Genomic DNA, 72,089 nt, shown 5'->3' with positions numbered 1-72,089 from the left:
TACGTTATAACGTAATACCATTTAACGTAATACGTTATAACGTAATACCATTTAACGTAATACGTTATAACGTAATACCATATAACATAATACGTTATTGCGTTAGTCCATATGACGTTATACCATACAACGTAATACGTTATAACGTTATACCATATAAGGTAATACGTTATGACGCAATACCATATAACGTAATACGTTATAACGTTATACCACATAACGTAATACGTTATGTCCTAATACCATATAACGTAATACGTTATAGCGTTATACCAAATAACAGAATACGTTATGGCGATATACCATATAGCGTAATACGTTATGACGTAGCACAAAATACCGTAATACGTGATAACGTTATACCATATGACGTTATACCATACAACGTAATGCGTTATAACGTAATACAATATAACGGAATACGTTATAATGTTATACCATATAACGTAATACGTTATGACGTTATACCATATAACGTAATGCGTTATGACGTTATACCATATAACGCAATACGTTATAACGTTATACCATATAACGCAATATGTTATAACGTTATACCATATAACGTAATACGTTATAACGTTATACCATATACCGTAATACGTGATAACGTTATACCATATGACGTTATACCATACAACGTAATGCTTTATAACGTAATACCATATAACGTAATACGTTATAACGTTATACCATATAGCGTAATGCGTTATGGCGTTATACTATATAACGCAATACGTTAAAACGTTATACCACATAACGCAATACGTTATAACGTTATACCATATAACGTAATACGTTATAACGTTATACCATATACCGTAATACGTGATAACGTTATACCATATGACGTTATACCATACAACGTAATGCGTTATAACGTAATACCATATAACGTAATACGTTATAACGTTACACCATATAACGGAATACGTTGTAATGTTATACCATATAACGTAATACGTTATGACGTTATACCATATAACGTAATGCGTTATGACGTTATACCATATAACGTAATACGTTATGACGTTATACCATATAGCGTAATACGTTATGACGTTATACCATATAACGGAATACGTTATAATGTTATTCCATATAACGTAATACGTTATGACGTTATACCATATAACGGAATACGTTATAATGTTATTCCATATAACGTAATACGTTATGACGTTATACCATATAGCGTAATACGTTATGACGTTATACCATATAGCGTAATACGTTATGACGTTATACCATATAACGGAATACGTTATAATGTTATTCCATATAACGTAATACGTTATGACGTTATACCATATAACGTAATGCGATATGACGTTATACTATATAACGCAATACGTTAAAACGTTATACCATATAACGCAATAGGTTATAACGTTATACCATATAACGTAATACGTTATAACGTTATACCATATACCGTAATACGTGATAACGTTATACCATATGACGTTATACCATACAACGTAATGCGTTATAACGTAATACCATATAAGGTAATACGTTATAACGTTATACCATATAGCGTAATGCGTTATAACGTTGTACCATATAACGTAATACGTTATAACGTTATACCATATAACGTCATACGTTATAACGTTATTCCATATAACGTAATATGTTATAATGTTATACATATAACGTAATACGTTATGACGTTGTACCATATAGCGTAATACGTTGTGACGTTATGCCATATAGCGTAATACGTTATGACGTTATACCATATAACGCAATACGTTATAACGTTATACCATATAACGTAATACGTTATAACGTTATACCATATACCGTAATACGTGATAACGTTATACCATATGACGTTATACCATATGACGTTATACCATACAACGTAATGCGTTATAACGTAATACCATATAACGTAATACGTTATAACGTTATACCATATAGCGTAATGCGTTATAACGTTATACCATATAACGTAATACGTTATAACGTTATACCATATAACGTCATACGTTATAACGTTATTCCATATAACGTAATACGTTATAATGTTATACCATATAACGTAATACGTTATGACGTTATACCATATAACGTAGTACGTTATGACGTTATACCATATAACGTAATACGTTATGACGTTATACCATATAACGCAATACGTTATAACGTTATACCATATAACGTAATACGTTATAACGTTATACCATATACCGTAATACGTGATAACGTTATACCATATGACGTTATACCATATACCGTAATGCGTTATAACGTAATACCATATAACGTAATACGTTATAACGTTACACCATATAACGGAATACGTTATAACGTTATACCATATACCGTAATACGTGATAACGTTATATCATATGACGTTATACCATACAACGTAATGCGTTATAACGTAATACCATATAACGTAATACGTTATAACGTTACACCATATAACGGAATACGTTATAATGTTATACCATATAACGTAATACGTTATGACGTTATACCATATAACGTAATGCGTTATGACGTTATACCATATAACGCAATACGTTATAACGTTATACCATATAACGCAATACGTTATAACGTTATACCATGTAACGTAATACGTTATAACGTTATACCATATAGCGTAATGCGTTATGGCGTTATACTATATAACGCAATACGTTAAAACGTTATACCACATAACGCAATACGTTATATCGTTATACCATATAACGTAATACGTTATAACGTTATACCATATACCGTAATACGTGATAACGTTATACCATATGACGTTATACCATACAACGTAATGCGTTATAACGTAATACCATATAACGTAATACGTTATAACGTTACACCATATAACGGAATACGTTATAATGTTATACCATATAACGTAATACGTTATGACGTCATACCATATAACGTAATGCGTTATGACGTTATACCATATAACGCAATACGTTATAACGTTATACCATATAACTTAATACGTTATAACGTTATACCATATACCGTAATACGTGATAACGTTATACCATATGACGTTATACCATACAACGTAATGCGTTATAACGTAATACCATATAACGTAATACGTTATAACGTTACACCATATAACGGAATACGTTATAATGTTATACCATATAACGTAATACGTTATGACGTTATACCATATAACGTAATGCGTTATGACGTTATACCATATAACGCAATACGTTATAACGTTATACCATATAACGCAATACGTTATGACGTTATACCATATAACGTAATACGTTATAACGTTATACCATATAACGTCATACGTTATAACGTTATTCCATATAACGTAATACGTTATAATGTTATACCATATAACGTAATACGTTATGACGTTATACCATATAACGTAGTACGTTATGACGTTATACCATATAACGTAATACGTTATGACGTTATACCATATAACGCAATACGTTATAACGTTATACCATATAACGTAATACGTTATAACGTTATACCATCTACCGTAATACGTGATAACGTTATACCATATGACGTTATACCATACAACGTAACGCGTTATAACGTAATACCATATAACGTAATACGTTATAACGTTACACCATATAACGGAATACGTTATAATGTTATACCATATAACGTAATACGTTATGACGTTATACCATATAGCGTAATGCGTTATGACGTTATACCATATAACGTCATACGTTATAACGTTATTCCATATAACGTAATACGTTATAATGTTATAGCATATAACGTAATACGTTATGACGTTATACCATATAACGTAGTACGTTATGACGTTATACCATATAACGTAATACGTTATAACGTAATACCATTTAACGTAATACGTTATAACGTAATACCATTTAACGTAATACGTTATAACGTAATACCATATAACATAATACGTTATTGCGTTAGTCCATATGACGTTATACCATACAACGTAATACGTTATAACGTTATACCATATAAGGTAATACGTTATGACGCAATACCATATAACGTAATACGTTATAACGTTATACCACATAACGTAATACGTTATGACGTAGCACAAAATACCGTAATACGTGATAACGTTATACCATATGACGTTATACCATACAACGTAATGCGTTATAACGTAATACAATATAACGGAATACGTTATAATGTTATACCATATAACGTAATACGTTATGACGTTATACCATATAACGTAATGCGTTATGACGTTATACCATATAACGCAATACGTTATAACGTTATACCATATAACGCAATATGTTATAACGTTATACCATATAACGTAATACGTTATAACGTTATACCATATACCGTAATACGTGATAACGTTATACCATATGACGTTATACCATACAACGTAATGCGTTATAACGTAATACCATATAACGTAATACGTTATAACGTTACACCATATAACGGAATACGTTATAATGTTATACCATATAACGTAATACGTTATGACGTTATACCATATAACGTAATGCGTTATGACGTTATACCATATAACGCAATACGTTATAACGTTATACCATATAACGTAATACGTTATAACGTTATACCATATACCGTAATACGTGATAACGTTATACCATATGACGTTATACCATACAACGTAATGCGTTATAACGTAATACCATATAACGTAATACGTTATAACGTTACACCATATAACGGAATACGTTATAACGTTATACCATATAACGTAATACGATATAACGTTATACCATATAACGTAATACGTTGTAACGTTATACCATATACCGTAATACGTGATAACGTTATACCATATGACGTTATACCATACAACGTAATGCGTTATAACGTAATACCATATAACGTAATACGTTATAACGTTATACCATATAACGTAATACGTTATAACGTTATACCATATACCGTAATACGTGATAACGTTATACCATATGACGTTATACCATACAACGTAATGCGTTATAACGTAATACCATATAACGTAATACGTTATAACGTTATACAATATAGCGTAATGCGTTATAACGTTATAGCATATAACGTAATACGTTATAACGTTATACCATATAACGTCATACGTTATAACGTTATTCCATATAACGCAATACGTTATAACGTTATACCATATAACGCAATATGTTATAACGTTATACCATATAACGTAATACGTTATAACGTTATACCATATACCGTAATACGTGATAACGTTATACCATATGACGTTGTACCATACAACGTAATGCGTTATAACGTAATACCATATAACGTAGTACGTTATAACGTTATACCATATAGCGTAATGCGTTATGGCGTTATACTATATAACGCAATACGTTAAAACGTTATACCACATAACGCAATACGTTATAACGTTATACCATATAACCTAATACGTTATAACGTTATACCATATACCGTAATACGTGATAACGTTATACCATATGACGTTATACCATACAGCGTAATGCGTTATACGTTATACCATATAACGTAATACGTTATAACGTTACACCATATAACGGAATACGTTATAATGTTATACCATATAACGTAATACGTTATGACGTTATACCATATAACGTAATGCGTTATGACGTAATACCATATAACGCAATACGTTATAACGTTATACCACATAACGTAATACGTTATAACGTTATACCATATACCGTAATACGTGATAACGTTATACCATATGACGTTATACCATACAACGTAATGCGTTATAACGTAATACCATATAACGTAATACGTTATAACGTTACACCATATAACGGAATACGTTATAATGTTATACCATATAACGTAATACGTTATGACGTTATACCATATAACGTAATGCGTCGTGACGTTATACCATATAACGCAATACGTTATAACGTTATACCATATAACGCAATACGTTATAACGTTATACCATATAACGTAATACGTTATAACGTTATACCATATACCGTAATACGTGATAACGTTATACCATATGACGTTATACCATACAACGTAATGCGTTATAACGTAATACCATATAACGTAATACGTTATAACGTTATACCATATAACGTAATACGTTATAACGTTATACCATATACCGTAATACGTGATAACGTTATACCATATGACGTTATACCATACAACGTAATGCGTTATAACGTAATACCATATAACGTAATACGTTATAACGTTATACCATATAGCGTAATGCGTTATAACGTTATACCATATAACGTAATACGTTATAACGTTATACCATATAACGTCATACGTTATAACGTTATTCCATATAACGTAATACGTTATAATGTTATACCATATAACGTAATACGTTATGACGTTATACCATATAACGTAATACGTTATGACGTTATACCATATAAGGTAATACGTTATGACACAATACCATATAACGTAATACGTTATAACGTTATACCACATAACGTAATACGTTATGTCCTAATGCCATATAACGTAATACGTTATAGCGTTATACCATATAACAGAATACGTTATGGCGATATACCATATAGCGTAATACGTTATGACGTAGCACCAAATACCGTAATACGTGATAACGTTATACCATATGACGTTATACCATACAACGTAATGCGTTATAACGTAATACCATATAACGTAATACGTTATAACGTTATACCATATAGCGTAATGCGTTATGGCGTTATACTATATAACGCAATACGTTAAAACGTTATACCACATAACGCAATACGTTATAACGTTATACCATATAACGTAATACGTTATAACGTTATACCATATACCGTAATACGTGATAACGTTATACCATATGACGTTATACCATACAACGTAATGCGTTATAACGTAATACCATATAACGTAATACGTTATAACGTTACACCATATAACGGAATACGTTATAATGTTATACCATATAACGTAATACGTTATGACGTTATACCATATAACGTAATGCGTTATGACGTTATACCATATAACGCAATACGTTATAACGTTATACTCTATAACGTAATACGTTATAACGTTATACCATATACCGTAATACGTGATAACGTTATACCATATGACGTTATACCATACAACGTAATGCGTTATAACGTAATACCATATAACGTAATACGTTATAACGTTACACCATATAACGGAATACGTTATAATGTTATACCATATAACGTAATACGTTATAACGTTATACCATATAACGTCATACGTTATAACGTTATTCCATATAACGCAATACGTTATAACGTTATACCATATAACGCAATATGTTATAACGTTATACCATATAACGTAATACGTTATAACGTTATACCATATACCGTAATACGTGATAACGTTATACCATATGACGTTATACCATACAACGTAATGCGTTATAACGTAATACCATATAACGTAATACGTTATAACGTTATACCATATAGCGTAATGCGTTATGGCGTTATACTATATAACGCAATACGTTAAAACGTTATACCACATAACGCAATACGTTATAACGTTATACCATATAACCTAATACGTTATAACGTTATACCATATACCGTAATACGTGATAACGTTATACCATATGACGTTATACCATACAGCGTAATGCGTTATACGTTATACCATATAACGTAATACGTTATAACGTTACACCATATAACGGAATACGTTATAATGTTATACCATATAACGTAATACGTTATGACGTTATACCATATAACGTAATGCGTTATGACGTAATACCATATAACGCAATACGTTATAACGTTATACCACGTAACGTAATACGTTATAACGTTATACCATATACCGTAATACGTGATAACGTTATACCATATGACGTTATACCATACAACGTAATGCGTTATAACGTAATACCATATAACGTAATACGTTATAACGTTACACCATATAACGGAATACGTTATAATGTTATACCATATAACGTAATACGTTATGACGTTATACCATATAACGTAATGCGTCGTGACGTTATACCATATAACGCAATACGTTATAACGTTATACCATATAACGTAATACGTTATAACGTTATACCATATACCGTAATACGTGATAACGTTATACCATATGACGTTATACCATACAACGTAATGCGTTATAACGTAATACCATATAACGTAATACGTTATAACGTTATACCATATAACGTAATACGTTATAACGTTATACCATATACCGTAATACGTGATAACGTTATACCATATGACGTTATACCATACAACGTAATGCGTTATAACGTAATACCATATAACGTAATACGTTATAACGTTATACCATATAGCGTAATGCGTTATAACGTTATACCATATAACGTAATACGTTATAACGTTATACCATATAACGTCATACGTTATAATGTTATTCCATATAACGTAATACGTTATAATGTTATACCATATAACGTAATACGTTATGACGTTATACCATATAACGTAATACGTTATGACGTTATACCATATAAGGTAATACGTTATGACACAATACCATATAACGTAATACGTTATAACGTTATACCACATAACGTAATACGTTATGTCCTAATACCATATAACGTAATACGTTATAGCGTTATACCATATAACAGAATACGTTATGGCGATATACTATATAACGCAATACGTTAAAACGTTATACCACATAACGCAATACGTTATAACGTTATACCATATAACGTAATACGTTATAACGTTATACCATATACCGTAATACGTGATAACGTTATACCATATGACGTTATACCATACAACGTAATGCGTTATAACGTAATACCATATAACGTAATACGTTATAACGTTACACCATATAACGGAATACGTTATAATGTTATACCATATAACGTAATACGTTATGACGTTATACCATATAACGTAATGCGTTATGACGTTATACCATATAACGCAATACGTTATAACGTTATACTCTATAACGTAATACGTTATAACGTTATACCATATACCGTAATACGTGATAACGTTATACCATATGACGTTATACCATACAACGTAATGCGTTATAACGTAATACCATATAACGTAATACGTTATAACGTTATACCATATAGCGTAATGCGTTATGGCGTTATACTATATAACGCAATACGTTAAAACGTTATACCACATAACGCAATACGCTATAACGTTATACCATATAACGTAATACGTTGTAACGTTATACCATATACCGTAATACGTGATAACGTTATACCATATGACGTTATACCATACAACGTAATGCGTTATAACGTAATACCATATAACGTAATACGTTATAACGTTACACCATATAACGGAATACGTTATAATGTTATACCATATAACGTAATACGTTATGACGTTATACCATATAACGTAATGCGTTATGACGTTATACCATATAACGCAATACGTTATAACGTTATACCATATAACGTAATACGTTAAAACGTTATACCATACAACGTAGTGCGTTATAACGTAATACCATATAACGTAATACGTTATAACGTTATACCATATAGCGTAATGCGTTATGGCGTTATACTATATAACGCAATACGTTAAAACGTTATACCACATAACGCAATACGCTATAACGTTATACCATATAAACTAATACGTTATAACGTTATACCATATACCGTAATACGTGATAACGTTATACCATATGACGTTATACCATACAACGTAATGCGTTATAACGTAATACCATATAACGTAATACGTTATAACGTTACACCATATAACGGAATACGTTATAATGTTATACCATATAACGTAATACGTTATGACGTTATACCATATAACGTAATGCGTTATGACGTTATACCATATAACGCAATACGTTATAACGTTATACTCTATAACGTAATACGTTATAACGTTATACCATATACCGTAATACGTGATAACGTTATACCATATGACGTTATACCATACAACGTAATGCGTTATAACGTAATACCATATAACGTAATACGTTATAACGTTATACCATATAGCGTAATGCGTTATGGCGTTATACTATATAACGCAATACGTTAAAACGTTATACCACATAACGCAATACGCTATAACGTTATACCATATAACGTAATACGTTGTAACGTTATACCATATACCGTAATACGTGATAACGTTATACCATATGACGTTATACCATACAACGTAATGCGTTATAACGTAATACCATATAACGTAATACGTTATAACGTTACACCATATAACGGAATACGTTATAATGTTATACCATATAACGTAATACGTTATGACGTTATACCATATAACGTAATGCGTTATGACGTTATACCATATAACGCAATACGTTATAACGTTATACCATATAACGTAATACGTTAAAACGTTATACCATACAACGTAGTGCGTTATAACGTAATACCATATAACGTAATACGTTATAACGTTATACCATATAGCGTAATGCGTTATGGCGTTATACTATATAACGCAATACGTTAAAACGTTATACCACATAACGCAATACGCTATAACGTTATACCATATAAACTAATACGTTATAACGTTATACCATATACCGTAATACGTGATAACGTTATACCATATGACGTTATACCATACAACGTAATGCGTTATAACGTAATACCATATAACGTAATACGTTATAACGTTACACCATATAACGGAATACGTTATAATGTTATACCATATAACGTAATACGTTATGACGTTGTACCATATAACGTAATGCGTTATGACGTTATACCATATAACGCAATACGTTATAACGTTATACCATATAACGTAATACGTTATAACGTTATACCATACACCGTAATACGTGATAACGTTATACCATATGACGTTATACCATACAACGTAATGCGTTATAACGTAATACCATATAACGTAATACGTTATAACGTTACACCATATAACGGAATACGTTATAATGTTATACCATATAACGTAATACGTTATAATGTTATACCATATAACGTAATACGTTATGACGTTATACCATATAACGTAGTACGTTATGACGTTATACCATATAACGTAATACGTTATAACGTAATACCATTTAACGTAATACGTTATAACGTAATACCATTTAACGTAATACGTTATAACGTAATACCATATAACATAATACGTTATAGCGTTAGTCCATATGACGTTATACCATACAACGTAATACGTTATAACGTTATACCATATAAGGTAATACGTTATGACGCAATACCATATAACGTAATACGTTATAACGTTATACCACATAACGTAATACGTTATGTCCTAATACCATATAACGTAATACGTTATAGCGTTATACCATATAACAGAATACGTTATGGCGATATACCATATAGCGTAATACGTTATGACGTAGCACCAAATACCGTAATACGTGATAACGTTATACCATATGACGTTATACCATACAACGTAATGCGTTATAACGTAATACCATATAACGGAATACGATATAATGTTATACCATATAACGTAATACGTTATGACGTTATACCACATAACGTAATGCGTTATGACGTTATACCATATAACGCAATAAGTTATAACGTTATACCATATAACGCAATACGTTATAACGTTATACCATATAACGTAATACGTTGTGAGGTAATAACATATAACGTAATACGTTATGACGTTATACCATATAACGCAATACGTTATGACGTTATACCATATAACGCAATACGTTATAACGTTGTACCATATAGCGTAATACGTTATGACGTTATACAATATAGCGTAATACGTTATGACGTTATACCATATAACGTAGTACGTTATGACGTTATACCATATAACGTAATACGTTATAACGTTATGCCATATAACGTAATACGTTATAACGTTATACCATATTACGTTATACGTTATAACGTTATTCCATATAACGTAATACGTTATAACGTTGTACCATATAGCGTAATACGTTATGACGTTATACAATATAGCGTAATACGTTATGACGTTATACCATACAACGTAATGCGTTATAACGTAATACCATATAACGTAATACGTTATAACGTTACACCATATAACGGAATACGTTATAATGTTATACCATATAACGTAATACGTTATGACGTTATACCATATAACGTAATGCGTTATGACGTTATACCATATAACGCAATACGTTATAACGTTATACAATATAACGCAATACGTTATAACGTTATACCATATAACGTAATACGTTGTGAGGTAATAACATATAACGTAATACGTTATAACGTTATAGAACATAACGTAATACGTTATAACGTTATACCATATAGCGTAATACGTTATGACGTTATACCATATAGCGTAATACGTTATGACGTTATACCATATAACGTAATGCGTTATGACGTTATACCATATAACGCAATACGTTATAACGTTATACCATATAACGCAATACGTTATAACGTTATACCATATAACGTAATACGTTGTGAGGTAATAACATATAACGTAATACGTTATAACGTTATACCATATAACGTAATACGTGATAACGTTATACCATATGACGTTATACCATACAACGTAATACGTTATGACGTTATACCATATAACGTAATGCGTTATGACGTTATACCATATAACGCAATACGTTATAACGTTATACAATATAACGCAATACGTTATAACGTTATACCATATAACGTAATACGTTGTGAGGTAATAACATATAACGTAATACGTTATAACGTTATAGAACATAACGTAATACGTTATAACGTTATACCATATAACGTAATACGTTATGACGTTATACCATATAACGTAATGCGTTATGACGTTATACCATATAACGCAATACGTTATAACGTTATACCATATAACGCAATACGTTATAACGTTATACCATATAGCGTAATACGTTATGACGTTATACCATATAACGTAATGCGTTATGACGTTATACCATATAGCGTAATACGTTATGACGTTATACCATATAGCGTAATACGTTATGACGTTATACCATATAACGTAATGCGTTATGACGTTATACCATATAACGCAATACGTTATAACGTTATACCATATAACGCAATACGTTATAACGTTATACCATATAACGTAATACGTTGTGAGGTAATAACATATAACGTAATACGTTATGACGTTATACCATATAACGTAATACGTTATGACGTTATACCATATAACGCAATACGTTATAACGTTATACCATATAACGTAATACGTTATAACGTTATACCATATACCGTAATACGTGATAACGTTATACCATATGACGTTATACCATACAACGTAATGCGTTATAACGTAATACCATATAACGTAATACGTTATAACGTTACACCATATAACGGAATACGTTATAATGTTATACCATATAACGTAATACGTTATGACGTTATACCATATAACGTAATGCGTTATGACGTTATACCATATAACGCAATACGTTATAACGTTATACCATATAACGCAATACGTTATAACGTTATACCATATAACGTAATACGTTATAACGTTATACCATATACCGTAATACGTGATAACGTTATACCATATGACGTTATACCATACAACGTAATGCGTTATAACGTAATACCATATAACGTAATACGTTATAACGTTACACCATATAACGGAATACGTTATAATGTTATACCATATAACGTAATACGTTATGACGTTATACCATATAACGCAATACGTTATAACGTTATACCATATAACGTAATACGTTGTGAGGTAATAACATATAACGTAATACGTTATGACGTTATACCATATAACGTAATACGTTATGACGTTATACCATATAACGCAGTACGTTATAACGTTATACCATATAACGTAATACGTTATAACGTTATACCATATACCGTAATACGTGATAACGTTATACCATATGACGTTATACCATACAACGTAATGCGTTATAACGTAATACCATATAACGTAATACGTTATAACGTTACACCATATAACGGAATACGTTATAATGTTATACCATATAACGTAATACGTTATGACGTTATACCATATAACGTAATGCGTTATGACGTTATACCATATAACGCAATACGTTATAACGTTATACCATATAACGCAATACGTTATAACGTTATACCATATAACGTAATACGTTATAACGTTATACCATATACCGTAATACGTGATAACGTTGTACCATATAGCGTAATACGTTATGACGTTATACCATATAGCGTAATACGTTATGACGTTATACCATATAACGTAATACGTTATGACGTTATACCATATAACGTAATACGTTATAACGTTATGCCATATAACGTAATACGTTATATCGTTATACCATATTACGTAATACGTTATAATGTTATACCATATAACGTAATACGTTGTGAGGTAATAACATATAACGTAATACGTTATAACGTTATACCACATAACGTAATACGTTATAACGTTATACCATATAGCGTAATACGTTATGACGTTATACCATATTGCGTAATGCGTTATGACGTTATACCATATAACGTAATGCGTTATGACGTTCTACCATATAACGCAATACGTTATAACGTTATACCATATAACGCAATACGTTATAACGTTATACCATATAACGTAATACGTTGTGAGGTAATAACATATAACGTAATACGTTATGACGTTATACCATATAACGTAATACGTTATGACGTTATACCATATAACGCAATACGTTATAACGTTATACCATATAACGTTATACGTTATAACGTTATACCATATACCGTAATACGTGATAACGTTATACCATATGACGTTATACCATACAACGTAATGCGTTATAACGTAATACCATATAACGTAATACGTTATAACGTTACACCATATAACGGAATACGTTATAATGTTATACCATATAACGTAATACGTTATGACATTATACCATATAACGTAATGCGTTATGACGTTATACCATATAACGCAATACGTTATAACGTTATACCATATAACGCAATACGTTATAACGTTATACCATATAACGTAATACGTTGTGAGGTAATAACATATAACGTAATACGTTATAACGTTATACCACATAACGTAATACGTTATAACGTTATACCATATAGCGTAATACGTTATGACGTTATACCATATAACGTAATGCGTTATGACGTTATACCATATAACGCAATACGTCATAACGTTATACCATATAACGCAATACGTTATAATGTTATACCATATAACGTAATACGTTGTGATCTAATAACATATAACGTAATACGTTATGACGTTATACCATATAACGTAATACGTTATGACGTTATACCATATAACGCAATACGTTATAACGTTATACCATATAACGTAATACGTTATAACGTTATACCATATACCGTAATACGTGATAACGTTATACCATATGACGTTATACCATACAACGTAATGCGTTATAACGTAATACCATATAACGTAATACGTTATAACGTTACACCATATAACGGAATACGTTATAATGTTATACCATATAACGTAATACGTTATGACGTTATACCATATAACGTAATGCGTTATGACGTTATACCATATAACGCAATACGTTATAACGTTATACCATATAACGCAATACGTTATAACGTTATACCATATAACGTAATACGTTATAACGTTATACCATATACCGTAATACGCGATAACGTTATACCATATGACGTTATACCATACAACGTAATGCGCTATAACGTAATACCATATAACGTAATACGTGATAACGTTATACCATATGACGTTATACCATATAACGTAATGCGTTATAACGTAATACCATATAACGTAATACGTTATAACGTTACACCATATAACGGAATACGTTATAATGTTATACCATATAACGTAATACGTTATGACGTTATACCATATAACGTAATGCGTTATGACGTTATACCATATAACGTCATACGTTATAACGTTATTCCATATAACGTAATACGTTATAATGTTATACCATATAACGTAATACGTTATGACGTTATACCATATAACGTAGTACGTTATGACGTTATACCATATAACGTAATACGTTATAACGTAATACCATTTAACGTAATACGTTATAACGTAATACCATTTAACGTAATACGTTATAACGTAATACCATATAACATAATACGTTATAGCGTTAGTCCATATGACGTTATACCATACAACGTAATACGTTATAACGTTATACCATATAAGGTAATACGTTAAGACACAATACCATATAACGTAATACGTTATAACGTTATACCACATAACGTAATACGTTATGTCCTAATACCATATAACGTAATACGTTATAGCGTTATACCATATAACAGAATACGTTATGGCGATATACCATATAGCGTAATACGTTATGACGTAGCACCAAATACCGTAATACGTGATAACGTTATACCATATGACTTTATACCATACAACGTAATGCGTTATAACGTAATACCATATAACGGAATACGTTATAATGTTATACCATATAACGTAATACGTTATGACGTTATACCATATAACGTAATGCGTTATGACGTTATACCATAAAACGCAATACGTTATAACGTTATACCATATAACGCAATACGTTATAACGTTATACCATATAACGTAATACGTTATAACGTTATACCATATACCGTAATACGTGATAACGTTATACCATATGACGTTATACCATACAACGTAATGCGTTATAACGTAATACCATATAACGTAATACGTTATAACGTTATACCATTTAGCGTAATGCGTTATAACGTTATACCATATAACGCAATACGTTATAACGTTATACCATATAACGTCATACGTTATAACGTTATTCCATATAACGTAATACGTTATGACGTTATACCATATAACGTAATACGTTGTGAGGTAATAACATATAACGTAATACGTTATAACGTTATAGAACATAACGTAATACGTTATAACGTTATACCATATAGCGTAATACGTTATGACGTTATACCATATAGCGTAATACGTTATGACGTTATACCATATAACGTAATGCGTTATGACGTTATACCATATAACGCAATACGTTATAACGTTATACCATATAACGCAATACGTTATAACGTTATACCATATAACGTAATACGTTGTGAGGTAATAACATATAACGTAATACGTTATGACGTTATACCATATAAAGTAATACGTTATGACGTTATACCATATAACGCAATACGTTATAACGTTATACCATATAACGTAATACGTTATAACGTTATACCATATACCGTAATACGTGATAACGTTATACCACATGACATTATACCATACAACGTAATGCGTTATAACGTAATACCATATAACGTAATACGTTATAACGTTACACCATATAACGGAATACGTTATAATGTTATACCATATAACGTAATACGTTATGACGTTATACCATATAACGTAATGCGTTATGACGTTATACCATATAACGCAATACGTTATAACGTTATACCATATAACGCAATACGTTATAACGTTATACCATATAGCGTAATACGTTATGACGTTATACCATATAACGTAATGCGTTATGACGTTTTACCATATAGCGTAATACGTTATGACATTATACCATATAGCGTAATACTTTATGACGTTATACCATATAACGTAATGCGTTATGACGTTATACCATATAACGCAATACGTTATAACGTTATACCATATAACGCAATACGTTATAACGTTATACCATATAACGTAATACGTTGTGAGGTAATAACATATAACGTAATACGTTATGACGTTATACCATATAACGTAATACGTTATGACGTTATACCATATAACGCAATACGTTATAACGTTATACCATATAACGTAATACGTTATAACGTTATACCATATAACGTAATACGTGATAACCATACGTGATATACCATATGACGTTATACCATACAACGTAATGCGTTATAACGTAATACCATATAACGTAATACGTTATAACGTTACACCATATAACGGAATACGTTATAATGTTATACCATATAACGTAATACGTTATGACGTTATACCATATAACGTAATGCGTCGTGACGTTATACCATATAACGCAATACGTTATAACGTTATACCATATAACGCAATACGTTATAACGTTATACCATATAACGTAATACGTTATAACGTTATACCATATACCGTAATACGTGATAACGTTATACCATATGACGTTATGCCATACAACGTAATGCGTTATAACGTAATACCATATAACGTAATACGTTATAACGTTATACCATATAACGTAATACGTTATAACGTTATACCATATACCGTAATACGTGATAACGTTATACCATATGACGTTATACCATACAACGTAATGCGTTATAACGTAATACCATATAACGTAATACGTTATAACGTTATACCATATAGCGTAATGCGTTATAACGTTATACCATATAACGTAATACGTTATAACGTTATACCATATAACGTCATACGTTATAACGTTATTCCATATAACGTAATACGTTATAATGTTATACCATATAACGTAATACGTTATGACGTTATACCATATAACGTAATACGTTATGACGTTATACCATATAAGGTAATACGTTATGACACAATACCATATAACGTAATACGTTATATCGTTATACCACATAACGTAATACGTTATGTCCTAATACCATATAACGTAATACGTTATAGCGTTATACCATATAACAGAATACGTTATGGCGATATACCATATAGCGTAATACGTTATGACGTAGCACCAAATACCGTAATACGTGATAACGTTATACCATATGACGTTATACCATACAACGTAATGCGTTATAACGTAATACCATATAACGTAATACGTTATAACGTTATACCATATAGCGTAATGCGTTATGGCGTTATACTATATAACGCAATACGTTAAAACGTTATACCACATAACCCAATACGTTATAACGTTATACCATATAACGTAATACGTTATAACGTTATACCATATACCGTAATACGTGATAACGTTATACCATATGACGTTATACCATACAACGTAATGCGTTATAACGTAATACCATATAACGTAATACGTTATAACGTTACACCATATAACGGAATACGTTATAATGTTATACCATATAGCGTAATACGTTATGACGTTATACCATATAACGTAATGCGTTATGACGTTATACCATATAACGCAATACGTTATAACGTTATTCTCTATAACGTAATACGTTATAACGTTATACCATATACCGTAATACGTGATAACGTTATACCATATGACGTTATACCATACAACGTAATGCGTTATAACGTAATACCATATAACGTAATACGTTATAACGTTATACCATATAGCGTAATGCGTTATGGCGTTATACTATATAACGCAATACGTTAAAACGTTATACCACATAACGCAATACGCTATAACGTTATACCATATAACGTAATACGTTATAACGTTATACCATATACCGTAATACGTGATAACGTTATACCATATGACGTTATACCATACAACGTAATGCGTTATAACGTAATACCATATAACGTAATACGTTATAACGTTACACCATATAACGGAATACGTTATAATGTTATACCATATAACGTAATACGTTATGACGTTATACCATATAACGTAATGCGTTATGACGTTATACCATATAACGCAATACGTTATAACGTTATACCATATAACGTAATACGTTAAAACGTTATACCATACAACGTAATGCGTTATAACGTAATACCATATAACGTAATACGTTATAACGTTATACCATATAGCGTAATGCGTTATGGCGTTATACTATATAACGCAATACGTTAAAACGTTATACCACATAACGCAATACGCTATAACGTTATACCATATAACGTAATACGTTATAACGTTATACCATATACCGTAATACGTGATAACGTTATACCATATGACGTTATACCATACAACGTAATGCGTTATAACGTAATACCATATAACGTAATACGTTATAACGTTACACCATATAACGGAATACGTTATAATGTTATACCATATAACGTAATACGTTATGACGTTATACCATATAACGTAATGCGTTATGACGTTATACCATATAACGCAATACGTTATAACGTTATACCATATAACGTAATACGTTATAACGTTATACCATACACCGTAATACGTGATAACGTTATACCATATGACATTATACCATACAACGTAATGCGTTATAACGTAATACCATATAACGTAATACGTTATAACGTTACACCATATAACGGAATACGTTATAATGTTATACCATATAACGTAATACGTTATGTCGTTATACCATATAACGTAATGCGTTATGACGTTATACCATATAACGCAATACGTTAAAACGTTATACCACATAACGCAATACGCTATAACGTTATACCATATAACGTAATACGTTATAACGTTATACCATATACCGTAATACGTGATAACGTTATACCATATGACGTTATACCATACAACGTAATGCGTTATAACGTAATACCATATAACGTAATACGTTATAACGTTACACCATATAACGGAATACGTTATAATGTTATACCATATAACGTAATACGTTATGACGTTATACCATATAACGTAGTACGTTATGACGTTATACCATATAACGTAATACGTTATAACGTTATACCATATAACGTAATACGTTATAACGTTATACCATATACCGTAATACGTGATAACGTTATACCATATGACGTTATACCATACAACGTAATGCGTTATAACGTAATACCATATAACGTAATACGTTATAACGTTATACCATATAGCGTAATGCGTTATACGTTATACCATATAACGTCATACGTTATAACGTTATTCCATATAACGTAATACGTTATAATGTTATACCATATAACGTAATACGTTATGACGTTACACCATATAACGTAGTACGTTATGACGTTATACCATATAACGTAATACGTTATAACGTTATGCCATATAACGTAATACGTTATAACGTTATACCATATTACGTTATACGTTATAACGTTATTCCATATAACGTTATACCATACAACGTAAAACGTTATAACGTTATACCATATAAGGTAATACGTTATGACGCAATACCATATAACGTAATACGTTATAACGTTATACCACATAACGTAATACGTTATGTCCTAATACCATATAACGTAATACGTTATGTCCTAATACCATATAACGTAATACGTTATAGCGTTATACCATATAACAGAATACGTTATGGCGATATACCATATAGCGTAATACGTTATGACGTAGCACCAAATACCGTAATACGTGATAACGTTATACCATATGACGTTATACCATACAACGTAATGCGTTATAACGTAATACCATATAACGGAATACGATATAATGTTATACCATATAACGTAATACGTTATGACGTTATACCACATAACGTAATGCGTTATGACGTTATACCATATAACGCAATAAGTTATAACGTTATACCATATAACGCAATACGTTATAACGTTATACCATATAACGTAATACGTTATAACGTTATACCATATACCGTAATACGTGATAACGTTATACCATATGACGTTATACCATACAACGTAATGCGTTATAACGTAATACCATATAACGTAATACGTTATAACGTTACACCATATAACGGAATACGTTATGACGTTATACCATATAACGCAATACGTTATAACGTTATACCATATAACGCAATACGTTATAACGTTATACCATATAACGTAATACGTTATAACGTTATACCATATACCGTAATACGTGATAACGTTATACCATATGACGTTATACCATACAACGTAATGCGTTATAACGTAATACCATATAACGTAATACGTTATAACGTTATACCATATAGCGTAATGCGTTATACGTTATACCATATAACGTCATACGTTATAACGTTATTCCATATAACGTAATACGTTATAATGTTATACCATATAACGTAATACGTTATGACGTTACACCATATAACGTAGTACGTTATGACGTTATACCATATAACGTAATACGTTATAACGTTATGCCATATAACGTAATACGTTATAACGTTATACCATATTACGTTATACGTTATAACGTTATTCCATATAACGTAATACGTTATAACGTTGTACCATACAGCGTAATACGTTATGACGTTATACAATATAGCGTAATACGTTATGACGTTATACCATACAACGTAATACGTTATAACGTTATACCATATACCGTAATACGTGATAACGTTATATCATATGACGTTATACCATACAACGTAATGCGTTATAACGTAATACCATATAACGTAATACGTTATAACGTTACACCATATAACGGAATACGTTATAATGTTATACCATATAACGTAATACGTTATGACGTTATACCATATAACGTAATGCGTCGTGACGTTATACCATATAACGCAATACGTTATAACGTTATACCATATAACGCAATACGTTATAACGTTATACCATATAACGTAATACGTTATAACGTTATACCATATACCGTAATACGTGATAACGTTATACCATATGACGTTATGCCATACAACGTAATGCGTTATAACGTAATACCATATAACGTAATACGTTATAACGTTATACCATATAACGTAATACGTTATAACGTTATACCATATACCGTAATACGTGATAACGTTATACCATATGACGTTATACCATACAACGTAATGCGTTATAACGTAATACCATATAACGTAATACGTTATAACGTTATACCATATAGCGTAATGCGTTATAACGTTATACCATATAACGTAATACGTTATAACGTTATACCATATAACGTCATACGTTATAACGTTATTCCATATAACGTAATACGTTATAATGTTATACCATATAACGTAATACGTTATGACGTTATACCATATAACGTAATACGTTATGACGTTATACCATATAAGGTAATACGTTATGACACAATACCATATAACGTAATACGTTATAACGTTATACCACATAACGTAATACGTTATGTCCTAATACCATATATCGTAATACGTTATAGCGTTATACCATATAACAGAATACGTTATGGCGATATACCATATAGCGTAATACGTTATGACGTAGCACCAAATACCGTAATACGTGATAACGTTATACCATATGACGTTATACCATACAACGTAATGCGTTATAACGTAATACCATATAACGTAATACGTTATAACGTTATACCATATAGCGTAATGCGTTATGGCGTTATACTATATAACGCAATACGTTAAAACGTTATACCACATAACCCAATACGTTATAACGTTATACCATATAACGTAATACGTTATAACGTTATACCATATACCGTAATACGTGATAACGTTATACCATATGACGTTATACCATACAACGTAATGCGTTATAACGTAATACCATATAACGTAATACGTTATAACGTTACACCATATAACGGAATACGTTATAATGTTATACCATATAGCGTAATACGTTATGACGTTATACCATATAACGTAATGCGTTATGACGTTATACCATATAACGCAATACGTTATAACGTTATTCTCTATAACGTAATACGTTATAACGTTATACCATATACCGTAATACGTGATAACGTTATACCATATGACGTTATACCATACAACGTAATGCGTTATAACGTAATACCATATAACGTAATACGTTATAACGTTACACCATATAACGGAATACGTTATAATGTTATACCATATAACGTAATACGTTATGACGTTATACCATATAACGTAGTACGTTATGACGTTATACCATATAACGTAATACGTTATAACGTAATACCATTTAACGTAATACGTTATAACGTAATACCATTTAACGTAATACGTTATAACGTAATACCATATAACATAATACGTTATAGCGTTAGTCCATATGACGTTATACCATACAACGTAATACGTTATAACGTTATACCATATAAGGTAATACGTTATGACGCAATACCATATAACGTAATACGTTATAACGTTATACCACATAACGTAATACGTTATGTCCTAATACCATATAACGTAATACGTTATGTCCTAATACCATATAACGTAATACGTTATAGCGTTATACCATATAACAGAATACGTTATGGCGATATACCATATAGCGTAATACGTTATGACGTAGCACCAAATACCGTAATACGTGATAACGTTATACCATATGACGTTATACCATACAACGTAATGCGTTATAACGTAATACCATATAACGGAATACGATATAATGTTATACCATATAACGTAATACGTTATGACGTTATACCACATAACGTAATGCGTTATGACGTTATACCATATAACGCAATAAGTTATAACGTTATACCATATAACGCAATACGTTATAACGTTATACCATATAACGTAATACGTTATAACGTTATACCATATACCGTAATACGTGATAACGTTATACCATATGACGTTATACCATACAACGTAATGCGTTATAACGTAATACCATATAACGTAATACGTTATAACGTTACACCATATAACGGAATACGTTATGACGTTATACCATATAACGCAATACGTTATAACGTTATACCATATAACGCAATACGTTATAACGTTATACCATATAACGTAATACGTTATAACGTTATACCATATACCGTAATACGTGATAACGTTATACCATATGACGTTATACCATACAACGTAATGCGTTATAACGTAATACCATATAACGTAATACGTTATAACGTTATACCATATAGCGTAATGCGTTATACGTTATACCATATAACGTCATACGTTATAACGTTATTCCATATAACGTAATACGTTATAATGTTATACCATATAACGTAATACGTTATGACGTTACACCATATAACGTAGTACGTTATGACGTTATACCATATAACGTAATACGTTATAACGTTATGCCATATAACGTAATACGTTATAACGTTATACCATATTACGTTATACGTTATAACGTTATTCCATATAACGTAATACGTTATAACGTTGTACCATACAGCGTAATACGTTATGACGTTATACAATATAGCGTAATACGTTATGACGTTATACCATACAACGTAATACGTTATAACGTTATACCATATACCGTAATACGTGATAACGTTATATCATATGACGTTATACCATACAACGTAATGCGTTATAACGTAATACCATATAACGTAATACGTTATAACGTTACACCATATAACGGAATACGTTATAATGTTATACCATATAACGTAATACGTTATGACGTTATACCATATAACGTAATGCGTCGTGACGTTATACCATATAACGCAATACGTTATAACGTTATACCATATAACGCAATACGTTATAACGTTATACCATATAACGTAATACGTTATAACGTTATACCATATACCGTAATACGTGATAACGTTATACCATATGACGTTATACCATACAACGTAATGCGTTATAACGTAATACCATATAACGTAATACGTTATAACGTTACACCATATAACGGAATACGTTATAATGTTATACCATATAACGTAATACGTTATGACGTTATACCATATAACGTAATGCGTTATGACGTTATACCATATAACGCAATACGTTATAACGTTATACCATATAACGTAATACGTTAAAACGTTATACCATACAACGTAATGCGTTATAACGTAATACCATATAACGTAATACGTTATAACGTTATACCATATAGCGTAATGCGTTATGGCGTTATACTATATAACGCAATACGTTAAAACGTTATACCACATAACGCAATACGCTATAACGTTATACCATATAACGTAATACGTTATAACGTTATACCATATACCGTAATACGTGATAACGTTATACCATATGACGTTATACCATACAACGTAATGCGTTATAACGTAATACCATATAACGTAATACGTTATAACGTTACACCATATAACGGAATACGTTATAATGTTATACCATATAACGTAATACGTTATGACGTTATACCATATAACGTAATGCGTTATGACGTTATACCATATAACGCAATACGTTATAACGTTATACCATATAACGTAATACGTTATAACGTTATACCATACACCGTAATACGTGATAACGTTATACCATATGACATTATACCATACAACGTAATGCGTTATAACGTAATACCATATAACGTAATACGTTATAACGTTACACCATATAACGGAATACGTTATAATGTTATACCATATAACGTAATACGTTATGTCGTTATACCATATAACGTAATGCGTTATGACGTTATACCATATAACGCAATACGTTAAAACGTTATACCACATAACGCAATACGCTATAACGTTATACCATATAACGTAATACGTTATAACGTTATACCATATACCGTAATACGTGATAACGTTATACCATATGACGTTATACCATACAACGTAATGCGTTATAACGTAATACCATATAACGTAATACGTTATAACGTTACACCATATAACGGAATACGTTATAATGTTATACCATATAACGTAATACGTTATGACGTTATACCATATAACGTAGTACGTTATGACGTTATACCATATAACGTAATACGTTATAACGTTATACCATATAACGTAATACGTTATAACGTTATACCATATACCGTAATACGTGATAACGTTATACCATATGACGTTATACCATACAACGTAATGCGTTATAACGTAATACCATATAACGTAATACGTTATAACGTTATACCATATAGCGTAATGCGTTATACGTTATACCATATAACGTCATACGTTATAACGTTATTCCATATAACGTAATACGTTATAATGTTATACCATATAACGTAATACGTTATGACGTTACACCATATAACGTAGTACGTTATGACGTTATACCATATAACGTAATACGTTATAACGTTATGCCATATAACGTAATACGTTATAACGTTATACCATATTACGTTATACGTTATAACGTTATTCCATATAACGTTATACCATACAACGTAATACGTTATAACGTTATACCATATAAGGTAATACGTTATGACGCAATACCATATAACGTAATACGTTATAACGTTATACCACATAACGTAATACGTTATGTCCTAATACCATATAACGTAATACGTTATGTCCTAATACCATATAACGTAATACGTTATAGCGTTATACCATATAACAGAATACGTTATGGCGATATACCATATAGCGTAATACGTTATGACGTAGCACCAAATACCGTAATACGTGATAACGTTATACCATATGACGTTATACCATACAACGTAATGCGTTATAACGTAATACCATATAACGGAATACGATATAATGTTATACCATATAACGTAATACGTTATGACGTTATACCACATAACGTAATGCGTTATGACGTTATACCATATAACGCAATAAGTTATAACGTTATACCATATAACGCAATACGTTATAACGTTATACCATATAACGTAATACGTTATAACGTTATACCATATACCGTAATACGTGATAACGTTATACCATATGACGTTATACCATACAACGTAATGCGTTATAACGTAATACCATATAACGTAATACGTTATAACGTTACACCATATAACGGAATACGTTATGACGTTATACCATATAACGCAATACGTTATAACGTTATACCATATAACGCAATACGTTATAACGTTATACCATATAACGTAATACGTTATAACGTTATACCATATACCGTAATACGTGATAACGTTATACCATATGACGTTATACCATACAACGTAATGCGTTATAACGTAATACCATATAACGTAATACGTTATAACGTTATACCATATAGCGTAATGCGTTATACGTTATACCATATAACGTCATACGTTATAACGTTATTCCATATAACGTAATACGTTATAATGTTATACCATATAACGTAATACGTTATGACGTTACACCATATAACGTAGTACGTTATGACGTTATACCATATAACGTAATACGTTATAACGTTATGCCATATAACGTAATACGTTATAACGTTATACCATATTACGTTATACGTTATAACGTTATTCCATATAACGTAATACGTTATAACGTTGTACCATACAGCGTAATACGTTATGACGTTATACAATATAGCGTAATACGTTATGACGTTATACCATACAACGTAATACGTTATAACGTTATACCATATACCGTAATACGTGATAACGTTATATCATATGACGTTATACCATACAACGTAATGCGTTATAACGTAATACCATATAACGTAATACGTTATAACGTTACACCATATAACGGAATACGTTATAATGTTATACCATATAACGTAATACGTTATGACGTTATACCATATAACGTAATGCGTCGTGACGTTATACCATATAACGCAATACGTTATAACGTTATACCATATAACGCAATACGTTATAACGTTATACCATATAACGTAATACGTTATAACGTTATACCATATACCGTAATACGTGATAACGTTATACCATATGACGTTATGCCATACAACGTAATGCGTTATAACGTAATACCATATAACGTAATACGTTATAACGTTATACCATATAACGTAATACGTTATAACGTTATACCATATACCGTAATACGTGATAACGTTATACCATATGACGTTATACCATACAACGTAATGCGTTATAACGTAATACCATATAACGTAATACGTTATAACGTTATACCATATAGCGTAATGCGTTATAACGTTATACCATATAACGTAATACGTTATAACGTTATACCATATAACGTCATACGTTATAACGTTATTCCATATAACGTAATACGTTATAATGTTATACCATATAACGTAATACGTTATGACGTTATACCATATAACGTAATACGTTATGACGTTATACCATATAAGGTAATACGTTATGACACAATACCATATAACGTAATACGTTATAACGTTATACCACATAACGTAATACGTTATGTCCTAATACCATATATCGTAATACGTTATAGCGTTATACCATATAACAGAATACGTTATGGCGATATACCATATAGCGTAATACGTTATGACGTAGCACCAAATACCGTAATACGTGATAACGTTATACCATATGACGTTATACCATACAACGTAATGCGTTATAACGTAATACCATATAACGTAATACGTTATAACGTTATACCATATAGCGTAATGCGTTATGGCGTTATACTATATAACGCAATACGTTAAAACGTTATACCACATAACCCAATACGTTATAACGTTATACCATATAACGTAATACGTTATAACGTTATACCATATACCGTAATACGTGATAACGTTATACCATATGACGTTATACCATACAACGTAATGCGTTATAACGTAATACCATATAACGTAATACGTTATAACGTTACACCATATAACGGAATACGTTATAATGTTATACCATATAGCGTAATACGTTATGACGTTATACCATATAACGTAATGCGTTATGACGTTATACCATATAACGCAATACGTTATAACGTTATTCTCTATAACGTAATACGTTATAACGTTATACCATATACCGTAATACGTGATAACGTTATACCATATGACGTTATACCATACAACGTAATGCGTTATAACGTAATACCATATAACGTAATACGTTATAACGTTACACCATATAACGGAATACGTTATAATGTTATACCATATAACGTAATACGTTATGACGTTATACCATATAACGTAGTACGTTATGACGTTATACCATATAACGTAATACGTTATAACGTAATACCATTTAACGTAATACGTTATAACGTAATACCATTTAACGTAATACGTTATAACGTAATACCATATAACATAATACGTTATAGCGTTAGTCCATATGACGTTATACCATACAACGTAATACGTTATAACGTTATACCATATAAGGTAATACGTTATGACGCAATACCATATAACGTAATACGTTATAACGTTATACCACATAACGTAATACGTTATGTCCTAATACCATATAACGTAATACGTTATGTCCTAATACCATATAACGTAATACGTTATAGCGTTATACCATATAACAGAATACGTTATGGCGATATACCATATAGCGTAATACGTTATGACGTAGCACCAAATACCGTAATACGTGATAACGTTATACCATATGACGTTATACCATACAACGTAATGCGTTATAACGTAATACCATATAACGGAATACGATATAATGTTATACCATATAACGTAATACGTTATGACGTTATACCACATAACGTAATGCGTTATGACGTTATACCATATAACGCAATAAGTTATAACGTTATACCATATAACGCAATACGTTATAACGTTATACCATATAACGTAATACGTTATAACGTTATACCATATACCGTAATACGTGATAACGTTATACCATATGACGTTATACCATACAACGTAATGCGTTATAACGTAATACCATATAACGTAATACGTTATAACGTTACACCATATAACGGAATACGTTATGACGTTATACCATATAACGCAATACGTTATAACGTTATACCATATAACGCAATACGTTATAACGTTATACCATATAACGTAATACGTTATAACGTTATACCATATACCGTAATACGTGATAACGTTATACCATATGACGTTATACCATACAACGTAATGCGTTATAACGTAATACCATATAACGTAATACGTTATAACGTTATACCATATAGCGTAATGCGTTATACGTTATACCATATAACGTCATACGTTATAACGTTATTCCATATAACGTAATACGTTATAATGTTATACCATATAACGTAATACGTTATGACGTTACACCATATAACGTAGTACGTTATGACGTTATACCATATAACGTAATACGTTATAACGTTATGCCATATAACGTAATACGTTATAACGTTATACCATATTACGTTATACGTTATAACGTTATTCCATATAACGTAATACGTTATAACGTTGTACCATACAGCGTAATACGTTATGACGTTATACAATATAGCGTAATACGTTATGACGTTATACCATACAACGTAATACGTTATAACGTTATACCATATACCGTAATACGTGATAACGTTATATCATATGACGTTATACCATACAACGTAATGCGTTATAACGTAATACCATATAACGTAATACGTTATAACGTTACACCATATAACGGAATACGTTATAATGTTATACCATATAACGTAATACGTTATGACGTTATACCATATAACGTAATGCGTCGTGACGTTATACCATATAACGCAATACGTTATAACGTTATACCATATAACGCAATACGTTATAACGTTATACCATATAACGTAATACGTTATAACGTTATACCATATACCGTAATACGTGATAACGTTATACCATATGACGTTATGCCATACAACGTAATGCGTTATAACGTAATACCATATAACGTAATACGTTATAACGTTATACCATATAACGTAATACGTTATAACGTTATACCATATACCGTAATACGTGATAACGTTATACCATATGACGTTATACCATACAACGTAATGCGTTATAACGTAATACCATATAACGTAATACGTTATAACGTTATACCATATAGCGTAATGCGTTATAACGTTATACCATATAACGTAATACGTTATAACGTTATACCATATAACGTCATACGTTATAACGTTATTCCATATAACGTAATACGTTATAATGTTATACCATATAACGTAATACGTTATGACGTTATACCATATAACGTAATACGTTATGACGTTATACCATATAAGGTAATACGTTATGACACAATACCATATAACGTAATACGTTATAACGTTATACCACATAACGTAATACGTTATGTCCTAATACCATATATCGTAATACGTTATAGCGTTATACCATATAACAGAATACGTTATGGCGATATACCATATAGCGTAATACGTTATGACGTAGCACCAAATACCGTAATACGTGATAACGTTATACCATATGACGTTATACCATACAACGTAATGCGTTATAACGTAATACCATATAACGTAATACGTTATAACGTTATACCATATAGCGTAATGCGTTATGGCGTTATACTATATAACGCAATACGTTAAAACGTTATACCACATAACCCAATACGTTATAACGTTATACCATATAACGTAATACGTTATAACGTTATACCATATACCGTAATACGTGATAACGTTATACCATATGACGTTATACCATACAACGTAATGCGTTATAACGTAATACCATATAACGTAATACGTTATAACGTTACACCATATAACGGAATACGTTATAATGTTATACCATATAGCGTAATACGTTATGACGTTATACCATATAACGTAATGCGTTATGACGTTATACCATATAACGCAATACGTTATAACGTTATTCTCTATAACGTAATACGTTATAACGTTATACCATATACCGTAATACGTGATAACGTTATACCATATGACGTTATACCATACAACGTAATGCGTTATAACGTAATACCATATAACGTAATACGTTATAACGTTATACCATATAGCGTAATGCGTTATGGCGTTATACTATATAACGCAATACGTTAAAACGTTATACCACATAACGCAATACGCTATAACGTTATACCATATAACGTAATACGTTATAACGTTATACCATATACCGTAATACGTGATAACGTTATACCATATGACGTTATACCATACAACGTAATGCGTTATAACGTAATACCATATAACGTAATACGTTATAACGTTACACCATATAACGGAATACGTTATAATGTTATACCATATAACGTAATACGTTATGACGTTATACCATATAACGTAATGCGTTATGACGTTATACCATATAACGCAATACGTTATAACGTTATACCATATAACGTAATACGTTAAAACGTTATACCATACAACGTAATGCGTTATAACGTAATACCATATAACGTAATACGTTATAACGTTATACCATATAGCGTAATGCGTTATGGCGTTATACTATATAACGCAATACGTTAAAACGTTATACCACATAACGCAATACGCTATAACGTTATACCATATAACGTAATACGTTATAACGTTATACCATATACCGTAATACGTGATAACGTTATACCATATGACGTTATACCATACAACGTAATGCGTTATAACGTAATACCATATAACGTAATACGTTATAACGTTACACCATATAACGGAATACGTTATAATGTTATACCATATAACGTAATACGTTATGACGTTATACCATATAACGTAATGCGTTATGACGTTATACCATATAACGCAATACGTTATAACGTTATACCATATAACGTAATACGTTATAACGTTATACCATACACCGTAATACGTGATAACGTTATACCATATGACATTATACCATACAACGTAATGCGTTATAACGTAATACCATATAACGTAATACGTTATAACGTTACACCATATAACGGAATACGTTATAATGTTATACCATATAACGTAATACGTTATGTCGTTATACCATATAACGTAATGCGTTATGACGTTATACCATATAACGCAATACGTTAAAACGTTATACCACATAACGCAATACGCTATAACGTTATACCATATAACGTAATACGTTATAACGTTATACCATATACCGTAATACGTGATAACGTTATACCATATGACGTTATACCATACAACGTAATGCGTTATAACGTAATACCATATAACGTAATACGTTATAACGTTACACCATATAACGGAATACGTTATAATGTTATACCATATAACGTAATACGTTATGACGTTATACCATATAACGTAGTACGTTATGACGTTATACCATATAACGTAATACGTTATAACGTAATACCATTTAACGTAATACGTTATAACGTAATACCATTTAACGTAATACGTTATAACGTAATACCATATAACATAATACGTTATAGCGTTAGTCCATATGACGTTATACCATACAACGTAATACGTTATAACGTTATACCATATAAGGTAATACGTTATGACGCAATACCATATAACGTAATACGTTATAACGTTATACCACATAACGTAATACGTTATGTCCTAATACCATATAACGTAATACGTTATGTCCTAATACCATATAACGTAATACGTTATAGCGTTATACCATATAACAGAATACGTTATGGCGATATACCATATAGCGTAATACGTTATGACGTAGCACCAAATACCGTAATACGTGATAACGTTATACCATATGACGTTATACCATACAACGTAATGCGTTATAACGTAATACCATATAACGGAATACGATATAATGTTATACCATATAACGTAATACGTTATGACGTTATACCACATAACGTAATGCGTTATGACGTTATACCATATAACGCAATAAGTTATAACGTTATACCATATAACGCAATACGTTATAACGTTATACCATATAACGTAATACGTTATAACGTTATACCATATACCGTAATACGTGATAACGTTATACCATATGACGTTATACCATACAACGTAATGCGTTATAACGTAATACCATATAACGTAATACGTTATAACGTTACACCATATAACGGAATACGTTATGACGTTATACCATATAACGCAATACGTTATAACGTTATACCATATAACGCAATACGTTATAACGTTATACCATATAACGTAATACGTTATAACGTTATACCATATACCGTAATACGTGATAACGTTATACCATATGACGTTATACCATACAACGTAATGCGTTATAACGTAATACCATATAACGTAATACGTTATAACGTTATACCATATAGCGTAATGCGTTATACGTTATACCATATAACGTCATACGTTATAACGTTATTCCATATAACGTAATACGTTATAATGTTATACCATATAACGTAATACGTTATGACGTTATACCATATAACGTAGTACGTTATGACGTTATACCATATAACGTAATACGTTATAACGTTATGCCATATAACGTAATACGTTATAACGTTATACCATATTACGTTATACGTTATAACGTTATTCCATATAACGTAATACGTTATAACGTTGTACCATACAGCGTAATACGTTATGACGTTATACAATATAGCGTAATACGTTATGACGTTATACCATACAACGTAATACGTTATAACGTTATACCATATACCGTAATACGTGATAACGTTATATCATATGACGTTATACCACACAACGTAATGCGTTATAACGTAATACCATATAACGTAATACGTTATAACGTTACACCATATAACGGAATACGTTATAATGTTATACCATATAACGTAATACGTTATGACGTTATACCATATAACGTAATGCGTTATGACGTTATACCATATAACGCAATACGTTATAACGTTATACAATATAACGCAATACGTTATAACGTTATACCATATAACGTAATACGTTGTGAGGTAATAACATATAACGTAATACGTTATAACGTTATAGAACATAACGTAATACGTTATAACGTTATACCATATAGCGTAATACGTTATGACGTTATACCATATAGCGTAATACGTTATGACGTTATACCATATAACGTAATGCGTTATGACGTTATACCATATAACGCAATACGTTATAACGTTATACCATATAACGCAATACGTTATAACGTTATACCATATAACGTAATACGTTGTGAGGTAATAACATATAACGTAATACGTTATGACGTTATACCATATAAAGTAATACGTTATGACGTTATACCATATAACGCAATACGTTATAACGTTATACCATATAACGTAATACGTTATAACGTTATACCATATACCGTAATACGTGATAACGTTATACCATATGACGTTATACCATACAACGTAATGCGTTATAACGTAATACCATATAACGTAATACGTTATAACGTTACACCATATAACGGAATACGTTATAATGTTATACCATATAACGTAATACTTTATGACGTTATACCATATAACGTAATGCGTTATGACGTTATACCATATAACGCAATACGTTATAACGTTATACCATATAACGCAATACGTTATAACGTTATACCATATAACGTAATACGTTATAACGTTATACCATATACCGTAATACGTGATAACGTTATACCATATGACGTTATACCATACAACGTAATGCGTTATAACGTAATACCATATAACGTAATACGTGATAAGGATATACCATATGACGTTATACCATATAATGTAATGCGTTATGACGTAATACCATATAACGTAATACGTTATAACGTTACACCATATAACGGAATACGTTATAATGTTATACCATATAACGTAATACGTTATGACGTTATACCATATAACGTAGTACGTTATGACGTTATACCATATAACGTAATACGTTATAACGTTATGCCATATAACGTAATACGGTATATCGTTATACCATATTACGTAATACGTTATAACGTTATTCCATATAACGTAATACGTTATAACGTTGTACCATATAGCGTAATACGTTATGACATTATACCATATAGCGTAATACGTTATGACGTTATACCATATAACGTAATACGTTATGACGTTATACCATATAACGTAATACGTTATAACGTTATGCCATATAACGTAATACGTTATATCGTTATACCATATTACGTAATACGTTATAACGTTATACCATATAACGTAATACGTTGTGAGGTAATAACATATAACGTAATACGTTATAACGTTATACCACATAACGTAATACGTTATAACGTTATACCATATAGCGTAATACGTTATGACGTTATACCATATTGCGTAATGCGTTGTGACGTTATACCATATAACGTAATGCGTTATGACGTTCTACCATATAACGCAATACGTTATAACGTTATACCATATAACGCAATACGTTATAACGTTATACCATATAACGTAATACGTTGTGAGGTAATAACATATAACGTAATACGTTATGACGTTATACCATATAACGTAATACGTTATGACGTTATACCATATAACGCAATACGTTATAACGTTATACCATATAACGTTATACGTTATAACGTTATACCATATACCGTAATACGTGATAACGTTATACCATATGACGTTATACCATACAACGTAATGCGTTATAACGTAATACCATATAACGTAATACGTTATAACGTTACACCATATAACGGAATACGTTATAATGTTATACCATATAACGTAATACGTTATGACATTATACCATATAACGTAATGCGTTATGACGTTATACCATATAACGCAATACGTTATAACGTTATACCATATAACGCAATACGTTATAACGTTATACCATATAACGTAATACGTTGTGAGGTAATAACATATAACGTAATACGTTATAACGTTATACCACATAACGTAATACGTTATAACGTTATACCATATAGCGTAATACGTTATGACGTTATACCATATAGCGTAATACGTTATGACGTTATACCATATAACGTAATGCGTTATGACGTTATACCATATAACGCAATACGTTATAACGTTATACCATATAACGCAATACGTTATAACGTTATACCATATAAAGTAATACGTTGTGATCTAATAACATATAACGTAATACGTTATGACGTTATACCATATAACGTAATACGTTATGACGTTATACCATATAACGCAATACGTTATAACGTTATACCATATAACGTAATACGTTATAACGTTATACCATATACCGTAATACGTGATAACGTTATACCATATGACGTTATACCATACAACGTAATGCGTTATAACGTAATACCATATAACGTAATACGTTATAACGTTACACCATATAACGGAATACGTTATAATGTTATACCATATAACGTAATACGTTATGACGTTATACCATATAACGTAATGCGTTATGACGTTATACCATATAACGCAATACGTTATAACGTTATACCATATAACGCAATACGTTATAACGTTATACCATATAACGTAATACGTTATATGTTATACCATATACCGTAATACGTGATAACGTTATACCATATGACGTTATACCATACAACGTAATGCGCTATAACGTAATACCATTTAACGTAATACGTGATAACGTTATACCATATGACGTTATACCATATAACGTAATGCGTTATAACGTAATACCATATAACGTAATACGTTATAACGTTACACCATATAACGGAATACGTTATAATGTTATACCATATAACGTAATACGTTATGACGTTATACCATATAACGTAATGCGTTATGACGTTATACCATATAACGTCATACGTTATAACGTTATTCCATATAACGTAATACGTTATAATGTTATACCATATAACGTAATACGTTATGACGTTATACCATATAACGTAGTACGTTATGACGTTATACCACATAACGTAATACGTTATGTCCTAATACCATATAACGTAATACGTTATAGCGTTATACCATATAACAGAATACGTTATGGCGATATACCATATAGCGTAATACGTTATGACGTAGCACCAAATACCGTAATACGTGATAACGTTATACCATATGACTTTATACCATACAACGTAATGCGTTATAACGTAATACCATATAACGGAATACGTTATAATGTTATACCATATAACGTAATACGTTATGACGTTATACCATATAACGTAATGCGTTATGACGTTATACCATAAAACGCAATACGTTATAACGTTATACCATATAACGCAATACGTTATAACGTTATACCATATAACGTAATACGTTATAACGTTATACCATATACCGTAATACGTGATAACGTTATACCATATGACGTTATACCATACAACGTAATGCGTTGTAACGTAATACCATATAACGTAATACGTTATAACGTTATACCATTTAGCGTAATGCGTTATAACGTTATACCATATAACGCAATACGTTATAACGTTATACCATATAACGTCATACGTTATAACGTTATTCCATATAACGTAATACGTTATGACGTTATACCATATAACGTAATACGTTGTGAGGTAATAACATATAACGTAATACGTTATAACGTTATAGAACATAACGTAATACGTTATAACGTTATACCATATAGCGTAATACGTTATGACGTTATACCATATAGCGTTATACCATATGACGTTATACCATACAACGTAATGCGTTATAACGTAATACCATATAACGTAATACGTTATAACGTTACACCATATAACGGAATACGTTATAATGTTATACCATATAACGTAATGCGTTATGACGTTATACCATATAGCGTAATACGTTATGACATTATACCATATAGCGTAATACGTTATGACGTTATACCATATAACGTAATGCGTTATGACGTTATACCATATAACGCAATACGTTATAACGTTATACCATATAACGCAATACGTTATAACGTTATACCATATAACGTAATACGTTGTGAGGTAATAACATATAACGTAATACGTTATGACGTTATACCATATAACGTAATACGTTATGACGTTATACCATATAACGCAATACGTTATAACGTTATACCATATAACGTAATACGTTATAACGTTATACCATATAACGTAATACGTGATAACGTTATACCATATGACGTTATACCATACAACGTAATGCGTTATAACGTAATACCATATAACGTAATACGTTATAACGTTACACCATATAACGGAATACGTTATAATGTTATACCATATAACGTAATACGTTATGACGTTATACCATATAACGTAATGCGTTATGACGTTATACCATATAACGCAATACGTTATAACGTTATACCATATAACGCAATACGTTATAATGTTATACCATATAACGTAATACGTTATAACGTTATACCATATACCGTAATACGTGATAACGTTATACCATATGACGTTATACCATACAACGTAATGCGTTATAACGTAATACCATATAACGTAATACGTGATAACGTTATACCATATGACGTTATACCATATAACGTAATGCGTTATAACGTAATACCATATAACGTAATACGTTATAACGTTACACCATATAACGGAATACGTTATAATGTTATACCATATAACGTAATACGTTATGACGTTATACCATATAACGTAGTACGTTATGACGTTATACCATATAACGTAATACGTTATAACGTTATGCCATATAACGTAATACGTTATATCGTTATACCATATACCGTAATACGTGATAACGTTATACCATATGACGTTATACCATACAACGTAATGCGTTATAACGTAATACCATATAACGTAATACGTGATAACGTTATACCATATGACGTTATACCATACAACGTAATGCGTTATAACGTAATACCATATAACGTAATACGTGATAACGTTATACCATATGACGTTATACCATATAACGTAATGCGTTATAACGTAATACCATATAACGTAATACGTTATAACGTTACACCATATAACGGAATACGTTATAACGTTATACCATATAACGTAATACGTTGTGAGGTAATAACATATAACGTAATACGTTATAACGTTATACCACATAACGTAATACGTTATAACGTTATACCATATAGCGTAATACGTTATGACGTTATACCATATTGCGTAATGCGTTATGACGTTATACCATATAACGTAATGCGTTATGACGTTCTACCATATAACGCAATACGTTATAACGTTATACCATATAACGTAATACGTTATAACGTTATACCATATAACGTAATACGTTGTGAGGTAATAACATATAACGTAATACGTTATGACGTTATACCATATAACGTAATACGTTATGACGTTATACCATATAACGCAATACGTTATACCATATAACGTTATACGTTATAACGTTATACCATATACCGTAATACGTGATAACGTTATACCATATGACGTTATACCATACAACGTAATGCGTTATAACGTAATACCATATAACGTAATACGTTATAACGTTACACCATATAACGGAATACGTTATAATGTTATACCATATAACGTAATACGTTATGACATTATACCATATAACGTAATGCGTTATGACGTTATACCATATAACGCAATACGTTATAACGTTATACCATATAACGCAATACGTTATAACGTTATACCATATAACGTAATACGTTGTGAGGTAATAACATATAACGTAATACGTTATAACGTTATACCACATAACGTAATACGTTATAACGTTATACCATATAGCGTAATACGTTATGACGTTATACCATATAGCGTAATACGTTATGACGTTATACCATATAACGTAATGCGTTATGACGTTATACCATATAACGCAATACGTTATAACGTTATACCATATAACGCAATACGTTATAACGTTATACCATATAACGTAATACGTTGTGATCTAATAACATATAACGTAATACGTTATGACGTTATACCATATAACGTAATACGTTATGACGTTACACCATATAACGGAATACGTTATAATGTTATACCATATAACGTAATACGTTATGACGTTATACCATATAACGTAATGCGTTATGACGTTATACCATATAACGCAATACGTTATAACGTTATACCATATAACGCAATACGTTATAACGTTATACCATATAGCGTAATACGTTATGACGTTATACCATATAACGTAATGCGTTATGACGTTATACCATATAGCGTAATACGTTATGACGTTATACCATATAGCGTAATACGTTATGACGTTATACCATATAACGTAATGCGTTATGACGTTATACCATATAACGCAATAAGTTATAACGTTATACCATATAACGCAATACGTTATAACGTTATACCATATAACGTAATACGTTATAACGTTATACCATATACCGTAATACGTGATAACGTTATACCATATGACGTTATACCATACAACGTAATGCGTTATAACGTAATACCATATAACGTAATACGTTATAACGTTACACCATATAACGGAATACGTTATGACGTTATACCATATAACGCAATACGTTATAACGTTATACCATATAACGCAATACGTTATAACGTTATACCATATAACGTAATACGTTATAACGTTATACCATATACCGTAATACGTGATAACGTTATACCATATGACGTTATACCATACAACGTAATGCGTTATAACGTAATACCATATAACGTAATACGTTATAACGTTATACCATATAGCGTAATGCGTTATACGTTATACCATATAACGTCATACGTTATAACGTTATTCCATATAACGTAATACGTTATAATGTTATACCATATAACGTAATACGTTATGACGTTATACCATATAACGTAGTACGTTATGACGTTATACCATATAACGTAATACGTTATAACGTTATGCCATATAACGTAATACGTTATAACGTTATACCATATTACGTTATACGTTATAACGTTATTCCATATAACGTAATACGTTATAACGTTGTACCATACAGCGTAATACGTTATGACGTTATACAATATAGCGTAATACGTTATGACGTTATACCATACAACGTAATACGTTATAACGTTATACCATATACCGTAATACGTGATAACGTTATATCATATGACGTTATACCATACAACGTAATGCGTTATAACGTAATACCATATAACGTAATACGTTATAACGTTACACCATATAACGGAATACGTTATAATGTTATACCATATAACGTAATACGTTATGACGTTATACCATATAACGTAATGCGTTATGACGTTATACCATATAACGCAATACGTTATAACGTTATACAATATAACGCAATACGTTATAACGTTATACCATATAACGTAATACGTTGTGAGGTAATAACATATAACGTAATACGTTATAACGTTATAGAACATAACGTAATACGTTATAACGTTATACCATATAGCGTAATACGTTATGACGTTATACCATATAGCGTAATACGTTATGACGTTATACCATATAACGTAATGCGTTATGACGTTATACCATATAACGCAATACGTTATAACGTTATACCATATAACGCAATACGTTATAACGTTATACCATATAACGTAATACGTTGTGAGGTAATAACATATAACGTAATACGTTATGACGTTATACCATATAAAGTAATACGTTATGACGTTATACCATATAACGCAATACGTTATAACGTTATACCATATAACGTAATACGTTATAACGTTATACCATATACCGTAATACGTGATAACGTTATACCATATGACGTTATACCATACAACGTAATGCGTTATAACGTAATACCATATAACGTAATACGTTATAACGTTACACCATATAACGGAATACGTTATAATGTTATACCATATAACGTAATACGTTATGACGTTATACCATATAACGTAATGCGTTATGACGTTATACCATATAACGCAATACGTTATAACGTTATACCATATAACGCAATACGTTATAACGTTATACCATATAGCGTAATACGTTATGACGTTATACCATATAACGTAATGCGTTATGACGTTATACCATATAGCGTAATACGTTATGACGTTATACCATATAGCGTAATACGTTATGACGTTATACCATATAACGTAATGCGTTATGACGTTATACCATATAACGCAATACGTTATAACGTTATACCATATAACGCAATACGTTATAACGTTATACCATATAACGTAATACGTTGTGAGGTAATAACATATAACTTAATACGTTATGACGTTATACCATATAACGTAATACGTTATGACGTTATACCATATAACGCAATACGTTATAACGTTATACCATATAACGTAATACGTTATAACGTTATACCATATACCGTAATACGTGATAACGTTATACCATATGACGTTATACCATACAACGTAATGCGTTATAACGTAATACCATATAACGTAATACGTTATAACGTTACACCATATAACGGAATACGTTATAATGTTATACCATATAACGTAATACGTTATGACGTTATACCATATAACGTAATGCGTTATGACGTTATACCATATAACGCAATACGTTATAACGTTATACCATATAACGCAATACGTTATAACGTTATACCATATAACGTAATACGTTATAACGTTATACCATATACCGTAATACGTGATAACGTTATACCATATGACGTTATACCATACAACGTAATGCGTTATAACGTAATACCATATAACGTAATACGTGATAAGGATATACCATATGACGTTATACCATATAACGTAATGCGTTATGACGTAATACCATATAACGTAATACGTTATAACGTTACACCATATAACGGAATACGTTATAATGTTATACCATATAACGTAATACGTTATGACGTTATACCATATAACGTAGTACGTTATGACGTTATACCATATAACGTAATACGTTATAACGTTATGCCATATAACGTAATACGGTATATCGTTATACCATATTACGTAATACGTTATAACGTTATTCCATATAACGTAATACGTTATAACGTTGTACCATATAGCGTAATACGTTATGACATTATACCATATAGCGTAATACGTTATGACGTTATACCATATAACGTAATACGTTATGACGTTATACCATATAACGTAATACGTTATAACGTTATGCCATATAACGTAATACGTTATATCGTTATACCATATTACGTAATACGTTATAACGTTATACCATATAACGTAATACGTTGTGAGGTAATAACATATAACGTAATACGTTATAACGTTATACCACATAACGTAATACGTTATAACGTTATACCATATAGCGTAATACGTTATGACGTTATACCATATTGCGTAATGCGTTGTGACGTTATACCATATAACGTAATGCGTTATGACGTTCTACCATATAACGCAATACGTTATAACGTTATACCATATAACGCAATACGTTATAACGTTATACCATATAACGTAATACGTTGTGAGGTAATAACATATAACGTAATACGTTATGACGTTATACCATATAACGTAATACGTTATGACGTTATACCATATAACGCAATACGTTATAACGTTATACCATATAACGTTATACGTTATAACGTTATACCATATACCGTAATACGTGATAACGTTATACCATATGACGTTATACCATACAACGTAATGCGTTATAACGTAATACCATATAACGTAATACGTTATAACGTTACACCATATAACGGAATACGTTATAATGTTATACCATATAACGTAATACGTTATGACATTATACCATATAACGTAATGCGTTATGACGTTATACCATATAACGCAATACGTTATAACGTTATACCATATAACGCAATACGTTATAACGTTATACCATATAACGTAATACGTTGTGAGGTAATAACATATAACGTAATACGTTATAACGTTATACCACATAACGTAATACGTTATAACGTTATACCATATAGCGTAATACGTTATGACGTTATACCATATAGCGTAATACGTTATGACGTTATACCATATAACGTAATGCGTTATGACGTTATACCATATAACGCAATACGTTATAACGTTATACCATATAACGCAATACGTTATAACGTTATACCATATAAAGTAATACGTTGTGATCTAATAACATATAACGTAATACGTTATGACGTTATACCATATAACGTAATACGTTATGACGTTATACCATATAACGCAATACGTTATAACGTTATACCATATAACGTAATACGTTATAACGTTATACCATATACCGTAATACGTGATAACGTTATACCATATGACGTTATACCATACAACGTAATGCGTTATAACGTAATACCATATAACGTAATACGTTATAACGTTACACCATATAACGGAATACGTTATAATGTTATACCATATAACGTAATACGTTATGACGTTATACCATATAACGTAATGCGTTATGACGTTATACCATATAACGCAATACGTTATAACGTTATACCATATAACGCAATACGTTATAACGTTATACCATATAACGTAATACGTTATATGTTATACCATATACCGTAATACGTGATAACGTTATACCATATGACGTTATACCATACAACGTAATGCGCTATAACGTAATACCATTTAACGTAATACGTGATAACGTTATACCATATGACGTTATACCATATAACGTAATGCGTTATAACGTAATACCATATAACGTAATACGTTATAACGTTACACCATATAACGGAATACGTTATAATGTTATACCATATAACGTAATACGTTATGACGTTATACCATATAACGTAATGCGTTATGACGTTATACCATATAACGTCATACGTTATAACGTTATTCCATATAACGTAATACGTTATAATGTTATACCATATAACGTAATACGTTATGACGTTATACCATATAACGTAGTACGTTATGACGTTATACCATATAACGTAATACGTTATAACGTAATACCATTTATCGTAATACGTTATAACGTAATACCATTTAACGTAATACGTTATAACGTAATACCATACTACATAATACGTTATAGCGTTAGTCCATATGACGTTATACCATACAACGTAATACGTTATAACGTTATACCATATAAGGTAATACTTTAAGACACAATACCATATAACGTAATACGTTATAACGTTATACCACATAACGTAATACGTTATGTCCTAATACCATATAACGTAATACGTTATAGCGTTATACCATATAACAGAATACGTTATGGCGATATACCATATAGCGTAATACGTTATGACGTAGCACCAAATACCGTAATACGTGATAACGTTATACCATATGACTTTATACCATACAACGTAATGCGTTATAACGTAATACCATATAACGGAATACGTTATAACGTTACACCATATAACGGAATACGTTATAATGTTATACCATATAACGTAATACGTTATGACGTTATACCATATAACGTAATGCGTTATGACGTTATACCATATAACGCAATACGTTATAACGTTATACCATATAACGCAATACGTTATAACGTTATACCATATAGCGTAATACGTTATGACGTTATACCATATAACGTAATGCGTTATGACGTTATACCATATAGCGTAATACGTTATGACATTATACCATATAGCGTAATACGTTATGACGTTATACCATATAACGTAATGCGTTATGACGTTATACCATATAACGCAATACGTTATAACGTTATACCATATAACGCAATACGTTATAACGTTATACCATATAACGTAATACGTTGTGAGGTAATAACATATAACGTAATACGTTATGACGTTATACCATATAACGTAATACGTTATGACGTTATACCATATAACGCAATACGTTATAACGTTATACCATATAACGTAATACGTTATAACGTTATACCATATAACGTAATACGTGATAACGTTATACCATATGACGTTATACCATACAACGTAATGCGTTATAACGTAATACCATATAACGTAATACGTTATAACGTTACACCATATAACGGAATACGTTATAATGTTATACCATATAACGTAATACGTTATGACGTTATACCATATAACGTAATGCGTTATGACGTTATACCATATAACGCAATACGTTATAACGTTATACCATATAACGCAATACGTTATAATGTTATACCATATAACGTAATACGTTATAACGTTATACCATATACCGTAATACGTGATAACGTTATACCATATGACGTTATACCATACAACGTAATGCGTTATAACGTAATACCATATAACGTAATACGTGATAACGTTATACCATATGACGTTATACCATATAACGTAATGCGTTATAACGTAATACCATATAACGTAATACGTTATAACGTTACACCATATAACGGAATACGTTATAATGTTATACCATATAACGTAATACGTTATGACGTTATACCATATAACGTAGTACGTTATGACGTTATACCATATAACGTAATACGTTATAACGTTATGCCATATAACGTAATACGTTATATCGTTATACCATATACCGTAATACGTGATAACGTTATACCATATGACGTTATACCATACAACGTAATGCGTTATAACGTAATACCATATAACGTAATACGTGATAACGTTATACCATATGACGTTATACCATACAACGTAATGCGTTATAACGTAATACCATATAACGTAATACGTGATAACGTTATACCATATGACGTTATACCATATAACGTAATGCGTTATAACGTAATACCATATAACGTAATACGTTATAACGTTACACCATATAACGGAATACGTTATAACGTTATACCATATAACGTAATACGTTGTGAGGTAATAACATATAACGTAATACGTTATAACGTTATACCACATAACGTAATACGTTATAACGTTATACCATATAGCGTAATACGTTATGACGTTATACCATATTGCGTAATGCGTTATGACGTTATACCATATAACGTAATGCGTTATAACGTTCTACCATATAACGCAATACGTTATAACGTTATACCATATAACGTAATACGTTATAACGTTATACCATATAACGTAATACGTTGTGAGGTAATAACATATAACGTAATACGTTATGACGTTATACCATATAACGTAATACGTTATGACGTTATACCATATAACGCAATACGTTATACCATATAACGTTATACGTTATAACGTTATACCATATACCGTAATACGTGATAACGTTATACCATATGACGTTATACCATACAACGTAATGCGTTATAACGTAATACCATATAACGTAATACGTTATAACGTTACACCATATAACGGAATACGTTATAATGTTATACCATATAACGTAATACGTTATGACATTATACCATATAACGTAATGCGTTATGACGTTATACCATATAACGCAATACGTTATAACGTTATACCATATAACGCAATACGTTATAACGTTATACCATATAACGTAATACGTTGTGAGGTAATAACATATAACGTAATACGTTATAACGTTATACCACATAACGTAATACGTTATAACGTTATACCATATAGCGTAATACGTTATGACGTTATACCATATAGCGTAATACGTTATGACGTTATACCATATAACGTAATACGTTGTGATCTAATAACATATAACGTAATACGTTATGACGTTATACCATATAACGTAATACGTTATGACGTTACACCATATAACGGAATACGTTATAATGTTATACCATATAACGTAATACGTTATGACGTTATACCATATAACGTAATGCGTTATGACGTTATACCATATAACGCAATACGTTATAACGTTATACCATATAACGCAATACGTTATAACGTTATACCATATAGCGTAATACGTTATGACGTTATACCATATAACGTAATGCGTTATGACGTTATACCATATAACGTCATACGTTATAACGTTATTCCATATAACGTAATACGTTATAATGTTATACCATATAACGTAATACGTTATGACGTTATACCATATAACGTAGTACGTTATGACGTTATACCATATAACGTAATACGTTATAACGTAATACCATTTAACGTAATACGTTATAACGTAATACCATTTAACGTAATACGTTATAACGTAATACCATATAACATAATACGTTATAGCGTTAGTCCATATGACGTTATACCATACAACGTAATACGTTATAACGTTATACCATATAAGGTAATACGTTAAGACACAATACCATATAACGTAATACGTTATAACGTTATACCACATAACGTAATACGTTATGTCCTAATACCATATAACGTAATACGTTATAGCGTTATACCATATAACAGAATACGTTATGGCGATATACCATATAGCGTAATACGTTATGACGTAGCACCAAATACCGTAATACGTGATAACGTTATACCATATGACTTTATACCATACAACGTAATGCGTTATAACGTAATACCATATAACGGAATACGTTATAATGTTATACCATATAACGTAATACGTTATGACGTTATACCATATAACGTAATGCGTTATGACGTTATACCATAAAACGCAATACGTTATAACGTTATACCATATAACGCAATACGTTATAACGTTATACCATATAACGTAATACGTTATAACGTTATACCATATACCGTAATACGTGATAACGTTATACCATATGACGTTATACCATACAACGTAATGCGTTGTAACGTAATACCATATAACGTAATACGTTATAACGTTATACCATTTAGCGTAATGCGTTATAACGTTATACCATATAACGCAATACGTTATAACGTTATACCATATAACGTCATACGTTATAACGTTATTCCATATAACGTAATACGTTATGACGTTATACCATATAACGTAATACGTTGTGAGGTAATAACATATAACGTAATACGTTATAACGTTATAGAACATAACGTAATACGTTATAACGTTATACCATATAGCGTAATACGTTATGACGTTATACCATATAGCGTTATACCATATGACGTTATACCATACAACGTAATGCGTTATAACGTAATACCATATAACGTAATACGTTATAACGTTACACCATATAACGGAATACGTTATAATGTTATACCATATAACGTAATACGTTATGACGTTATACCATATAACGTAATGCGTTATGACGTTATACCATATAACGCAATACGTTATAACGTTATACCATATAACGCAATACGTTATAACGTTATACCATATAGCGTAATACGTTATGACGTTATACCATATAACGTAATGCGTTATGACGTTATACCATATAGCGTAATACGTTATGACATTATACCATATAGCGTAATACGTTATGACGTTATACCATATAACGTAATGCGTTATGACGTTATACCATATAACGCAATACGTTATAACGTTATACCATATAACGCAATACGTTATAACGTTATACCATATAGCGTAATACGTTATGACGTTATACCATATAACGTAATGCGTTATGACGTTATACCATATAGCGTAATACGTTATGACGTTATACCATATAGCGTAATACGTTATGACGTTATACCATATAACGTAATGCGTTATGACGTTATACCATATAACGCAATACGTTATAACGTTATACCATATAACGCAATACGTTATAACGTTATACCATATAACGTAATACGTTGTGAGGTAATAACATATAACGTAATACGTTATAACGTTATAGAACATAACGTAATACGTTATAACGTTATACCATATAGCGTAATACGTTATGACGTTATACCATATAGCGTAATACGTTATGACGTTATACCATATAACGTAATGCGTTATGACGTTATACCATATAACGCAATACGTTATAACGTTATACCATATAACGCAATACGTTATAACGTTATACCATATAACGTAATACGTTGTGAGGTAATAACATATAACGTAATACGTTATGACGTTATACCATATAAAGTAATACGTTATGACGTTATACCATATAACGCAATACGTTATAACGTTATACCATATAACGTAATACGTTATAACGTTATACCATATACCGTAATACGTGATAACGTTATACCATATGACGTTATACCATACAACGTAATGCGTTATAACGTAATACCATATAACGTAATACGTTATAACGTTACACCATATAACGGAATACGTTATAATGTTATACCATATAACGTAATACGTTATGACGTTATACCATATAACGTAATGCGTTATGACGTTATACCATATAACGCAATACGTTATAACGTTATACCATATAACGCAATACGTTATAACGTTATACCATATAGCGTAATACATTATGACGTTATACCATATAACGTAATGCGTTATGACGTTATACCATATAGCGTAATACGTTATGACGTTATACCATATAGCGTAATACGTTATGACGTTATACCATATAACGTAATGCGTTATGACGTTATACCATATAACGCAATACGTTATAACGTTATACCATATACCGTAATACGTGATAACGTTATACCATATGACGTTATACCATACAACGTAATGCGTTATAACGTAATACCATATAACGTAATACGTTATAACGTTACACCATATAACGGAATACGTTATAATGTTATACCATATAACGTAATACGTTATGACGTTATACCATATAACGTAATGCGTTATGACGTTATACCATATAACGCAATACGTTATAACGTTATACCATATAACGCAATACGTTATAACGTTATACCATATAGCGTAATACGTTATGACGTTATACCATATAACGTAATGCGTTATGACGTTATACCATATAGCGTAATACGTTATGACGTTATACCATATAGCGTAATACGTTATGACGTTATACCATATAACGTAATGCGTTATGACGTTATACCATATAACGCAATACGTTATAACGTTATACCATATAACGCAATACGTTATAACGTTATACCATATAACGTAATACGTTGTGAGGTAATAACATATAACTTAATACGTTATGAAGTTATACCATATAACGTAATACGTTATGACGTTATACCATATAACGCAATACGTTATAACGTTATACCATATAACGTAATACGTTATAACGTTATACCATATACCGTAATACGTGATAACGTTATACCATATGACGTTATACCATACAACGTAATGCGTTATAACGTAATACCATATAACGTAATACGTTATAACGTTACACCATATAACGGAATACGTTATAATGTTATACCATATAACGTAATACGTTATGACGTTATACCATATAACGTAATGCGTTATGACGTTATACCATATAACGCAATACGTTATAACGTTATACCATATAACGCAATACGTTATAACGTTATACCATATAACGTAATACGTTATAACGTTATACCATATACCGTAATACGTGATAACGTTATACCATATGTAATATCGTGATGTAATATGTTTACAAAGAGTGGACAATAGAGATGTTAATCAGACAGATAAGACGATTGTGGCTTAACTTGAACTATTCACACCAAACGTACAGAGCACAGCGCAATCCACACTCTCTCGGCAACGCCACTCGCAACCTCCGTCTCCGCTCGACTCGCACTCGGCTTCTCCGCTCGCACTCTCGTTCTCGACTCGCACACTGTTTCCCGACTGACCCTTTCTGGCCGTTGTCGCATTCTGTTGTCCTTTTCCTAGGCCCACCGCACACGTGTTCCGCAGACGCTCGTGGCCAGGGTCACGTAGGTCTTTTCCACGAAACTATGCACTTGAAAAGACCGATGACACATTGATGGGCCCGACGGCGCCTCGGCTCTCGCGACACTGTTCATAGTTCGTCCGATATTTCCCAGGCCTTTCGTCCACGATACTACATTCGGCCATCCTGCAATAACATCTGCCCTCAGATGTTGCCTTCTATCTCGCTGTCATCAGATGCGTCACTTTCGGCATTTAGGACCCAAGGTTTCATAAAATCGAGGTGTGTGCGGGTCCTTCCTTCGGTACTGCTTCGCACGCTTTCTTCTTTTCTTGTAACTTCGACGATTCTCCTCTTGAGTTGCGGCGATCTTCCTCTTCGCGTCCTCACGTAGCTCGCGACGTTGTTCTCCAACCCTCGCGGCCCACTCTTCGTCGATCAGCTTTCTAATCTTCGCCTCTTCCCTGACTTGCATTTCGACCCCGACCAGTAGCTGGAAAGGAGTCTTCCCTGTGCTTCTGTTTACGGTGGAATTCAGGTATTTCTGAACCTGGTCGACATGCTGCCCGTTCCCCCTCGGCGCCAGTCTTCGCGGTCTTCGCGCTACCGGTTTGTCGCTTTTCAGAACTATTTTCTCGGTTATTCCGACGTCTCGCTTCTTCTCCGGCCTATACCCCCTAACGATATCGCGAATCGCTTCACGATAATGCGGTTCCCGTACGCGTGTCAGGTCTGTTTCGTCGGTCTGTTCTACCGCGTTTACCCCCAGTACATCCAGCGCGTCCTCGTGACCGTCGGTCTGATCGTCGAGTCGTAAAAATGTCACCTCGCCCCGTTTGACTCGCAACTCTACCTGGTCTAAAAAATCGGTACCTAAGAGTAGACTGTGTCTTGTCATTACCTTATTCGAGACAACATGCAGGGTGACAGTAAAGTCGTACCCGTCGACCGTCATTACCCTTGTAAACTCGCCCCAGGTACTATTGCCAACAGAACCAAAACCATCGAACCTAAGTTTGCAGTTTCCCAGAGGTGGTGATCCTAACCTCGCATACTCATCCGCTCGTATGAACGTAAGGTCACTACCTGTATCCACTAACGAGACAAACCTGCAGCCATCTATCGACACGTCCTTCAAGTACTTTCCCTTTTCGGATCTTGACACTACGCAAGTCTCTTTCGGTCGTGCCGTACACCTTGCTGCAATATGTCCAAATCCGCTGCACTTGAAACACCTAACACCTTCTCCCCTCTCCGGACACTTAACACTTAGATGATCCTCACTACCGCAAATGAAGCATCTTCTTTTCTTCATTGCATCTACAGATTGACTGGGCTTCCCGTTCTTCTGGGTTTTAGCCGGCTTCACAATCGACTTTGCTCTGCGACTCTTCTGCTCTTCGTACATCACTAACCTCTTCCTCAACTCTTTGATTGACGTAGCGCCGTACAATACAGCCTTATTGTTCTCGTCGTCTATTATTCCATCCACTATGTATTCCACCTTTGCTTCCTCCTCCATGTCCACATGGCTGGCTATCTCGAGCATACGGTACATGTACGCCAAACATGCTTCATCACTCTCCTTTTTTGTTTCTTCAAGTTTCTGATGAACTTGCCTACTGTTGACTTTCCTCGAAAATTCTTTAACTAGCCCCCTCTTCAACTCATGCCAAGTCCTGGCATGACACTCGAAGCTCGCAAATATTTTCGCTGATCCCTTCAGCAGCTTCCTCGCGTAGACTGCCTTCTGCCCATCCGACCACATGCACGTATCAGCGACTTCCTCGAACGACTCGAACCATCGTTCGACATTTTCACCTCTGTTGCCACTAAACGACTCTAATGCATCTTCGACGTCTCTAAAACTCAGCGTCGAACCAACACATGCCCTTCGACAACATTCGTCACGGTCCTGATACACCCTTCGCGTATCTCTCTTGTATCCTCTGGCGGTTTTTCTGTCATCTTCATCCTCACTTTCGTCGTCGCTTTCTTCTTCCGACGATATGTCATTACCATCCATAGCCGCTCGTAGCCGTGCGCGTAATTCTACTTTTCTTCCCGTCGTTTTTAAACCCAAACTAGCGAGGCGCTCCTTCAACTCCTTCGTATTCATTTTCTCAACATCCTCACCTTCGTTACAATCACGCTCAACTCTCTGTACATTTTCTAAATCTCGTTGACCGGTTAGCTCTTCACCGCCCGTCGATCCCTTACGACACGATTGTCCAGCCCTACACGCCCGATTCAGCCTTGCAATCAGCACTGACCTCGCACCCGATATAGGGAGGTTCATTCGCGCGAGCTTATTCCTCAGCTCCTCCAGCGTCGAACCCTCTTCACCCGACAATCGTTCGTCCCCGACGTTGGCCATTTTTCACACAACACAAACTTAAACAGTCAACGATATCGTCTTTTACCGCACCGCGTACCGGTAAATTCACAACTAGCTCGAACAGCTCTGTTAAACCGTTTCGTTTTCTGTCTTGTCCAATCCCGGCTGAGCCCCCAAAAATATGTAATATCGTGATGTAATATGTTTACAAAGAGTGGACAATAGAGATGTTAATCAGACAGATAAGACGATTGTGGCTTAACTTGAACTATTCACACCAAACGTACAGAGCACAGCGCAATCCACACTCTCTCGGCAACGCCACTCGCAACCTCCGCCTCCGCTCGACTCGCACTCGGCTTCTCCGCTCGCACTCTCGTTCTCGACTCGCACACTGTTTCCCGACTGACCCTTTCTGGCCGTTGTCGCATTCTGTTGTCCTTTTCCTAGGCCCACCGCACACGTGTTCCGCAGACGCTCGTGGCCAGGGTCACGTAGGTCTTTTCCACGAAACTATGCACTTGAAAAGACCGATGACACATTGATGGGCCCGACGGCGCCTCGGCTCTCGCGACACTGTTCATAGTTCGTCCGATATTTCCCAGGCCTTTCGTCCACGATACTACACATATGACGTTATACCATACAACGTAATGCGTTATAACGTAATACCATATAACGTAATACGTGATAAGGATATACCATATGACGTTATACCATATAACGTAATGCGTTATGACGTAATACCATATAACGTAATACGTTATAACGTTACACCATATAACGGAATACGTTATAATGTTATACCATATAACGTAATACGTTATGACGTTATACCATATAACGTAGTACGTTATGACGTTATACCATATAACGTAATACGTTATAACGTTATGCCATATAACGTAATACGGTATATCGTTATACCATATTACGTAATACGTTATAACGTTATTCCATATAACGTAATACGTTATAACGTTGTACCATATAGCGTAATACGTTATGACATTATACCATATAGCGTAATACGTTATGACGTTATACCATATAACGTAATACGTTATGACGTTATACCATATAACGTAATACGTTATAACGTTATGCCATATAACGTAATACGTTATATCGTTATACCATATTACGTAATACGTTATAACGTTATACCATATAACGTAATACGTTGTGAGGTAATAACATATAACGTAATACGTTATAACGTTATACCACATAACGTAATACGTTATAACGTTATACCATATAGCGTAATACGTTATGACGTTATACCATATTGCGTAATGCGTTATGACGTTATACCATATAACGTAATGCGTTATGACGTTCTACCATATAACGCAATACGTTATAACGTTATACCATATAACGCAATACGTTATAACGTTATACCATATAACGTAATACGTTGTGAGGTAATAACATATAACGTAATACGTTATGACGTTATACCATATAACGTAATACGTTATGACGTTATACCATATAACGCAATACGTTATAACGTTATACCATATAACGTTATACGTTATAACGTTATACCATATACCGTAATACGTGATAACGTTATACCATATGACGTTATACCATACAACGTAATGCGTTATAACGTAATACCATATAACGTAATACGTTATAACGTTACACCATATAACGTAATACGTTATGACGTTATACCATATAACGTAATGCGTTATGACATTATACCATAAAACGCAATACGTTATAACGTTATACCATATAACGCAATACGTTATAACGTTATACCATATAACGCAATACGTTATAACGTTATACCATATAACGTAATACGTTGTGAGGTAATAACATATAACGTAATACGTTATAACGTTATACCACATAACGTAATACGTTATAACGTTATACCATATAGCGTAATACGTTATGACGTTATACCATATAGCGTAATACGTTATGACGTTATACCATATAACGTAATGCGTTATGACGTTATACCATATAACGCAATACGTTATAACGTTATACCATATAACGCAATACGTTATAACGTTATACCATATAAAGTAATACGTTGTGATCTAATAACATATAACGTAATACGTTATGACGTTATACCATATAACGTAATGCGTTATGACGTTATACCATATAACGCAATACGTTATAACGTTATACCATATAACGCAATACGTTATAACGTTATACCATATAGCGTAATACGTTATGACGTTATACCATATAACGTAATGCGTTATGACGTTATACCATATAGCGTAATACGTTATGACATTATACCATATAGCGTAATACGTTATGACGTTATACCATATAACGTAATGCGTTATGACGTTATACCATATAACGCAATACGTTATAACGTTATACCATATAACGCAATACGTTATAACGTTATACCATATAACGCAATACGTTATAACGTTATACCATATAACGTAATACGTTATATGTTATACCATATACCGTAATACGTGATAACGTTATACCATATGACGTTATACCATACAACGTAATGCGCTATAACGTAATACCATTTAACGTAATACGTGATAACGTTATACCATATGACGTTATACCATATAACGTAATGCGTTATAACGTAATACCATATAACGTAATACGTTATAACGTTACACCATATAACGGAATACGTTATAATGTTATACCATATAACGTAATACGTTATGACGTTATACCATATAACGTAATGCGTTATGACGTTATACCATATAACGTCATACGTTATAACGTTATTCCATATAACGTAATACGTTATAATGTTATACCATATAACGTAATACGTTATGACGTTATACCATATAACGTAGTACGTTATGACGTTATACCATATAACGTAATACGTTATAACGTAATACCATTTATCGTAATACGTTATAACGTAATACCATTTAACGTAATACGTTATAACGTAATACCATACTACATAATACGTTATAGCGTTAGTCCATATGACGTTATACCATACAACGTAATACGTTATAACGTTATACCATATAAGGTAATACTTTAAGACACAATACCATATATCGTAATACGTTATAACGTTATACCACATAACGTAATACGTTATGTCCTAATACCATATAACGTAATACGTTATAGCGTTATACCATATAACAGAATACGTTATGGCGATATACCATATAGCGTAATACGTTATGACGTAGCACCAAATACCGTAATACGTGATAACGTTATACCATATGACTTTATACCATACAACGTAATGCGTTATAACGTAATACCATATAACGGAATACGTTATAATGTTATACCATATAACGTAATACGTTATGACGTTATACCATATAACGTAATGCGTTATGACGTTATACCATAAAACGCAATACGTTATAACGTTATACCATATAACGCAATACGTTATAACGTTATACCATATAACGTAATACGTTATAACGTTATACCATATACCGTAATACGTGATAACGTTATACCATATGACGTTATACCATACAACGTAATGCGTTGTAACGTAATACCATATAACGTAATACGTTATAACGTTATACCATTTAGCGTAATGCGTTATAACGTTATACCATATAACGCAATACGTTATAACGTTATACCATATAACGTCATACGTTATAACGTTATTCCATATAACGTAATACGTTATGACGTTATACCATATAACGTAATACGTTGTGAGGTAATAACATATAACGTAATACGTTATAACGTTATAGAACATAACGTAATACGTTATAACGTTATACCATATAGCGTAATACGTTATGACGTTATACCATATAGCGTTATACCATATGACGTTATACCATACAACGTAATGCGTTATAACGTAATACCATATAACGTAATACGTTATAACGTTACACCATATAACGGAATACGTTATAATGTTATACCATATAACGCAATACGTTATAACGTTATACCATATAGCGTAATACGTTATGACGTTATACCATATAACGTAATGCGTTATGACGTTATACCATATAGCGTAATACGTTATGACATTATACCATATAGCGTAATACGTTATGACGTTATACCATATAACGTAATGCGTTATGACGTTATACCATATAACGCAATACGTTATAACGTTATACCATATAACGCAATACGTTATAACGTTATACCATATAACGTAATACGTTGTGAGGTAATAACATATAACGTAATACGTTATGACGTTATACCATATAACGTAATACGTTATGACGTTATACCATATAACGCAATACGTTATAACGTTATACCATATAACGTAATACGTTATAACGTTATACCATATAACGTAATACGTGATAACGTTATACCATATGACGTTATACCATACAACGCAATGCGTTATAACGTAATACCATATAACGTAATACGTTATAACGTTACACCATATAACGGAATACGTTATAATGTTATACCATATAACGTAATACGTTATGACGTTATACCATATAACGTAATGCGTTATGACGTTATACCATATAACGCAATACGTTATAACGTTATACCATATAACGCAATACGTTATAATGTTATACCATATAACGTAATACGTTATAACGTTATACCATATACCGTAATACGTGATAACGTTATACCATATGACGTTATACCATACAACGTAATGCGTTATAACGTAATACCATATAACGTAATACGTGATAACGTTATACCATATGACGTTATACCATATAACGTAATGCGTTATAACGTAATACCATATAACGTAATACGTTATAACGTTACACCATATAACGGAATACGTTATAATGTTATACCATATAACGTAATACGTTATGACGTTATACCATATAACGTAGTACGTTATGACGTTATACCATATAACGTAATACGTTATAACGTTATGCCATATAACGTAATACGTTATATCGTTATACCATATACCGTAATACGTGATAACGTTATACCATATGACGTTATACCATACAACGTAATGCGTTATAACGTAATACCATATAACGTAATACGTGATAACGTTATACCATATGACGTTATACCATACAACGTAATGCGTTATAACGTAATACCATATAACGTAATACGTGATAACGTTATACCATATGACGTTATACCATATAACGTAATGCGTTATAACGTAATACCATATAACGTAATACGTTATAACGTTACACCATATAACGGAATACGTTATAACGTTATACCATATAACGTAATACGTTGTGAGGTAATAACATATAACGTAATACGTTATAACGTTATACCACATAACGTAATACGTTATAACGTTATACCATATAGCGTAATACGTTATGACGTTATACCATATTGCGTAATGCGTTATGACGTTATACCATATAACGTAATGCGTTATGACGTTCTACCATATAACGCAATACGTTATAACGTTATACCATATAACGTAATACGTTATAACGTTATACCATATAACGTAATACGTTGTGAGGTAATAACATATAACGTAATACGTTATGACGTTATACCATATAACGTAATACGTTATGACGTTATACCATATAACGCAATACATTATACCATATAACGTTATACGTTATAACGTTATACCATATACCGTAATACGTGATAACGTTATACCATATGACGTTATACCATACAACGTAATGCGTTATAACGTAATACCATATAACGTAATACGTTATAACGTTACACCATATAACGGAATACGTTATAATGTTATACCATATAACGTAATACGTTATGACATTATACCATATAACGTAATGCGTTATGACGTTATACCATATAACGCAATACGTTATAACGTTATACCATATAACGCAATACGTTATAACGTTATACCATATAACGTAATACGTTGTGAGGTAATAACATATAACGTAATACGTTATAACGTTATACCACATAACGTAATACGTTATAACGTTATACCATATAGCGTAATACGTTATGACGTTATACCATATAGCGTAATACGTTATGACGTTATACCATATAACGTAATGCGTTATGACGTTATACCATATAACGCAATACGTTATAACGTTATACCATATAACGCAATACGTTATAACGTTATACCATATAACGTAATACGTTGTGATCTAATAACATATAACGTAATACGTTATGACGTTATACCATATAACGTAATACGTTATGACGTTACACCATATAACGGAATACGTTATAATGTTATACCATATAACGTAATACGTTATGACGTTATACCATATAACGTAATGCGTTATGACGTTATACCATATAACGCAATACGTTATAACGTTATACCATATAACGCAATACGTTATAACGTTATACCATATAGCGTAATACGTTATGACGTTATACCATATAACGTAATGCGTTATGACGTTATACCATATAACGTCATACGTTATAACGTTATTCCATATAACGTAATACGTTATAATGTTATACCATATAACGTAATACGTTATGACGTTATACCATATAACGTAGTACGTTATGACGTTATACCATATAACGTAATACGTTATAACGTAATACCATTTAACGTAATACGTTATAACGTAATACCATTTAACGTAATACGTTATAACGTAATACCATATAACATAATACGTTATAGCGTTAGTCCATATGACGTTATACCATACAACGTAATACGTTATAACGTTATACCATATAAGGTAATACGTTAAGACACAATACCATATAACGTAATACGTTATAACGTTATACCACATAACGTAATACGTTATGTCCTAATACCATATAACGCAATACGTTATAACGTTATACCATATAACGCAATACGTTATAACGTTATACCATATAACGTAATACGTTGTGAGGTAATAACATATAACGTAATACGTTATAACGTTATACCACATAACGTAATACGTTATAACGTTATACCATATAGCGTAATACGTTATGACGTTATACCATATAGCGTAATACGTTATGACGTTATACCATATAACGTAATGCGTTATGACGTTATACCATATAACGCAATACGTTATAACGTTATACCATATAACGCAATACGTTATAACGTTATACCATATAACGTAATACGTTGTGATCTAATAACATATAACGTAATACGTTATGACGTTATACCATATAACGTAATACGTTATGACGTTACACCATATAACGGAATACGTTATAATGTTATACCATATAACGTAATACGTTATGACGTTATACCATATAACGTAATGCGTTATGACGTTATACCATATAACGCAATACGTTATAACGTTATACCATATAACGCAATACGTTATAACGTTATACCATATAGCGTAATACGTTATGACGTTATACCATATAACGTAATGCGTTATGACGTTATACCATATAGCGTAATACGTTATGACATTATACCATATAGCGTAATACGTTATGACGTTATACCATATAACGCAATACGTTATAACGATATACCATATAACGTAATACGTTGTGAGGTAATAACATATAACGTAATACGTTATGACGTTATACCATATAACGTAATACGTTATGACATTATACCATATAGCGTAATACGTTATGACGTTATACCATATAACGTAATGCGTTATGACGTTATACCATATAACGCAATACGTTATAACGTTATACCATATAACGCAATACGTTATAACGATATACCATATAACGTAATACGTTGTGAGGTAATAACATATAACGTAATACGTTATGACGTTATACCATATAACGTAATGCGTTATGACGTTATACCATATAACGCAATACGTTATAACGTTATACCATATAACGCAATACGTTATAACGTTATACCATATAACGTAATACGTTGTGATCTAATAACATATAACGTAATACGTTATGACGTTATACCATATAACGTAATACGTTATGACGTTACACCATATAACGGAATACGTTATAATGTTATACCATATAACGTAATACGTTATGACGTTATACCATATAACGTAATGCGTTATGACGTTATACCATATAACGCAATACGTTATAACGTTATACCATATAACGCAATACGTTATAACGTTATACCATATAGCGTAATACGTTATGACGTTATACCATATAACGTAATGCGTTATGACGTTATACCATATAACGTCATACGTTATAACGTTATTCCATATAACGTAATACGTTATAATGTTATACCATATAACGTAATACGTTATGACGTTATACCATATAACGTAGTACGTTATGACGTTATACCATATAACGTAATACGTTATAACGTAATACCATTTAACGTAATACGTTATAACGTAATACCATTTAACGTAATACGTTATAACGTAATACCATATAACATAATACGTTATAGCGTTAGTCCATATGACGTTATACCATACAACGTAATACGTTATAACGTTATACCATATAAGGTAATACGTTAAGACACAATACCATATAACGTAATACGTTATAACGTTATACCACATAACGTAATACGTTATGTCCTAATACCATATAACGCAATACGTTATAACGTTATACCATATAACGCAATACGTTATAACGTTATACCATATAACGTAATACGTTGTGAGGTAATAACATATAACGTAATACGTTATAACGTTATACCACATAACGTAATACGTTATAACGTTATACCATATAGCGTAATACGTTATGACGTTATACCATATAGCGTAATACGTTATGACGTTATACCATATAACGTAATGCGTTATGACGTTATACCATATAACGCAATACGTTATAACGTTATACCATATAACGCAATACGTTATAACGTTATACCATATAACGTAATACGTTGTGATCTAATAACATATAACGTAATACGTTATGACGTTATACCATATAACGTAATACGTTATGACGTTACACCATATAACGGAATACGTTATAATGTTATACCATATAACGTAATACGTTATGACGTTATACCATATAACGTAATGCGTTATGACGTTATACCATATAACGCAATACGTTATAACGTTATACCATATAACGCAATACGTTATAACGTTATACCATATAGCGTAATACGTTATGACGTTATACCATATAACGTAATGCGTTATGACGTTATACCATATAGCGTAATACGTTATGACATTATACCATATAGCGTAATACGTTATGACGTTATACCATATAACGTAATGCGTTATGACGTTATACCATATAACGCAATACGTTATAACGTTATACCATATAACGCAATACGTTATAACGATATACCATATAACGTAATACGTTGTGAGGTAATAACATATAACGTAATACGTTATGACGTTATACCATATAACGTAATACGTTATGACGTTATACCATATAACGCAATACGTTATAACGTTATACCATATAACGTAATACGTTATAACGTTATACCATATAACGTAATACGTGATAACGTTATACCATATGACGTTATACCATACAACGTAATGCGTTATAACGTAATACCATATAACGTAATACGTTATAACGTTACACCATATAACGGAATACGTTATAATCTTATACCATATAACGTAATACGTTATGACGTTATACCATATAACGTAATGCGTTATGACGTTATACCATATAACGCAATACGTTATAACGTTATACCATATAACGCAATACGTTATAACGTTATACCATATAACGTAATACGTTATAACGTTATACCATATACCGTAATACGTGATAACGTTATACCATATGACGTTATACCATACAACGTAATGCGTTATAACGTAATACCATATAACGTAATACGTGATAACGTTATACCATATGACGTTATACCATATAACGTAATGCGTTATAACGTAATACCATATAACGTAATACGTTATAACGTTACACCATATAACGGAATACGTTATAATGTTATACCATATAACGTAATACGTTATGACGTTATACCATATAACGTAGTACGTTATGACGTTATACCATATAACGTAATATGTTATAACGTTATGCCATATAACGTAATACGTTATACCGTTATACCATATACCGTAATACGTGATAACGTTATACCATATGACGTTATACCATACAACGTAATGCGTTATAACGTAATACCATATAACGTAATACGTGATAACGTTATACCATATGACGTTATACCATATAACGTAATGCGTTATAACGTAATACCATATAACGTAATACGTTATGACGTTATACCATATAACGTAATACGTTATAACGTTATGCCATATAACGTAATACGTTATATCGTTATACCATATTACGTAATACGTTATAACGTTATACCATATAACGTAATACGTTGTGAGGTAATAACATATAACGTAATACGTTATAACGTTATACCACATAACGTAATACGTTATAACGTTATACCATATAGCGTAATACGTTATGACGTTATACCATATTGCGTAATGCGTTATGACGTTATACCATATAACGTAATGCGTTATGACGTTCTACCATATAACGCAATACGTTATAACGTTATACCATATAACGCAATACGTTATAACGTTATACCATATAACGTAATACGTTGTGAGGTAATAACATATAACGTAATACGTTATGACGTTATACCATATAACGTAATACGTTATGACGTTATACCATATAACGCAATACGTTATACCATATAACGTTATACGTTATAACGTTATACCATATACCGTAATACGTGATAACGTTATACCATATGACGTTATACCATACAACGTAATGCGTTATAACGTAATACCATATAACGTAATACGTTATAACGTAATACCATATAACATAATACGTTATAGCGTTAGTCCATATGACGTTATACCATACAACGTAATACGTTATAACGTTATACCATATAAGGTAATACATTATGACGCAATACCATATAACGTAATACGTTATAACGTTATACCACATAACGTAATACGTTATGTCCTAATACCATATAACGTAATACGTTATAGCGTTATACCATATAACAGAATACGTTATGGCGATATACCATATAGCGTAATACGTTATGACGTAGCACCAAATACCGTAATACGTGATAACGTTATACCATATGACGTTATACCATACAACGTAATGCATTATAACGTAATACCATATAACGGAATACGATATAATGTTATACCATATAACGTAATACGTTATGACGTTATACCATATAACGCAATACGTTATAACGTTATACCATATAACGTAATACGTTGTGAGGTAATAACATATAACGTAATACGTTATAACGTTATACCACATAACGTAATACGTTATAACGTTATACCATATAGCGTAATACGTTATGACGTTATACCATATAGCGTAATACGTTATGACGTTATACCATATAACGTAATGCGTTATGACGTTATACCATATAACGCAATACGTTATAACGTTATACCATATAACGCAATACGTTATAACGTTATACCATATAACGTAATACGTTGTGATCTAATAACATATAGCGTAATACGTTATGACGTTATACCATATAACGTAATGCGTTATGACGTTATACCATATAACGTAATGCGTTATGACGTTATACCATATAACGCAATACGTTATAACGTTATACCATATAACGCAATACGTTATAACGTTATACCATATAACGTAATACGTTGTGAGGTAATAACATATAACGTAATACGTTATAACGTTATACCACATAACGTAATACGTTATAACGTTATACCATATAGCGTAATACGTTATGACGTTATACCATATAGCGTAATACGTTATGACGTTATACCATATAACGTAATACGTTATAACGTTATACCACATAACGTAATACGTTATAACGTTATACCATATAGCGTAATACGTTATGACGTTATACCATATAGCGTAATACGCTATGACGTTATACCATATAACGTAATGCGTTATGACGTTATACCATATAACGTAATACGTTATAACGTTATGCCATATAACGTAATACGTTATATCGTTATACCATATTACGTAATACGTTATAACGTTATACCATATACCGTAATACGTGATAACGTTATACCATATGACGTTATACCATACAACGTAATGCGTTATAACGTAATACCATATAACGTAATACGTTATAACGTTACACCATATAACGGAATACGTTATAATGTTATACCATATAACGTAATACGTTATGACGTTATACCATATAACGTAATGCGTTATGACGTTATACCATATAACGCAATACGTTATAACGTTATACCATATAACGTAATACGTTATAACGTTATACCATACACCGTAATACGTGATAACGTTATACCATATGACGTTATACCATACAACGTAATGCGTTATAACGTAATACCATATAACGTAATACGTTATAACGTTACACCATATAACGGAATACGTTATAATGTTATACCATATAACGTAATACGTTATAATGTTATACCATATAACGTAATACGTTATGACGTTATACCATATAACGTAGTACGTTATGACGTTATACCATATAACGTAATACGTTATAACGTAATACCATTTAACGTAATACGTTATAACGTAATACCATTTAACGTAATACGTTATAACGTAATACCATATAACATAATACGTTATAGCGTTAGTCCATATGACGTTATACCATACAACGTAATACGTTATAACGTTATACCATATAAGGTAATACATTATGACGCAATACCATATAACGTAATACGTTATAACGTTATACCACATAACGTAATACGTTATGTCCTAATACCATATAACGTAATACGTTATAGCGTTATACCATATAACAGAATACGTTATGGCGATATACCATATAGCGTAATACGTTATGACGTAGCACCAAATACCGTAATACGTGATAACGTTATACCATATGACGTTATACCATACAACGTAATGCATTATAACGTAATACCATATAACGGAATACGATATAATGTTATACCATATAACGTAATACGTTATGACGTTATACCACATAACGTAATGCGTTATGACGTTATACCATATAACGCAATAAGTTATAACGTTATACCATATAACGCAATACGTTATAACGTTATACCATATAACGTAATACGTTATAACGTTATACCATATACCGTAATACGTGATAACGTTATACCATATGACGTTATACCATACAACGTAATGCGTTACAACGTAATACCATATAACGTAATACGTTATAACGTTACACCATATAACGGAATACGTTATGACGTTATACCATATAACGCAATACGTTATAACGTTAGACCATATAACGCAATACGTTATAACGTTATACCATATAACGTAATACGTTATAACGTTATACCATATACCGTAATACGTGATAACGTTATACCATACAACGTAATGCGTTATAACGTAATACCATATAACGTAATACGTTATAACGTTATACCATATAGCGTAATGCGTTATAACGTTATACCATATAACGTCATACGTTATAACGTTATTCCATATAACGTAATACGTTATAATGTTATACCATATAACGTAATACGTTATGACGTTATACCATATAACGTAATACGTTGTGAGGTAATAACATATAACGTAATACGTTATGACGTTATACCATATAACGGAATACGTTATGACGTTATACCATATAACGCAATACGTTATAACGTTAGACCATATAACGCAATACGTTATAACGTTATACCATATAACGTAATACGTTATAACGTTATACCATATACCGTAATACGTGATAACGTTATACCATACAACGTAATGCGTTATAACGTAATACCATATAACGTAATACGTTATGACGTTATACCATATTGCGTAATGCGTTATGACGTTATACCATATAACGTAATGCGTTATGACGTTCTACCATATAACGCAATACGTTATAACGTTATACCATATAACGCAATACGTTATAACGTTATACCATATAACGTAATACGTTGTGAGGTAATAACATATAACGTAATACGTTATGACGTTATACCATATAACGTAATACGTTATGACGTTATACCATATAACGCAATACGTTATACCATATAACGTTATACGTTATAACGTTATACCATATACCGTAATACGTGATAACGTTATACCATATGACGTTATACCATACAACGTAATGCGTTATAACGTAATACCATATAACGTAATACGTTATAACGTAATACCATATAACATAATACGTTATAGCGTTAGTCCATATGACGTTATACCATACAACGTAATACGTTATAACGTTATACCATATAAGGTAATACATTATGACGCAATACCATATAACGTAATACGTTATAACGTTATACCACATAACGTAATACGTTATGTCCTAATACCATATAACGTAATACGTTATAGCGTTATACCATATAACAGAATACGTTATGGCGATATACCATATAGCGTAATACGTTATGACGTAGCACCAAATACCGTAATACGTGATAACGTTATACCATATGACGTTATACCATACAACGTAATGCATTATAACGTAATACCATATAACGGAATACGATATAATGTTATACCATATAACGTAATACGTTATGACGTTATACCATATAACGCAATACGTTATAACGTTATACCATATAACGTAATACGTTGTGAGGTAATAACATATAACGTAATACGTTATAACGTTATACCACATAACGTAATACGTTATAACGTTATACCATATAGCGTAATACGTTATGACGTTATACCATATAGCGTAATACGTTATGACGTTATACCATATAACGTAATGCGTTATGACGTTATACCATATAACGCAATACGTTATAACGTTATACCATATAACGCAATACGTTATAACGTTATACCATATAACGTAATACGTTGTGATCTAATAACATATAGCGTAATACGTTATGACGTTATACCATATAACGTAATGCGTTATGACGTTATACCATATAACGTAATGCGTTATGACGTTATACCATATAACGCAATACGTTATAACGTTATACCATATAACGCAATACGTTATAACGTTATACCATATAACGTAATACGTTGTGAGGTAATAACATATAACGTAATACGTTATAACGTTATACCACATAACGTAATACGTTATAACGTTATACCATATAGCGTAATACGTTATGACGTTATACCATATAGCGTAATACGTTATGACGTTATACCATATAACGTAATACGTTATAACGTTATACCACATAACGTAATACGTTATAACGTTATACCATATAGCGTAATACGTTATGACGTTATACCATATAGCGTAATACGCTATGACGTTATACCATATAACGTAATGCGTTATGACGTTATACCATATAACGTAATACGTTATAACGTTATGCCATATAACGTAATACGTTATATCGTTATACCATATTACGTAATACGTTATAACGTTATACCATATACCGTAATACGTGATAACGTTATACCATATGACGTTATACCATACAACGTAATGCGTTATAACGTAATACCATATAACGTAATACGTTATAACGTTACACCATATAACGGAATACGTTATAATGTTATACCATATAACGTAATACGTTATGACGTTATACCATATAACGTAATGCGTTATGACGTTATACCATATAACGCAATACGTTATAACGTTATACCATATAACGTAATACGTTATAACGTTATACCATACACCGTAATACGTGATAACGTTATACCATATGACGTTATACCATACAACGTAATGCGTTATAACGTAATACCATATAACGTAATACGTTATAACGTTACACCATATAACGGAATACGTTATAATGTTATACCATATAACGTAATACGTTATAATGTTATACCATATAACGTAATACGTTATGACGTTATACCATATAACGTAGTACGTTATGACGTTATACCATATAACGTAATACGTTATAACGTAATACCATTTAACGTAATACGTTATAACGTAATACCATTTAACGTAATACGTTATAACGTAATACCATATAACATAATACGTTATAGCGTTAGTCCATATGACGTTATACCATACAACGTAATACGTTATAACGTTATACCATATAAGGTAATACATTATGACGCAATACCATATAACGTAATACGTTATAACGTTATACCACATAACGTAATACGTTATGTCCTAATACCATATAACGTAATACGTTATAGCGTTATACCATATAACAGAATACGTTATGGCGATATACCATATAGCGTAATACGTTATGACGTAGCACCAAATACCGTAATACGTGATAACGTTATACCATATGACGTTATACCATACAACGTAATGCATTATAACGTAATACCATATAACGGAATACGATATAATGTTATACCATATAACGTAATACGTTATGACGTTATACCACATAACGTAATGCGTTATGACGTTATACCATATAACGCAATAAGTTATAACGTTATACCATATAACGCAATACGTTATAACGTTATACCATATAACGTAATACGTTATAACGTTATACCATATACCGTAATACGTGATAACGTTATACCATATGACGTTATACCATACAACGTAATGCGTTACAACGTAATACCATATAACGTAATACGTTATAACGTTACACCATATAACGGAATACGTTATGACGTTATACCATATAACGCAATACGTTATAACGTTAGACCATATAACGCAATACGTTATAACGTTATACCATATAACGTAATACGTTATAACGTTATACCATATACCGTAATACGTGATAACGTTATACCATACAACGTAATGCGTTATAACGTAATACCATATAACGTAATACGTTATAACGTTATACCATATAGCGTAATGC

The sequence above is a fragment of the Bombus vancouverensis genome, chromosome 4 (assembly GCF_051014615.1).
Source record: "Bombus vancouverensis nearcticus chromosome 4, iyBomVanc1_principal, whole genome shotgun sequence".
NCBI lineage: Eukaryota > Metazoa > Arthropoda > Insecta > Hymenoptera > Apidae > Bombus > Bombus vancouverensis.
Note: the sequence above shows the minus strand (reverse complement) of the source record.